Here is a 71828-nt window from a genome sequence, read left to right as displayed (position 1 = left end):
TTTCAACTCAGTTGAGGCAGGAGCCAATGGAAGGATTGGAGGAGGACAAAGATTTTCAGTTGGAACTGGAATCGGTGGAATCAATAACATATACTACGGCAATTGATTAATTAGATAGGCCAGAGGGATCGCAATTTTTGTAGAGTTTTGTTAGATAATTTTTAGATAGGAATCAATTGAGTGTTTGCAACGACATTCCATAGTTAGGAGTGGGACTATGTAGAATAGATATTAATTCGTTTTTGAAAGATATTGATAAAATATATTAATAGTCCATATAATAGGAAATCCAGGAAGACGAATGAGTGATTTAATTCTTAAAAGTGGTTAATTACAAAATTACAGTTAGAATCTAGAGAATCAGAGAAAAGTATATAGAAGTTGTAGAAGTTAATTAAGGTGCCAGAGTGTGATAGTCATAAGTCGAGTGCCATTAGTGTGATAGTGTGAGCCGAGGTAAGCTTGATGCTACCTCTTTTCTTTTGTTTGTTATTTTCTTTGAATAAGAGGATTGAAAGTTTCTGAATATTATGAAGTGAATTATGGAATGGAAATATGATTGGTATTATTTGAAAAGAAGAAAGATTGAATGCTGAAATCTGATTGTAATTCAATAGAGAAAATGAGTCTGTTTTTGTGTGAAACACCATAATGTGAATGGCAGTTCTCTGTGAAGAATTCCAGTGATTGAAATGAGGGTAATTGTGTGTTCAAAGCTGTGAGGGCGTAGTATTACAGTTGGAGATTATGAAGGTGAATATATTAGTGGAAATAGCAGTTATTGATATGACTGAATTGCTGTAAGGAAGAGACCAATAAGGTGAAGGAGGAGATTATAGTTTCCTTGTGTGTTCAGATATTAGAAATAGAGACGATACATTCAGGAGGTAATTGATTGTGTGACCCTAACGTGAATGCTTAAGCAACTAGTCATTCCCCATGTTCGAATCCTCCTATACGGGTTTATTTCTATTAGATTAATTTGGAATAAGTAAAACGAGCAATCACAAAACTATAAAATTTGAAGATAATTATTTCAATCTTATCTTCTACATTATAACAAAATAGCAAAAAAAAAAAGATGTATCTTATTAGATATTATTTGAAATTTTTTTTATTAAAAAAAATCTTCCTAATAATCAGTAGGGTTAAGAAATTTATAATATATGTAATATTGTTAACCTACATACTTTTAAATTATTTTTTAATAAAATTCTATGAGATTTATTTTCAAAATAAAAACCCAACATATTTAAGCTCCATATTTTTGGCACAATAGTATATGTTCATTAAATAATGCCACAAAGGAGCAAATTAGCATCCAAAGGCTTATTATATATTCACCTCAAAATCAAAGAATAATTTTTAAAGATACATAGATTCTAAAAAATACTTTGACAATAATATCAAAAAAAATACTTAATAAATTTATAAAAATACTAAGATATGCTATATTAATATTCAAAACTGAACCAATAGAGAAATCAATTCCAATTTCATTACAAATACTTAATTAAAAGTCATATTTTTCTACCATTAATAAATCTTCATAGAATTATCATGACCAACAGCAAAATTCTTCATCTCTAGCAATGTTGCCTCTATCTCTATCTATTTCTATCTTGAGATTTCACACAACCATGTAATCTTCTTCAATATTTTATATTTTTTAATTTGTGAAAAAAAATTATTGATCTTATTAAAGAAAGATGTAAACAACTTAGCTTTTAAGAAATATGTTTTAATATGTATTGGATAATAGCCATGGTTTTCAAATTTTACTCAATCCAAAAAAATAAAACATAGAGATTAGTATATTTATCATTAAGTATACAATCTATCACTATTTATTAGATTTTTAAATATAAACCTGGATTAAACAATCATCCAATAATGAAACCAATATTCAAAGCAAGAATTATAGCCAAAGATAATGAATAATTTTATATCATCAACTTTTAAAAAATATTTGCTCTCATTGTTTGTTGAGAGTTAATATGCTGCATCACAACAATTGTGGCTCATGAAAAATGATCTATTTATCACCTTGATGTTATATTTATCTTTTTAAATTGAGATCTTAATGATACTATATACATGCTACAACCACCACATTGTGATATCTTCAATAAAGAACACTTTGTCTACTATATATTATTATCTTTTTATGGTCTTTATCAATGCCTTTGAATATAGTATGATTGTATTGATGCATATTTACATTGTCGCAGCATGATTATAGTCCATGTCAATTCTAATATGTATTCTTTATGCAATAAAACTTTCATTACCATCATTTACTTATATGTAGATGATTTATTTTTTATTGAATCTAATTCTCCTTATATTATTTTTTTCAAAATAAATCTATATAAAAAAAATTAAAACAAAAGATCTTGGCTTAATGTATATATTTTTTGGTGTCCAAATATTTCAACTATTTTGTAATATATTTCTATATTAAATTGATTTTATTCACTTTATTCTTCACAAATATAATAATTCAATTCACTATCTAAAGATTTTCTATTTTTATCACACTTGAAACTTCATAAACAAATTGAAACTCCACCGACATATATAACAAAGTATAAAGCACTTTTTAGCCAACTTCTTTATGTTACAAAAATAGGACCAAATATTGGCTTTGCAACTTCACTTACTAATCAATACTTATAATGTACATAATTTGCAACAACTTCATCAAGATGCCGTACAACAAATTATTAACTATTCAAGCAAAAATCCATTGATTAGTCTCTGGTATCTAAAACAGAAAGAAAATTAACTTTAAGGATTTTTGGACGTAGACTATAGAAGAGATTTAGACAACCAAATTTCAACCATTGCATACCTTTTCACTTGCAACTTCATATCTATTTCTTAATGTTCTAAAAAAAAATCAACATCAAAATCATTATGTGAATCTAATTATTGAATTCTAAGAAAATACACATGTAAAGAAATTTGGTTGAAACAACTAGAAAATAAGCTAAGATTAGGAAAAAAGAAATCAAGGACAATTTGGAGCAATAATCAAATCAGCATAAAAATAGCAAAGAAGCCATTTTTATAGCACAAGATAAAAAAAATTAAAATAGATTGATATTTTATATGACAAAAAATCAAAGTAAATATAATAAAAATAGAATTTATTAAAACTACATATCAACTAGCAAATTCTTTAATAAAGACTCTTAGCAAGATTAAATTTAAAAATTATAAATTAAAGCTTAACTTCAAAACACTTGATAAAGTTAGATCTACCTAAACTAACTTATAACTATTCTTTGCATCCTCAAGAGTCCAAAAACTCTTGTATTTTGCTCCATTGTATCCCTCAACATGGTTCTTACAATCTTCTCAATTAATATAGATTTCAAGATTACAACTTTGTAAAACAATGTAAAATTTTTGAAGTGATTGTTTTTATATTCATAAATATCATGAAATTAACTTATTAATGTGTTTTAAATCAAAAAATAAACTTATGGTATTTAAAGTCATTAATTTATTAAATTAGTGTAAACAATTTGAAATAAATAGAAAAAATAAAATAAAATATTAATTACAAGAATAGATCTCTTATAGAATTATCTTTGATAAGGAATTTTAAATTATATATCTTCACTTTAGATTAGCTAATAGAAATTTATGCTTTTTTAAAAGTAGTTTTATCTCCATAAAATTTTTAATTGGGCTAAAATTTAAATAATATCTTTGATCCAAAACAACTCAAGAAAAAAAAAAAAAAAAAAAAAAAAAAAAAAAAAAAAACTACTTTGGTAGCTTTAGACAAATAAAATAGAAAAAAAATAATAGAAGAGAAGAAAAAAAGTAAGAAAATAAAGAAAAATAGAAAAGAATAATAGATAAAAAGAAAATCTAAAGAATAAGGAGAAGAAAAAAAAGAAAAAAAGAAGAGAAGAAAAATGATAAGAAAAAAATAAATAAATAAATAATGATGAGGACGGCAAGAGGCTACCTAAGAATGGTAGCAATCTCTTCATCGATAGGGATCTGGTTGCCTAGAGCCCTACCTCTCTTATTTTTTGGATTTTTTTAAAAAGACATTTGAAGAATGCCTTAAATTCCATTCCTACATTTTTCAAATTTTGTTGTATATGCATGTATGTAGTTACGGTGTTATTTTTGTTCTATTAAGTAGTATCCAATAGAAGTGTACTTATTATTGAATATTTATAATAATCATCTAATTAATTTTTTGTTTTTTCCTTTCTTGATAAGCAATCAATGTATAGGAGAAGTTCAAGGTGGTACAGCTGCCTTCCAAACTCTTGATTCAAATGGCAATGCTATATAAAATTTAAGATTGTTGTATCTTTTTTTTCTTTTTCTTTTTCTTTTTTTTTTGCAATGCAAAAAGAAAGAGCTATGGATCAAGTAGCATTGTTAATGTAATAATTCAATCAAACATCATTATCAATCCTCAATCTATAGTTATATTTAAAAAATTATTTGGATTTTTTTTATTATTTTAATTCTTGTAGAATAAGTAATTATTTGCTGAATTGTAGATACTTAGTTTATAGTGTAAACAGGGATAAATGACTGTTGAAAAGGTAGTTCAGTAGGTAAAATGGATGAATAGTTAAGAAAAGCAATTTTCATTAGAGATGTAGCAGTTGGTATCTCGTGGTAGCATAAGGAGGATGGGAGAGAGGAAGTAGAGGCCAGACTGTGATAGTGTGAGCCGGGGTAAGCTTGGTGCTACCTCTTTTCTTTTGTTTGTTATTTTCTTTGAATAAGAAGATTAAGAGTTTCTGAATATTATAAAAGTGAATTATGGAATGGAAGTATGATTGTTATTAAATGGGAAGAAGAAAGATTGAATGCTGAAATCTGATTGTAGTTCAGTAGAGAGAATGAGTCTGTATTTGTGTGAAACACTGTAATGTGAAGGCAGTTAATGGTGAAGAACTCCAGAGTTTGGATTATAGTATGATTATGTCCTGTCATTTAGGATAGTGCGGGATTACACGTTGTTGTTATCAGTGATGGTGGAGTATTATTAGGAAGTGAAAAGCATTATAGTATTTCCTGGGTGTTTTAAGTAGTGCGGAATACAGTTAATTATGTGATCCTAACGTGTAAGCTCATGCGGTATTCTTTCCCTGTGTTCGAATCCCCCTATACAGGTTTACTCTGATTAGATTAGTTAGAGTAAGTAAAATGACAATCACAATTCTTAATATCTATTATTGGTTTGAAGTAGATGTGTAGCATTGAAGGCTAGAAACATATAGGAGTGGATATGTATAGAGCTTCAAATCTAAGAAAGTAACAACAGTCATGACAGAATCATTTGGTCTATACATTGGAAGGCCAAATCTAAAGCTTCTACTACTAGCTTATTTTTGAGAGCCACTATTGAATACATGAGGCTTCATGAATTGCAAAGCAAAAATATTGCAATGGCTTTTGTTTCTATATTTTGTTATGTCTTATCTTTATTTTTTTGTGTTACAATTGGGTTTACATTTTGTTTCTTTTTTTTGGAATTTTTCTTCTTTTTTGGAATGTAGTGTCATATTATGACATGATTACATGGTAAAAATATGACTAAAAATAATTTTTTTATTAATACTCTATTATATTAATTCAATAAAAATTCAAAATATTTTAATAAGACTTTTATGAAAGCCTCTCAGCCTATTTTCTTGTCTTAATAGCAAGTAGATAAAAGTTAGTTAGTATTTTTATCTTCTAGGATATATAAACTCTTATATTGCATTAGAAACACCATAAATTGATAAAATTAGGATAAAAGACGTAAATGGTTGATATGGTTGATACTAGGATTAAGTTGAGGGTAGGATTGGGCTAAAAAATCCTTATGATAGATTAGATTGATACCAAAAGGTTGATCGTTTGTGAGATAGGATAGAAATCAGACCTCTAGTTACAAAAATGACTACCTAGGACAAATTAAGGAAGCATTTGAAGATCAAAGATTAGGATTTGAGAGCTAGCTTAAAGCTCTTTTCAAAGGCATAAGATTTGTTTTTGTAGGATTTTTCGAGGACTTAGAAATTTTTATTCAAAATAAGGATTTGTATTGATGATTTGGATTTTATTTAATATAATTAGAACTAGCAATTTTTGCTAGTTCGTGCAATTGGTCTAACATCTATAGTTCAAAATTTGATATTATTTGGATTATTAGGTGTGCTAAGTATATAAAATATTTTGTAATGATCTAACAATGTAGTTTAGAGATATCTAGTTTTTAGCACAAGAGGATTTTAGAAGTTGGCAGTTTGGGATTGGATAGGGTTTCTATGATATCTAAAGATCTACCAATTGGATCAAGGTGAAATTTGGCATGGTCTTGAAGGACTTAAAGACCAATATATACACCAATTTTGAATTGAAGTTAATAATTGAAGAAGGAGATATCACTACTGGAACTTTTGCTTCACCTTTCAAGTTGGCAGCTGAGTAACATCAATGTAGTTTTTGGAAGTTTTTCACAATTTGTAAGTTGGATTGGACTGAAATTTTTTAAGCATATAGAAGACTTACATTGATAATTGCATGAAAATTTCTACATCAAGTAGATAATCAAATTAGAAGTTATAGCTTGTCAAAGCTCACTAATTAGGATTAGGACTTATAAGAAAAATCTAAATTGCTTAAATATGAAAGTAACAAGGTAATTGAGATTTATGTATGTTTAATGCTACTAAAAAGAGTATTTTTTAGCACTTTTGAATTAAAATTTGAATTGTATTCTTCTCATATGGATGAAACCTATTAGGATTTCTTAGATACTTGTAAAACACAACCTCACCTTCCATAGCTAGGTACCTAGTGCATTCCTAAACAAAATAACATATAATATGACAATGATAGAAATTAATCCTTCTTTTAGATGTTGTCGTAGCTATATGCTATAGTTGGCATTGACTACAACTAAAATTGTATCAATCTTGATTATATGCCTTATTTTATATATTAGCCATTCAGTATGGAAATATTAGAGATTAAGAAGTCATAATTGGAGTAGCAGCCAAGCTTTGATTGTGGTTTTTATTTTTTTTGTATTTTTTTTTAGTTTGAAATTTAAAAAAATATAGTATGGTAATTTAGTTTTTTTTAGATTCTATTCTATTCTAGTATATGAGGTGATCAAATTATATTGATTGTATACATATTCAGATTCTTTCTTTATTAAATTTATTGAATTATAAAGAAATTACAATACTATAAACCTAATTAGTTTCACCTTCTTAAGGTATCATATTATATAAATTATTTCTTAAGAATGTACCAGGCACTTAATTGTAGAAGGTGGAGTTGTATTTTATAAATATCCAAAAAATCCTAATAGGATTCATCCATATAAGAAGAATATAATTCAAATTTTAATTCAAAAGTGCTTAAAGTCCGTACAAAGTACTCAAAAATATTCTTTTTAGTAACTTCAATCATATACAAATCTCAATTGCCTAATTACTTTCATAATTAGGTAATTTTGGTTTATCTTTATAAGCCTTAATTTTAGTCAATGAGCTTTGGTAAGCTGTAACTATTAATCTAATTGTCTACTTGATCCAAAACTTTGCACACAAATGCCACTAAAAGCCTTCTAAATACTCTAAAAAAATTCAACTCAATTCAACTTATAGATTGTGAGAAAAACTCAAAAATCACACTAATGATACTTGGCTACCAACTTGAAAGTTGATGCAAATATTTTAGTAGTAATTTCTTGTTTTTCAATTCTTAAATTCAATTTAAAATTTGTGTATAACTTGATCTTAAAGTCTTCTAATACCGTGTCAAATTTCACCTTGATCCAACAAGTAAATCTTCAAATATCATAAAAATCCTATTTAACTCTAAACTATCAACTTCTAATACATTCTTGTATCAAAATCCAAATATCTCTTAATTGTACCATTAAATTAACACAAAATTTTATACACACTTAGTACACCTAATCAATCAAGCATTATAAAATTTTGAACCATAGATGTGATACCAATTGCATAAACTAGTTGAGAGTATTAATCCTAATTGTAGTGTATAAATTCCAAATCACCGATATAAACCTTGATTTTGAACAACGATTGCAAATTTCCATGTATTACATATAAAGAATGATCAGCTTCATTCCTTACAAAGCCTTCATTTACAAAGAATATATCAATGCATTCATATCATGCCTTAGGAGATTGCTTGAATCCATACAAAGATTTCAACTTACAAACAAGATGTTGATTGCCTTCTTATACAAATCATTGAGGTTGATCCATGTAGATGTCTTTTTTTAAGCTTCTATTCAAAAATACCATCTTCAAATCTATTTGATGCATCTCCAAGTCCATTGCTGCCCCAATTACTACAATAGTTTTAATGGTGGTGAATTTGGCCACAAGAGTAAATGTTTCATTAAAATCAATACCAACAACTTATGAGTAGCCTTTGGCAATCAATCTAGACTTGTATCTCATAATATCGTCTATTTTATCTTTTTTGTATTTAAACACCTACTTATAACCAATTAAAGATCGATTTGGTAGAAGTTGAGTCAATTCCCATGTTTCATTATCCATGAGTGATTTGTATTCTTCTTCTATAGCATTCTCCTACTTCATAGCATCCGTAGACTTCATTGCATCACACAAATTCAATGGATCAGCAAGAAGAGCAACATTGGCATGTTCTTCACTTACTTGAGAAAATATGTGGTCTTTCGACCATTCACCACATGGTTTTTTTTCTCTCAAAAGATATCTTCTTTCATTTGGAGAAGATTCATCTTCTTGTACTTCATGCTCTCTTCCAAGCTTCTTCTTCTTTAAAGCTTATCTTTTTCCACTTAAAGGTTGATACTCCTCATCATTATCATTACCATCAATATCTTCATTGTATTCATTGTTGGTTCTAACAATTAAAGGTACACTATGATCTATCTTCTTTAGCACTTCACCTTGATTTACATTTCTTCCATCTTTATTGTCGCCATCATCTTCTTCTTCTTTCTTTGCTGAAATTGATGATGTGTCGACAAACACACCATTACTTCCACTTAAACATATCTCCAAGTACTCAAAAGTACTCTTATGCTCTAAAAATTCAATATCACAACTTTTCATGATCTTGGTTTCTAAACACATTAGCCAATATGCCTTTATATCTTCACAATATCCAACAAATACATATTTTTTACTCTTTTCATCAAGTTTGGACCTCATGTAATTTGGTACCTTTACATAACTAATGCATCCAAAGATCCTCATGGATAAAACACAAGGTTTTTTTTATCACTCCAAGCTTCTTGTGGAGTCATTAATGTGAGTACACTTGTAGGGTACCTATTCCTTGTATATATTGAAGTAACCATGGCTTCAACCTAATATTCATGCCCAAGATATTATATATAAAGCATATTCTTTGTCATCTCTACAATGGTGTGATTTGTTCTTTCAGCAACTATATTTTGTTGTGGAATGTAAGGAGTAGAGGTTTATCTTGCAACACCTTGAATCTTCAAGAATTCATCAAAATGCTTTGACATGTATTCACCTCTATTGTTTGTGCACAACACTTTGATCTTGCACTCACATTCTTTCTCTATAAGAGCCTTAAATTCTTTAAACCTTGTTCCTCCAATTGATGATGTCTTCATTGGTCCACAAACATCAAAATGCACAATCTCCAATAATTTGGTTGCATGTATTGCAACTCCATTTGAAAATAAAGTCCTTTATTGTTTATCTTGGATACAACCTTCATAAGTAAGTATCATGGCATTGTAGCTGAAATAACCAAGGTCCAAGCTACTTTCCATGGATTGAAGTTGCTTCATGCATTTGGCATTCAAATGACCAAGTCGTTGATGCCAGATTTCAAACTTGTCTTAGTCTTGTGGAAAATCAGCAAATGTAGCCACTTCAACTCTATTCACCTTCTTACAATTGATGAAGTAGAGATTTCTATTTCTAAGGCCTTAAGCAACATGTTCTCCATTTAATGTCTTCACAAAGCATCTTTTCATATCAAATTGAACCTTACAACAATGTGATATAAGTTTGCTCACCAAAAGGAGGTTTTTCTTCATTTTTGGCATAACTAAGACTTCCTTCAATTTGATCTTCTTCATTTGGTCCTTCATAATAATCTCTATAACAATTGAGCCAATTCCAATGGCTTGTACTATGCCATTGTCTCCCAAACAAACTTTGATTGCTGGACTTTCTTCATAAGTATCAAATGAACACTTGTATGGTGTCAAATGCTTAGTAGTACCTGAATCTATAATCTACTTAGACATCGCAGCCATAGAGGCTCCTTCACTTATCTTGAAAGTATAGTCATCTTCACCAAAGTTATCACAAGCATTGTTTGCATTCTTTTTATGTCCTTTCTTTGCTTTGTAGTAATTCTTAGCAAAGTGACTTAATTTTTTTTAAATATAATAATTTCTCATATTGCTCTTTGAACTATCAAATTGGTGAAAATAGCTACTTTTGCCTTATCTTCAGAATAGAGCCAAATCTTCACTTTGATGTTTTTTTTCTTTCCTCTTGATTAGTTCATGGACAAGTCTTGATGTGACATAGTTCATAGTAAGGTCTTTCATGTTGATGGACTCCAATGCCATAATGAGGTAGTTGTAGGACTCAAGAATGCTCATGAGTAATGTCAATACAATTTCTCTATCATCAACTTATATATCAACAAGTGCTAGTTGGTTTGCTAGTACTTTTACCTTGTTGACATGAGCCATGATGTCATCTCCTTCTTTCATCTTTATTATTAAAAACTTTCTTCTTGTCTATAGAATGTTGGCAAGGTTTCTACTCTCATATATGTTGCAATGATTCTTCTATGCTTCCGCTAGTCCAATATAAGCAATTATATGTAAAAATTTAGCATCATCAAGATTTATTGCAATCATGCCAAAAGCCTTCCTTTCACGTCGTTTGTACTCCTTCTTCACCTTCACATCAACATTGTCATTTGGAGGGTCTTTACTTTCATCAATAATATCCCAAAGATCCAATAAAGCCAACAAAAGCTCCATTTTCTTCTTCCAATGGTAGAAGTTGTCACTCTTAAACTTCTCAATCACTCTCAAATCCTCACCCTCACTTGAAGCCATGTCTAAGGAAGGAATGTATCAAAGAAAATCAAGAAAAAGAAGGAATAAACTCTCAAAATCAACAAAAAGATGTTATTGCCTTAGAAACCCAAAATGCCCTTTTAATGAATAAACTATTGTTTATATTCTTTAATCATTCTTAACTTCACTTATAAGACTTCTCACAAGTTTGAAATTCCATCATAATCTCTTGTATAAGCTTTGCCTCATTTTAATCACCTTTCTTCTTTCATAAAATACTTCTAACCTCACAAAGTACATATTATCACAATAAGTGGATCTTTTAAAGAGATTAGTACATAAAAGTACAAAGCTAGAATACCAATGATAAAACTCAGCAAAGAAACATAACTCAAGTATCTTAAAATATCAATCTAAGGTATCTAACAACCTCCAAGATTATGAATGCACTTAACAACAAGTAAGAGCAATAACAACATCAATAACTAGATTCAAAATTAGATTTAGAAGATGCCAAATCTTAACATTAGCAACAACCATAAAATCTACTCTTAACACCAACAAAGACTTTAAAGAAATTCAAAACTCACAATTAAAGGTGAGTGGGCCCATAACCTATTGAAGAACAAGCATTTTGAAGTCACAATACTTAGCATGAGCAAGGTTGCACACAAAGAGAGTATGGAGTAAGATATGTCTCACTTCCAACATCCAATACTTATAGATAGTGGTTGCTATCCAAAAAGACAACTTCCATTCTTTGACTTTTGTACACATGGTCGTATGATCTTTTTGGCAACTCACTAATCTCAAGGATATCCTATGCCATGCACTAATTATTCTTACCTAGTCTTTTGATATTCTTTAGTTAATACTTTATCTTCTTGACTTTGACTCTTGATCCTTGACGTCGACCTATATCCATAGGATTTTCTTTCTATACACCAAGAGTCGACTCTTTGACTATTAGCAACATACTTAATGTAATATCCTCTATAAGATAACTTATTCTACTTTCACTTTTACTTCAACATCCACCATATTTTAATCTTTAGAAATGAGATTTTTTTAGATTCAAGGTATAGTGCTAGAGTGTCAAGCCTTGGTTCTTGTATTTTCTTTCATATAATTGATATAAAAAGTTATAGATTAATATAATTCTTGTACTTGCGCCTTTTATTATATAGTATATTGTGCATGTTTGGAGATTGGATTAGTAAGTAACTTGCAGGGATATCTTTTTTAGACCCATGGACAATATTTATTTATATTGAGATTATATTTTACAAACATTCGACTACAAAAGTGACCTTTCTACTATATAACATCACTACAAAGATATTATCAAGATTGATTGAATTTCATAACTTCTTTAAATATAGCAATGGCATTTATTTATCTAAAAGCTTTTGTGACAACATCACAGATTCAACTAATGAGGATTATTAAAGTTCTATTGGAATTTATTTAAAATTTTATTATAATTTTTAGGTTCTTATTTGATTTCAAAATATAAAAAAATCTTCTAGAACAAAGTGTCTAATATATTCTCAAACAAGACAACATATACTATGATATTATTGATAATTAATAATTAATAAATACAATTAAAATTTGATATCTAATCCAATATAGATTGCTTTTATGATAAAATAAAATAAGAATAGTATTTTTTAGCCAATATATTTTTTTACTTCTAAAGATAAAATGAAGAGTTTTTTTTTCTTTTATTCTATTTTTTCTTGTATAATTTAAGATAAAAACTTATAAGTAAGGATTTATAAAATCTTATTAGAAATAATTTTTAATTTAAAAAACTATTAAGATCAATATTTATTACTTTATAAGATTTGAATCAATAGTTTTAAAAAAAATTAAGAATTTTAAACTAATAATTTTTAAATAAAAAAATACATTATTCTTATAAAAATAATCAAGTATTTTTACTATTATAATAGGATTTCCAAAAAACTTCCATGATCAAATTTATTAAGAAAGTGACATATCAATATATAAGCAATCATTGTAATTGGATTATACATATCATTAGGTTTTCCATACTATCCAAAGACTAATCAATAGCTAATTGCAAAGAAGGTATCTTAAATTCAATGAAAAGAAAAGTCTTTAAATTTTATACCCACTTAAAAGAAATAAAGTAGATGGTAATATTAAAAGCCACAAAATGAGTCTAAAGAACTTTTCAAAGAATATTATTCTAATTGGTATCATATCCTAAAATTATCTTTGTAATTATCTTTGTAATAATTTTAAATAGCAACCTACTAGTTTTTTTGGATTGTCTACTTGCTTAAAGATGATTCAAACAAGTTTTATAATATTTGATTATAAAAAAATTATTTATTTATTTTTATAATTTTATTTTTAAAATAATATTTTTTAATTATTAATTAACTCTATTATAAAAAAAAGACAAGAAATTATATTTTATAAAAAAATAAAGCTACAATAAGTACATTTTTAGACTTTGTAGCAATTTATTTTTCCTCTTTGATTAAATAATTGGTAGCAACCAAAATATAATATTTCTTATAGAAAATAAATAATGGAGAAATTGATCTTATTAAATCAATATTCTATTTTTTAAATAGAGATGAAACCAAAATAAGATTGAAAATCATAACTAAAGTAGCAATAGATTTTAACAAAAGCTACAAAAATAAGCATATCAATAAGATTCTTTGAACAAAAGTGAGTACTAATAACCTATTAATTAGACTTTTTGAATATTCAAATTACTAACAAAATAGCCACTACATATATCCAAATAAAAAATAGACTTTTTAGTAGCCTTATTTGATTTGTAGTTGTATTGAAAAATATTTATTTTTAATTATTTTTAGAAAAAAATTGTAATTAAATTTATTTATTTATTAGATATATAAACCAAATTTCTAAAAATCTATTCGTTCTTTTTTTTCTTTTTTTTCTTTTTTTTACTAATAAAGATTATTTAATATTAATTCTATGTTGGCATTATGGAATTGATAGCATATTGTCTTTAAGAGTGATATGGTGCTCAAAAATCTCTTCTAGAATCTTTCATAATTTCTTATTATTTTGTAAAAGTTACCAAGATATATATAAAAAAAATAAAAAAAAAAAAAATCTATTTGTCTATTTTCAAAAAACTAAGGTTTTGATTTATATTAATTTCTATCTTTTGGCCAATTTTACTAATAATGAGTTTTTTAGTTAATCCCGTAAGACATTCATTTGTGTTGGTCACTTGTAGAATAGATATTAATTCATTTTTGAAAGATATTGATAAAATATATTAATAGTCCATATAATAGGAAATTCAGGAGGACAGATGAGTGATTTAGTTCTTAAAAGTGATTAATTATAGAATTACGGTTAGAATCTGGAGAATCAGAGGAAAGTATATAGGAGTTGTAGAAGTTAATTAAGGTGTCAGACGGTGATAGTCATGAGCCGAGTGCCATCGTTGTGATAGTGTGAGCCGAGGTAAGCTTGATGCTACCTCTTTTCTTTTGTTTGTTATTTTCTTTGAATAAGAGGATTGAAAGTTTCTGAATATTGTGAAGTGAATTATGGAATGGAAATGTGATTGGTATTATTTGAGAAGAAAAAAGATTGAATGCTAAAATCTGATTGTAGTTCAATAGAAAGAATGAGTCTGTGTTTGTATGAAATACCGTAATGTGAATGGCAGTTCTGTGTGAAGAATTCCAATGATTGGAATGAGGATAATTGTGTGCTGAAAGCTGTGAAGACGCAGTATTACAATTGGAGATTATGAGGGTGAATATATTAGTAGAAATAACAATTATTGATATGACTGAATTACTGTGAGGAAGAGACCGATAAGGTGAAGGAGGAAATCATAGTTTCCTTGTGTATTCAAATATTGGAAATAGAGATGATACATTCAGGAGGTAATTGATTGTGTGATCCTAACGTGAATGCTTAAATAACTAGTCATTTCCCGTATTCGAATCTTCCTATATGAATTTATTCCCATTAGATTAATTTGGAATAAGTAAAACGAGCAATCACATTTTGGCGCCGCTGTCGAGGAGTGATAATAGCTTTGAGTGTTAGGAATTAATTACCAAACGTGTGAAAAAATTGGCAATGGAAGACGATTTTAGTAGTGTTTGAAGCAAGATTATGGTTAATAAAAATGAGAGCATTGCATCGAGGAAAATAAATTAATTGAGAGAAAGACAGGAAAGAGTGCAAGGAAGGAACTTACTTAGAGAGGAGCAAGAACGTAATCTTAAAAGGAAGCATCGATAAAATTGGATAAAACCATGGTTGAAAGCTTGTCGGTGCATCCGAACATATCAAGAACTAGACAGACTATTAATTCTGCAGTCATATGTACCATTAGAAAAACTACCAAGAACACTCATGGAAAATTTTGTTAACATTCCAGTGGAAATCTTGAGGCCGTTAACTAAAAGAGAAGGAGGTGTAGAAGAATTTGGTACTCCATTGGGTATTTTTTCAGTAGAAGGTACCGTTGAAACGATCAATAGTGGCTCTTCAAATTGGCACAAATTGGTCGCCAATAAAGATAACTATATTGTATTACAAAATTTGATGTTTTCACCTGCAATTCAACCAATAAAACTAATTTCAAAAAATAACAGTAAATCGAGGAGCATTGAAAGTTCGGAAATTAGAATAAGGAAAAGCAGAGATTATTTTAAAATGGAGTTTAGCAGAACAAGAAATTCAATGGCGTCAGGAGGACCAGCCATTCCGATTGCAGTACAAATGGGTGCAGTAGGCAATCGTACGACTAATGTCGCGCCACTACCTACTTTTCGAGGATTTTTGAGTGCGGATCCCGATCAATATTTGTCTCAATTTCTTACAGCATGTATAGCTAATAATAGTAGAACTGAAGATATTTGATTGCGATGGCTGTCAGCGACCTTAAATGACGCGGAGTTTGAATGGTACAACCGCCAACCAATGGGTCAATTTTTGAATTGGAGAGCATTGAAGAATGCATTTTTATCTCATTTTTGGCCAATTAGTTTTGAGGACCGCCTTCGAGAGAGGTTAATGAACAACAAAATGATTCTAGAAGAGGCGATGGAATCGTACTATGGCCAAATGGCTGATATACTCAGTAAGTGGCCAAATCACCAAATATCGGAGGTATTTATCTTATCCATATTAATCAATGGTTTGCACCCAACAGAGATAAAAATGTTGAAAAAGAAGCTCAAACCATTACGGTGGCTGTGTCCCTTAATAGAGCCAAGGTTTGACAGGAATGCCATTATGATCAATTTTTAACTACGGGAGCCACGATGATTCCAGTTCAAGATAGATATGAAAATCTGACTTGGAACGAATCAGTGCGTAGTTATCTACGGATGTTAGAAATAGGAGCCAATTCCAATACCAATATTGAGGGGCCAATTAATGTCACCCCATTGCAAGCTATACCACCAAATGTGACAACAACGTATACTCCATATTTTTCGTATCAACAACAAGCGTTAACCACGGCAGAGATACCAATAATGCCAGTTTTAAAAGATTCCAATGAAACCTTGTTATTGAATTTGACAAAGAAAATGGAGGAAATGGCCGTCAATACGGCCAAAGATAAGAAGAAGAGGCAAAAGCCTACCAATACTAGGACTAATGTATGGTGCAGTAATTGTAAGGGCCACGATCATTCTATAACAGAATGTCCCTCACCCTCACAAATATTGGGTCAATGTATATTTTGCGGAGGAAAGTACCTAACAGCAAATAGTTGGAATTGGCAAAGACAACAACAACAATTTAGTAATCAGACCATGATCCCATCAATCCAATGGGATGTCAATCAAGTGCAAATGGAAAATACGTTTGGATGGAATGGAAATCGATTTAATCGACAAAATCGAACATTCAATAACTTTTAAAGTTTTAATTTTAATCAAGGGTCTGCATCGAACCCCCAAAACTACGGTATGGAGCAGCAGAGTTATCAGCAATATACTCCAGCGACGTCATCAAACCAAGTTCTTTCAATACCAACGGGACAATCAGAATCATTTTCTAACCATACATGGAACAAACTTAGTAGGTATATATCGATGGAGGCACCCAATATGCCTGATGGGGGTACAAGAAGACTACTTTATTGTTTCCGTTGTAGATAGATTGGTCATTATGCCAATGAATGTCCAAATCCTAGAGCCAGTGATAATTATGTGCCAGTTTGTAGGAATTGTAAGTAGTCAAGGCATACGTATTAGCAATGTAATACTCCATTCAATTTCAATAATCGGGATCAGCAGATCCAAAGCCAAGAAAAAATTGAGGAGATAAATCGAGGTCCTCAAGATTCTTCGATAAATCGGGTGGAATGTGTCCAAGCTATTCTTACTCGGAGTCAGCAAAAGGGAAAAGGACCAATTCAACATCTAGGTAATCTCGATACGAAAGACCAATTTGACCCAATTAAGGGACCATCCAATCCACATCCTGTTACGAGCTTCGTACCCAGTATGAGACCTGACTCGGTGGCACAACCCAATGAGGTCCCAATTATGGAGGCTTCAATTCCATTCCAAGCAGTTTTGATTTCTACACAGTTCCGAGAAATGTCCTATCCGTTGAAAGATCCTCTCGGAGGCGAGAATTCCAAAGAAGCCTCGGCTGCTGTTCTAATTCCGAGTCCAAGGTGGAAGAATATCTTACCTCATGGAGTTAAATTCAAACCAATGAAATGTAAAAGAGTATTAGAAATTACTCTCAATATGGAACCCTACGACATTTTGAAGGATTTGGATGTTATTCAGCCTTCAATTACAATGAAGCAACTTTTGGCTGTAGCACCGGAATGTCGATCTACATTGAATTTAGCACTAATACGATAAAGTTCTTGTACTAAAGAAATTCATAAAGTTAGCTTAAACCCAGATCCAGGAGCACCAACAATCGATGTATCAATCGATGGCATTTTAATTCCAGGGGTACAAGTCGATGGTGGCTCCAGTGTGAATTTAATGAACGTGGATACAATAGAGGACTTAGATCTAAAGCAATTGCTACATACGATATTGGTATTACGAATGGCAGATCATAGTCGGATTAAATCAATGGATAATTTACAGAGTGTTCAAACTATGATTGCTGATATTGCATATAAAATCGACTATATCGTCTTTCGGTTACAACGTTTGACTTTATCGTATCCCATTTTATTGAACAGACCTTGGCTTTATCAAGCCAAAGCTAAGAATGATTGGAGCAGAGGCACATTGACAATTGAAAAAGGCCGTGACCAGATTGTTTTACAGATGTATCCGGTACAATATCATGAAGAATCTCAATTGCCAGAATCAGAATTTACATCGGACAATGAAACTCAATCGATTGAGGAAGATGTCGATGCTATAGGTTTACGGTAATTTGAGGTAGGACAAAACACTTCAACAGCAAAGGCAGGAGTCTACCAATGTAGAAGTCCCGGTGAATATTTACTACATTAGGAGGATGCAACTAACTTGGATCATGCTATTGCCAAATAGATGAATAATTTCACAGTCAATAGAGTCAGCACATTGGAACCAAATTTGGATGGTTCTCATATGTCGAATAATACAAGATATTCAGATCACGAGAAGACAATTAAATCAGAGGTAGTTGAAGACCCTGTGTGTCAATCTATTAACTTGGGCACTAACGAAACGCCACAGCTAATTAAAATATATGCCAATATTATAAGTATAGAATTGGATGCTTGAAAATAATTTTTCATCTATCACAAATCTACCTTTGCGTGGTCGTATGCAGATTTGAAAGGAATTCCAGTTGACGTGTGTGAGCTCCAGATTATTTTGGAGGAGAGTGTTATGCCAGTTCGTCAAAGACAACACCGGCTTAACCCAAAATATTTTCTTTTAGTAAAAGAGGAATTGGATAAACTTCTCGACGTGGATTTTATTTATCTTGTTCGGCATAGTTCATGGGTGTCGCCAATCATGATGGTACCGAAGAAGAATGAAAAAATCAGGATATGTCAGGATTTCTAGAAACTTAATATGGCCACCAAAAAAGATTACTTCCCATTACTTTTCACGGACAGTATGGATAACATGTTGTCGTTATCACCACTAGGTAAAAAAATAGGAGTGGGGCATCAGTTAAAGTCATTCTGTGGTGTTGTTTTGAATTGGCTGGAGTGCCATTTTCTTATATTTCTTGTGTTTTTGAGAGTAATAGTTCCAGTTAAGAGTTAACAGTGAGGAGCCAGTCAGAAGTATCGATTGAAGATATTCCAGAATGGATGAGTCAGCAACAACAACAATTGGAACTTCGGGATGTCTAGATCTTGAAAGTGGATGCTCAAGTCCGTGTACTGGGTGAGTATAATGAAGACCTTTCAGCTCAATTGAGGAAGGAATCGATGGACTAGAGGAAGAAGAGGAAGATTTGCAATTGGAACCAGATTTGGTCGAACCTATATTAGATAATGTAGCAAATGATCAATTGGGTGGACGAGAGGAACTAGTAACTTTGTGGAGTTTTGTTAGATAATTTTTAGATAGGAATCAATTGAGTGTTTGGTAGGACGTTGCACAGATAGGAATGGGGCTATGTAGAATAGATATTAATTTGTTTTTGAAAGATATTAGTAAAATATATTAATAGTCTATATAATAGGAAATTCAGGAGGACAGATGAGTGATTTAGTTCTTAAAAGCGGTTAATTACAGAATTACAGTGTCAGGATAGAGAGAGTTTGCCTCAAGAAAACGTTGGGCTTCTGGCTATCACTAATTATTCAATCAAGCTTGAAAATAAGGGAAGCTCTAAGTTTATATATAATTTTTTTCTTTTTGAGTAATTACACCAAATACACAATCCTCAAGTAACCCACAACTTCCAAAATATGATAAAATCTTCTAAATCCTTGTTTATACTTATGTGGAGATTTTTCCGAACTTCAACACCTCATATCTCTTAATCCGACCGTCCAAACAAACTCAAATTTTACATGAGGTATTGATGTATTTTTATTAACTTCTACAACAATTTTCAATTGCAAATTCATTGCAGATCTTGAGATATCTTGAAATCCCTAACAGTCGCTTCAAACCCTTGTCTTTATACATCCGTGTGCAAGTTTCTTCATATCTCACAAAATATAAGCTCAAATGCCACGAAATTTGTATATATAGCTTTTTAACACAAAATTTTACATTCTCCAAAAAGTTTGAGCCAAAAATTCGTCCGAAAACTCAAGTTATGGCTCCAACTATTACTACAAATAAACCCGCTTACTTACTGCTTTTGATTTGAAAGCGTCGCTTTCAACTCCTTACAACTCCTTCATATAAACTCCAAAAGCAATAATTCTTTCATGAAAGATGTAGGCCTTGAAATCGCCGTTCCAATCGCACCTTCCGATCTTCAAAAGCTGCTATAAAACTCCTCGTACTCTCAAAAGAGTAACAGTATGTCTTAAATAAACACCTTAACTTCAAACGGTTATAACTTTTTCATCCTAACTCCAAATCCTCTAATTTTTGTACACAAATTGTTCTCCAAATCCTAAAATTTACAACCCTAGCTTCTAATCTCCGAATTCCCCCGAAAGAGGAACCCTAATCCCTAATAAGGCCTCGGGCAGCCTCCTCAAAGCCCATTGGGCATGGTATTCGACCAATAGGGAGGAAGTTCTCCATTCCTTGCCTTCATCCGACCATGCCTTACTTTCATCCCTCCCAATTAGCCTCCTACTAGTTTAGATTTTCATCCTTAGGTTTCCACCTTCTCCCAAGGCTTCATACTAAACATTTAGGTCCTAAATATATATATATATATATATATATAAATATTTTAATATCAAAATCAAAAGAAGTAAAGAAACAAAGTAAAGTTTCTTATACCAACTCCTTTTAATTTAATCTACTAGCCACTCTAACACACATCTAGATTTATCAACATATAACATGTTTTAGCTAATTTTTACATACTATAAGCATTTACAATACAACAACGGTTAGAATCTGGAGAATCAGAGAAAAGTATATAGGAGTTGTAGAAGTTAATTAAGGTGCCAGACTGTGATAGTCATGACCCGAGTGCCATCGTTGTCATAGTGTGTGTCGAGGTAAGCTTGGTGCTACCTCTTTTCTTTTGTTTGTTATTTTCTTTGAATAAGAGGATTGAGAATTTCTGAATATTGTGAAGTGAATTATGGAATGGAAATATGATTGGTATTATTTAAATAGAAGAAAGATTGAATGCTGAAATCTGATTGTAGTTCAATAGAGAGAATGTGTCTGTGTTTAAGTGAAACACCGTAATGGGAATGGTAGTTCTGTGTGAAGAATTCAGTGATTGCAATGAGGATAATTGTGTACTGAAAGCTGTGAAGGCACAGTATTACAGTTGGAGATTATGAGGGTGAATATATTGGTGGAAATAGCAGTTATTGGTATGACTAAATTACTGTAAGGAAGAGACTGATAAGGTGAAGGAGGAGATTATAGTTTCCTTGTGTGTTCAGATATTGAAAATAGAGACGATACATTCAAGAGGTAATTGATTGTGTGACCCTAACATGAACGCTTAAGCAACTAGTCATTCTCCGTGTTTGAATCCCCCTATAGGGGTTTATTTCCATTAGATTAATTTGGAATAAGTAAAATGAGCAATCACACCACTCATTATACAAATCCTCTCAATCAGATTCATTAAAAGACAAATAGAGTTCTAATTTGGTTGCAAACATAATCATAAAGATGGAATATTTTTTTTCACTAAGGCATAATAACCTTTATAGGATCATTACTATACAAAAAAACCATTGTAGTCTTTTAATATAAGATTAAGTATAATTACTTTATGCACAATATTAGCATCTTAATTGTTTAAAATATTCTAAGAATATATTGAGTTTATGCTAATTAGATTTCAATTGATTTTTTTTATACTTTAAAATTATACATTAATAGTCAAGCTTGGTAGTTATTACTAGGTCTTTTATGATTATTTTTATTTCAAAAAAATTATTATAATTATTGATTTATTTAAAATATGGTTTTTTCTTTTATTAGATTAAATAATAAGATTAAAAAAAATTCAACCATTAAAATTTTCATATTTAGAAGACATATTCATAAAAAAAAAAAAACAAAACAAAACAAAAACAAAAACAAAAACAAATATACAATAAGATATTTATATCTTTTATAATTATTTTACCAAATATTAATTCTTTTATAAAATATTAAGTATTTTTTTCATCCAAATTGGTCAAAAAACTCTTATTTATTTATATATATATCAAAAAAATCATGTAATTATAACTTAATGACCACATTCTCTAATAGAATTAAATTTTAATTAATGGTTTATAATATTACAAGTCTAAAATGTATTAATTGTATTTCAAAAATATAGACTTGTACAATGACATTTGATCAATCAATAGACCTAATGAGGTCATATTGCATTGATTCTAATAACAAAATATCACCTCTTAGATGTTAAATTATATATTTTAGTTATACAAAGCAATCCTTTAGGTTTCTTTGTAATAAATTTCTTTCTATAGTTTTTTCCTTTTATACACTTCTTTTAAAGGTAGAGCCAAATCTCTCAAACAAAATTTTTGATATAAAAATAATTAATTCTTATAAATTTAAAAATAAAATAAAAAAATGTGATATTATTGTAATTATATCACATAGGAAGTTGTAGAACTATGTCTTTTATATATCTATAATATGAATTAATTGCTTTGTTTATGTGCATATATAAGTCTCTAAAGTTTTTACTTAACCTTTCAATATATGAAATAAACTCAACATTATAACAAAAGTGTTTGTTTAGTGTTGTTTAATTGCAAAATTTATCCAATAGTTGTTTTTCGAACCATAATTTAGCATGGTCTTCTAAAGTTACTAGAAATAAACATAATTAATGGAACTCCATTTTTACATTGTTTGTATTGCAGACCATAAAAACAATTGTGTATATGTCTATTAGAATTATTATTAATGCAGATTATATATGTTAATAACTTAACCAAAAAATAAGATTGATAATTTTTGTTACTTATTTGTAAAACCACCAAAATATGAGCTATGGTAAAACCTTACTTCTTAGAAGGTTTTGAGCTCTTCAAGCCTTCTTTTTTTTTCAAAAATTTAATTTTTTATAAATAAGAATTAAGCAAGGATCATCTTTGGTATAATAGAAAATTATTCTTCTAATCTACTTAGATGAAGTTTATTTTATAAATTCTTGTATATTTGGTATTATTGATTACAAGTATAATAATCTATAGACTTGTTCATTTCTTAGTCAGGTTGTATTACTACTCATAATTCATTATTAAATAATATTTTTTATGATATTACATCTCCAATAGCAACATCAAATATAAATTTAGTTTTTTATAAATATAAAATAAAACTAATTTGAAATAAATTTTAAATACAAAAAAAATAAATTTCCAATGGAAGGTATTGCGATGGTATTTTTTAAATAACATCATGCAAATTAACTTTTATAAACCTTCTTTAAAATCTTTTATATACTTTTTGTTATGTGAGTTATTCAATTGAATATCTATTCACTTTTTGTGTCCATATTACATAGTTTGTTATTCTCTTGGATAGCACAACAACAATGTCTTAAACCAATTGGTATGTCATTTTTGTTAGTTTACTAAATTACTAAAGACAAATTGCATATATTCTTCTCTTGCTACTTTTGCCACCATCTACATTCTTTTGTTCACTTTAATTCTTAATCAATCAATAATACTCTTAGCCTATTGATAACAAACACAAAACAACAAAATGACTAATTATCCTTAATAAAATAAAAGTAATTAAATTTTACATCAATAATACTAATAATTCTAAAAAAAAAAAAAAAAAAATAGAATAGTAAAAAAAGTTAATAATATTAATGAAGCAATAAAATAAATAAATAAATAAAATCACAACATTTGTGATATAAAAATCTAATTGGATGAACTCTCAAAAGCTACTTGCTTTGTTTATGTTATACCTATTAGTGCTCATCCCGATATCAATTATAACCAATCGGTAATAATTTTTTGTTAAGTCTCTTGTAATAAGCTAATTTGTTTTTTTATATTATTTACTAACAATAATATTCTTATTAGTTTAGTAAGAAAAAAATTAGTTTTTGCAATTTTCTAACATATATAGGTTGTCTACAAACATATATAGGTTGTCTGCAATTTTCTAACATATATAGGTTGTTTTCAAATCTCAAAAATTCAAGTTGTCCATATGGTTGATATTAAATTTTTATATATAATTACTTCTAAAAATAAAATATTTTTTAAATGCTTGTAAAAACTTAATGTTATTTTTAAAAAATCAACTTGATATGTGGTTGCTGATGAGCATTGTATGGGGCCACAAATTTTGATGTTGGCATTGAATCATCATGCTCTTAGATAAGTTCTTGTACTAATTTTTTAGCCTTGGCTTGTTGTATTTGAAAAATTCTAGCAATAATTATCCTTAACTATAAAAGTAAAGTCACTAAAAACCTTTGATTAAAATTAATTAAAAAAAAAAGGATTAGAAGACATAATGGTTACAAGACCTTGTGTAATAAAGCAGTTAAATGGAAAAGAAATTCACCCCACGATTGAGAAAATATATTTTCTTGTCAATTTTAATTCAAGATGACAATCCATCTTCATTGAAAATTACAAATAATTGGTTGAAAAGTTAAATATTCATATTTTTAAAGCTAGATTGCTGTAAAGTCATCTTGAGAATGTTTTACTCACTAAAAACCAAAACAACGCAATTGTTTTAGCACATAACAGTACTTCTTACGACTGCTTTGAAAATTTCCAAAGCGGCAAAATATTCAATCTCCATAAGATGACAAAAGAAATTCTTGCTCAGCTTTAAAATAACTTACTCACAAAAAAGACTCATCATCCCAATTTGTTAACTCTCAAAATTCTTTACTTGAAAATAGAGGTTCCAAACTACAAATCACTCTAACCTCTCAATTTTTAAACTACAAAAAAATATTTGAACTTCGAAACTTGTAAAGCTTAGCTTGAGAATAACAAGCGTAATCCATATCACGTCCTTCCTGGTTTCAAAACGTTCACTTCGAAAAAGACCTTAACTAGGAGCTCTAAGATTTCCATATCTAAAGACACCAGACCAGAACGATTTAAAAATAAGAAAAGCACGTGCCTTGGCCAAATGTCTCCAGCCCTATTTTGATGTTTGTATGATGTTCCAAGCCTTTATGAATGGATCGAGCCAGAATCATAGACGTAGTCTGCACATCAACTTCCAAAGTCATGAGTTGCATCGTTCAGGATAACATTGTCCAGCACTCTAAAGTAGTATTCTGCAAATCCCATACATAGTGCAGTATTCGTAAATTGCACAATCGTCATGTCAATCAATAAATTTCTGGTATCTAAAATGAAGCCCATAACATGTAAGAAGAATCAAGGACATGCGTAGCAGATTGAATTCTACCTTATAGCCATGTTGGCGAAACACCTTCTTGTCAAAATCCAACTTGTATTAGTAACCTGTGCAGACAATAAATGCAAACTTAGGTGTCTAAATTCTAAACCTATTCTGCACTCAAGGCAGACACACCTTTTCAGAGACAGCAGACAACTATCAAAGCAGAGACCAAAGAAAAGAACTAATAATAATAACAATAATAGTAGTAGTAATAAAATAAACCGAAATTTTAAAATATTAGATTTTAAATATTTTGATGAACATGCAGAATAAGAGTGGCATTTTGAAAATAAGCATGTGTAAAGAAAGCTTCTGCATGTGCAAAATATGCTATATAAAGCAAGTGATATCAAAACGGACATTCGAACTGCAAGGCAAGCGTAGCATACCCTAGGTCTCGCTGCTAATAAATTTACTCGTGTTCCTTTGTAAGGGGAAAAAAGGCTCCGCAACCTTTCGGCTCCGATCACATTAGAAGAGCGGAAGTTAATATAGTACGACCTGCAGGCTAATCGCAACTTAGAACACTCTGCAAAATCGAAAATCCCGTAAGTTTTTCTTTCCCTATCTCGTCGCCAGCATCCATCACCCAAGGTTGCTGCCTCAGCCGCTACCATTCTATCGCGCGCCTCTATTCGGTCAAATGAGCTCACAAACTTTGATTCTGCAAGAGGTTTAATGCATGACACGTTAGCAATATCATAAACACTAAAGCATCTACAATTGCTTGACAACAAACACAAGAGAAGACACTACGATGAGTTGAAAAATATTTGAGTACACACTGATAATGATGCTATTAAAGATGCTGATAAAGATCGCCAATGACAATCTTCAACTCTATTCAAGCCGGAAAATTGTCATACCTGGTAGAAGCACAGCTTCATTTGCTAGCTGATCAGCTGCAGAATTTAACTCCTGTACAGAGCAGAAGGTATTTGCAAATCAATTTACAAATGAATGAATACATAATAAGACACTAGAGACGTGACCGAAGTTCAGAACTAACCGTAACTACATTGTACTAAGAATCTCAAACGAATAGCCCACGTGACGATATCGAAAGATAATTTGTTTTTTTCTTTTTCTTTCTTTCTTTTCTTTTTTTTCTGTTAGGCCTTACAAATTTGAACATATTTGTGACAATAATATCAGCAAATGCAAGTCACGAAGTTGAACAATAGATTAATAGCTGATTCATAGGACGACAAAGTAAATGTAGGGGAACTTCAGAGTAAGTAGAACCTACTCTATCAACATGTTGTATGGAAAATTCTGAGAAATGTTGAATCAAGCTCTGAGCCTCCTTACACAAGGTGGCAAGTGTGGGTTGGTTTACCTTCCATCTACCCAAGACCTGCGCCACATATAAACATCACAAATCGAAAATACATGTGTACGAACAGTGTTAAGGATATATCTTTCCAACATAAGCAATGCATTAATTTAGCAAACGATGTTCACTTCCGTTACTATAACAGCAGAAGAAATCGCACAAGGACAACAAAAAGGAGTTAATACTACCGGTTCCACATCCACCGCTTACGCTGGAAAACAAACGAAGTACCATAGAATAGCATTTATATGCAAATCCTAGAAACAAACCTAGAAAGATAAGTCTGGAAGGTTTAGAACATACTTGTTCACAGACAAGTTTAGAATCTCCTTGAACCCTCACACGATAGATTCCTCTATCAAGCGCTCCCTTCAAGCCTAATATGAACGCTCGATACTCTGCTACATTGTTGGTCGCAGACCCAATTCCTTCTCTAAGCTCACACACCTATGGTACACACCGAGACAATGCAACCAAATATTTTCTATTCAGGAACTCGTGATGTCTGTGTCCAACATAGATTCATGCTCAACTCAGTACCTTGCCCAGCAGCAACTGTCACTTCATAGAAAACACCAAACTGGCACAGTGGATTAGAAATACGAACAAATGATGATAAACCAACGACCCATGAATATCCGGGAACATCAATATCCCTTCTAAAGAAAGAACGTACCACAGATCCATCAGGACGGCGCACCAAAGCCCCAGCGCCAGCCGGACCTGGATTTTTTTTTGAAGCGCCATCGTATTCAACTTGATAGACATCACCCTGTCAGAAACAAGAAAATCTTAACAGTACTGCGGACTCCAGCATGTACACATATACTCGTCTTCAAAGTACAAATAGCACATACACTTCGTGCCACTACGATACTTTAACCCAAGCTCTTCAGCATTGTTATGCAAAAGTCTACAAATTCTACAATAGACTACCTACGCCTTACAAAACCTCCGTAAAACCCAGCGACGGTGAAGTAGTCTCATCATACCAAAGCTACGTAAGGTGTGTCTCATTCATACTGAAAATCTATTCCAGCAATGGATGCTGATTAGGGACCAGTAAACTCACTGCTTGGTCTTTCGGCACGACTTTCATATCTAAAACCTGTCAAACAAATTATTAACAGTTAGAAAAAGGATCAGATTTAGGTGGATGAAAGACGCCATTCCCATCATTCACCACAATCAACCCTACTGATCCTACCTCACTCTACGCTCTTCTTATTATGACTCTATGCACAGGAAATTCAAATTTTCAGGTGATACGAGAAATAAATGTTCGAACATGCAGGACCTCAGCTGTTGAAGTCGGTTGAGTTAGCTTAGGTAGGTGGGACCGACTGCGCTTGACCTTCACCAATTTGGGAGACTTCGCTTTTTTTGACAATGGTTTTGACATTGCCGAAACGCCACGCAAGTACTGCTCTGCTTCAGCTCGAGAACTAAAGCTCTTGAATTGATTCCCAATGTATCCATGCACCTGATGACTCAACACAAGTTTTTGATCAGTAAACATAGCCACATCTGTCCATGATTTCAGTCCTCGCTATCGCCATTATATTAGACCGTTCCATTCGAACAGAGGCAAAAGCGCCTCTCAGATGGCATACCCTTGCGCCCATTTATTTGGACGACTGAACCATAACAGCTATTGATTTCTACAGTAAAAATGACAGCCTAATTAGCTTTAAATTATGTAAGCCGTTCACAATTCTAACACAGTCTGGCCCAATCTGCGTGACACTGCATAGATTATCAACTTCACTCTGCATAAAATGCATGAGCTGAGTTAGGGGCTTGAACCCAGGGAATGCGTGAATTAGCGTGTGCTTCTCACACTCTTCCTAACTTCCGCGCATCACTTAAATTCAAATCTCCTGATACAGAGGCTGCAAGGTATTCACATACACGCGTCGAAATTACACTAGGTTAACCTCTACACGCCCCGCTCGAAGCTCCATGAAAACGCAATCAAGATAGAGTTAACCAATAACCTTCACAGTTCTACATCATTGATTTAGGGCATTCACACTTCATAACAATCCCTCGAGGCTTATTTCTCAGAAAGCAAACACACCAGTCAATACTAACACGCATTTCCCCAAATCCAATACCAATTTTCAAGTGCCAGATTTCAATCCTCAGAAAAATCTCGCGTACATGATGTGTGACGCGCCGAAAGAATCACGGATTCCTCCTCAATCCAAAAATAACCAGGACAAGCCAAAGCTCAAAACCACAAACAAGACTAGACCTGATGACTGCAATCCTTCCAAGTGGTGTAGATTCCAGGGTTGCGCCCCTTCCTCACAGCGTAGTATTTGGGTCTAGTCGCCATCTGGGATACCTTCGCCTTCGCTCCCGGCATTCACTGAAATGAATGGTAGCTACAAGGCAAGAAGATGTTGATGCCAGAACATTAAGGAGGCACCGCTGGACGCAATATGTCCAAGGTCCATGGATTCTACTGCGCCTGCGAGGGACTGGCAAGGGGATCCACATCTGGATGAATGAAAGAGAGAAAGAGGCACATAAATACCCGTGAGTTTTGGCTGGAGTCAGGGTGTCAAGCAGGGTATCGGTCGTCGTGAAGCATTTCGGCGGGGTGTCCTTGTTGGGATTTTGAGAGGAAGGTTCCGGCTCATGACCTCTACGATTTTGTGATTGTTGACAAAAACCAATTTTTTTATATATAATAATATTTAAACAAGTATTGGGTGTACTCATAGCAATGACTCGTCACGAATTATGTTGTTTCAAAAATATTAATAAAAAAAAAATTAAAAGGATGTTCATTATTCTTTTTACAATATCTTTTCAATCCCCTAAACTAAATAAATTAACACTTCTCTTACAGAACTATAAAACTTGAACAGGATGCTCTTGAAATTTAATGTTAAATCAAGATTATTTAATCAATTTTATTTAATATTATTTAATAATAAATCAATATTATTTAAATTGTATTACGTTTTGGATATTGGATTTGAATTCTAATAGTTCATTCATGACCTATTTTAACAATAATATGACCATGGCTTCTTTTTTATCTAAAATTTATAGAAATCTTTTCTTTTAATTCTTTAATGTAGTTGATTTTCTAGCAACTTTTGACTTCTCTAAGTTTTGAGTCTTAATCTATTAGAAATTAAAAATGAATAATTTTGTTACCTTAAAATATTAAAAAAAATTAAATGATTATTTTCAGAAAAGAGTTAAAAAGTAAACAGTTATTTTTTCAAATATGTTGATTTTTATGAAACATTACAAGTTTATTTTATTTCTACCAAATTCATTGGTTAAATTTAATTAAGAAATTTTTTTACTTGCAAATAATTTATAATTTGGCCAAGTTGATAATGAGACCTAAAGGTAGGCTAATATTATATAAAATATTAATAATATTAGTGACTATCTCTTAATTTCTTTGAATTATAGTCATTGAGTCAATTGCATGTTAAGTGAATATTTGTAATGCCTCACTATCTAAATGTCTAATTTCTCTCATGTTAATATTTTTTTTGGTGCTACTTAAATTATACCTTTCATAACATCCAATAAAATACATAATAAGTGTCATATTAAAAGATAATAATCTCCCATTTTATATTATATAAGAAAATTTGATGTTTGATGTTCTATTGATATATACAAAGGTTGTTTTCTATACAAATTATATTTTTACCAATATTCTAAAATTAGACAAGAAACCCAATTTTTCTATAATTTAAAAAATAAAAAAATAAAAATATTGTGATGTTTTTTCATATGCCTTTGAAAAATTAGTTTTAACAATCAAATAAATTATTTAGATATTTCTATCCTAATTAATAAATTTAAGAATATTATTAAATAAACATACATAAATATTTAAAAAGTATTAAAAGAATATTAATATAAATATGGATTATGATCTGTGTTACAATATTTTTACAAAAACATATTCTAAGTAAACCTCACAAATCATAACAACTAACCTGTATCATTACTATTTTAAAAGGTCTTCAAAACAAGACTTCTACATTATTTAAAAGAATAAAAAAGAAAAATAAAACCTGATTAAATGCTACTGCTTATATTATATTATTTAATATATATTTAACCAAACTATTATTTATATGTTTTTAAATAATAAAATATAATATATAATTTTATTTTCTTTACTAATATTCTAAATTAATAGTAATAGATATATATTATATTTATTTTTAAACCTTTTTTGATTCATGTGTGTCTTCTAATTTCATTCTTTAATTCTAAAATTTGTAAATATAATTTTATTTTTACTCTTTAAAACTAAAAATACACATATTTTAAATTCTCTAATCTATTTGTCTTGTATTAAGATATAATCCTAATTTTCTTTTTCTCTGTCAATTATCCCATTGTATTAGATTTTATTAGAAACATTTTTAAAACATTTTGGCAAAAAGCTTGGATAGTTTTCTTGTACTTAAGATTTTATTTTAATAACTTCTATTTTAACTTGAGCAAGTCTAGTGTTTTGGATTTCCTAATCTTTGCAATATCATCTATACCTTTAAATAAATTCTACAAGTAGAAATGAAATGGCATCCTTAGCACACATTAACTTAATCACCTCTAATTTTATTCAAATCAAGTTAATTTGTCTTCTTTTTCTTTAACAAGTGATGTTCTAGAAAAAAAGAATTGTCTGCTTGATATTTTGTCATACCTCAATTACTGCATAATATCCATAAAATCTCATCTATTAATACAATTCATCACATTAGTCCAAAGTTGGATGTGTTTGTAGTAGTTGTTTAGTGCAAAAACTACAGCCACTTCAAATTATCTCTTAAAATACTTTTAAAAGGCAGTCTATAAGACTTAATGATTTTTTTAAATTAATCTAATTTTCTATTGTTAGGTTTCTTGTTATCAAACTTTGTCTTCTTATTTAGTAGTTGTTCTACATCAAGATTAAAGGTCCTTGTATTTTAGGGCACGAAGTCATTCCACCAGATTATAGGTTCATAGTTATCTAAGAAAGAAAAAATCTGTAGTCATCAAAGTTTAACATACTTGTTCTTAAAAAAATCAAGAAACCAAAAATTACAATTAAAAAAGTAAAAAAAAAGTTTATTTTTGGTACAAAATCTATTAGTATTTTTATTTTTGCAAAAAAAATTAACAGTTGCAAATTTTTTTATTTTTTATTTTTTATTTTTTTTGTATCTTTTTTCTATTATATAAGAAAATATGGGAAAGGTTGTTGGAGCTTGGAACTACTTATATATACAAATTTGTTTTTGTTTTTTTTTTTTTTTTTGTATATACAACTCTGCCCCCCCCCCTTTTTTTTTTCTTTTTTTTTTTTAATCAAAATAAGTAGAAAAGTGTCTCAACTGGTAATACTGTTTTACTTTTGAGAATTATCAAATTATATGTATGGAAATGTATGTGGATGTTAGTTACTCATTTTATATTGAAGTCATGCACTGTATTTATTTTGCAAATGATTTCTTTGTGGGATTGTAATATATATATATATATATATATATATATATATGTTTTTCATATATACTAATATTAATTAATATTATTACTAGATATTTAGTGCCTTTTTTGTAGCAAATATTGTTTGTATATAGTTGATCAACCATTCAATTAATCAATATAATAATGCTTTCAATACCAAATTAACTATGCAATACCAAACCTAGAACCGTTTAACAAGCAATATCATTGTAACCAATTTTAGCAATTTGTCAGAGACGGATATTTATGCAATCTTATTTAGTATTTATTTGATTTTTTTTGTTTATTAAAAGACACTTTGTTACAACATCATATATTGAATGCAACCAAATTACACATATGTTTCCACCTAGAAAAGAGGAATATATCAATAAGAAAAAGAATAAGGAAAACCCAATGCTTCTTACTTTTAAAAGTTGATTAAAACATACCAAAGTTTTAAAGTTATATTTTGTGCCACGTAGGAGGGAAGCAAATCCAGGTGGAACCCTAAGAGGAAGAAGCCCACGCTTCTGCCGAGTTTGCAGAAATCCAATCAACTTGCGAGTGGCAATCCTGAGTCATGGGGGAGGACGAGCAGCCTGGACGATGGATCCCTTAATCAGTAGACTTCGCCGAAGCCGCGACCTTCGAGGCCCCCACAGCCCTGTTCTTGCCACACACGCTCCATTATATACTTCCACCCTCTTCAATTCCTTCCTGCGCTTCATAACTATGCCACTCCCCTTCTTGTGCACCGCTCCGGGGACGTGCTGCCCGTCTTTGAATCTGTGAGGAGGATCCTGATTCTTGGCGGTGTTCTGTGTCAGGGTGGAGAGTTTTTTTATTTCTCCTCTGCATTCGTGAACGCTTGTGATTACATTGGGAAGTGATGCGGAGGTCTTCGACGAGGAGAACATGGGTGCTCCTCCACCCCGCCACTGGCGTTGCTGGTGCTGGTGAGTGGTTGCCCTTGAATATTTTTTTGTGAATTGTGTAGCTCTGCGCACAATTGATGGCACAGGACGACGTAATGACGAGGATGCGACTCGGGGATAGGATTTGATGAGTTAGTTTCTAGGTCGTTTGCATCGTGGGTGGTGTCGCCTCTGATATATTACAGTGTTCAGTCTTAGAAGTCGTGATGGAGTTTCGCATCTGGCTAGTTGTTCCTTGTTTATTTTATTTTTTTATTTAGTTTTTCCTTCCCTTCCTTGGACTGCCATGTGAAGATTTTGCCATGCGCGATTCGTTGAATTTCGAAGCTGCTTCTCATGTGTTTTACTTCCGCAAGGTGTTCTTGAATATTGTTGATCTGTCTTGCCGAGGCACTGGTAGAGACACTTGGATGCTCCTTCCATTTGTGAGCTCTGTATAGCGTAAATCAAGTTTTTTTTTTTCGTTTCTCTGGTTCGAATCTGCTGTCCGAACACGCTGGTAGTAACGAGAATGGCGCGTCGTTTTTCATGAAGTGCAATTTGTGCCATCTAGTGATCCTCACTAAAGTATACCAATCTATATTAGGGCACGTAGAAGTCGTTACCGTCGATCACTTGTAGAGGCCAACAATTCACATGGTTCGAATTCCAGTTGCATTAACTTATATCTTACGCATTAAATCTGCAGGTGTTTAATTCACTTTATGTTCCTTGCAGTTCGATCTTGTTGGAATGTATTATCTGAAGTAACTAACACTTCGAGATTCTGTGACCCCTGGCCTTCCACTTGAGGTGGATAGCCTAGCTTTGACTTGTAGTGTTATATATTCCTGGCAATTTCGTTCAGAGGAAGACGGCTAACGGTTGTAAAGATCCGAATGTTTAGGTGAAATTTGACAATAAAAAAACTGCGAGGTCACAATTGTTTGTAAAAGCTTCTCCTGGGCTCTCAACAGACTCATTTTGTACTAAATAAAGGGGACATGGTAGCAAATTTTATTTTCGTGGCCTAAAATTGGTTGGAAATGTCATGTGATGTTTGTGTTCGAGCAGCAACAGTAAACAAAGCCACTGCCAAAGAACAAGAGAAAATTGATGGTTTCTTCAATCAGTATGCTGATAAGGCCGAAGACCATTGTATAGGGTGAGTGGGCGTTTATTCCTGTCTTCACGTGCACTTCATATTTTCTCTTTATCGATTTTCTTAAAAACTTTGCTGCCTTCCCTCGTACTTATTGCAACATTGTCATCACTAAGCCGACTTCTGGAATTGCCGTATTTGTTAATTGCATATGCGGTCAATGTCTATAGGATGAGCATGTCGAACCAGGGGATAATAAAATTCTTGTGTAGGCCTGAAGGTATTGAAGCATTGTGTGAAGACCTTGGAGTTCCTCCTACAGATGTACGAATTCTGCTTCTGGCATGGTATGCACTTCTAATTATTTTCATTTGAATTTGTCGTAACTGTATGGTCTGTAAACTCATGCTTTTAGAGAACTGTGTGCTTTTCCTAAGCGGAAGTTGCATTCTTTGACCTAATTTTTTTTTACAAGTAGCTGACGTTTTTAATGTAATTGCAGGAAGTTGCAGGCTGCTCGGCAGGGATATTTCTCATTGGTAAGAATTAAAACATGTTACTACCTGTTGCATAACCTTCAGTAGGCAGACTCGGTGCTGTTACCGCATGTCCCCAGGTGCAAAGAGTGCATTTCTAGGTATTTCTTGGAAAATAAAATTTTACTTGCAGATTAGTTACTGCCATACTCATGGTATCTCTACAGGAAGAATGGAGGAAAGGATTGAAGTCGATGCGAGTAGATAGTCTCGACAAGCTGAGGAAAGCTCTTCCATCTCTGCAACAAGAGGTGCAGAACTTTTCAGGATGTAGATAATTCTTTTCGCTGTTCAAGTTTGTGTAACATATCGAGTACAAAGCATGCCGTAATTTTAAAACGATTTAGAACCGTGTTGTGACTGTCTTCGTGCCGGTTCGGATATTTATCGTTCTTCGGGACTTGCTTCTAAGAAAGTTGTCAGTGTTCTTGATTGTGAGGGCTGTTTACAGATGGTGAGTCCGTATAATTTTAAAGACTTCTACACGTTTTCTTTCAAGTACTGCCTAACAGGTAAATTCTTGTGTACAAAGTATTCACTATGTTTTGTTGTAGTACTTATACTTCGGAAATAATCTTTTCTGCTTAAAATCTCGAACTCATTATGTGAATTCCAATGTTCAGCAATCGATGGAATGTTGACAATGAGTTTTTAACTGCTGGCTTGTGCGAATTTCCTGGGGTGGTGTAAACAGCCCTCACAATCAAGAACACTGACAACATTCTCATCATGAGCAAGGATTGATGCCTTGCGTCTTCTTCTAAATTGTTTCATTCGATCTCTCTACAGAACCTCGTCAGAAAACATTGGATTTGGAAACGGCTTGTCAGATGTTGAGTTTGGTATTGGGTTCTCGGCCACATGTGGCATCTTTTCTTCGGTTTTTGCAGGTACGTAATGTGATTGACTGGGTATGACTGAGTTGACAGGGTTATCACTGAGGACATATTTCTGAAAGCACTAGTTATGGAGAGGAAGTGTGGTGTATCTTTGAAATAACGAAAAGGTTAATTGCATGTCTATTATTACATTACCTCTGAGTTTTCTCTGTTTATTGTGAATATATCATTGTTTCTGAACTCATATTTGCTACGAATGCATCCAGGAACAATCTGAATACAAGGCTATGAACTTGGATCAGTGGTCTGCTTTCCTTCGATTCTGTGATGAGGTATGAAAATTGAGAATATAAGCCCATTAGTGTGCACGAAATCAGATCTATGATGTTTTGTATGCTCTGCGCTACTTATCTTGATCATTTCTCCTCAACGCTTTTTATGAGCAGATTAAGCCCGACCTCAGAAACTACGACGAAAGTCAAGCATGGCCTTTGCTTTTGGATAATTACGTGGAATGGGCTAAGAAGGGCATGGTAACCAAGTCATGATATCTACTTTTTACTCGATTTAGAGCATCTCAATTGCTTCATACTCGAGGACCAAGAGGGGTCTGGTGCTAGAGGACTTATGGCCAACATGAGAACCTGACCCTTGCTCGTAGTAATAGAATCGTCTATCATGATCATTGTACCTCTAGAAACCCACAATCTTGCTCCCAATAGCTTTATCTTTTCTCACTGAAAAAAAGAGCAGTGCAAGCTTTGATATAATCTAGTGCCACATTTTGATTTTTGATCACTAGTCATGGGAGAGGCTCACGTCGAATTCCATTTATGGTCCTTTCTGCTGCTCATTGCGGATATAAATTTAGATTTTTACAATGATGTTAGGGATATGAGGCTCTAAGTCCGTTGACTGTATGCACACACGAGTATGACATGTCCCAGAATAAGAATCTAATCCATCACATCGTTATGCCCCGGCTTTTAAATAATTGAAACTAAAACAGATCAGAGTTCACGCCACTGGGTGCCAAAAGCAACATGTCTCTACGTACTTTGATACAAAGTCCATTAGGTTCGATACTCGGCAATGCAAAAGTTAGCATGGACCCTCCTGTCGGTGATTTCGTTCGTCTGCCAACTGGTTTCTGCACAATGCCTGACAAAACAGAACAACTTGCGTTCACCTACGTAACCGTTGACCAACTCGGTCCCTTCTATGATATTAAGGCAGAGGCTAACTTCAGTTTGACTCCAAAAACCAGGAATTGCGAAGAGAACATAGCCAGCGGCAGTTGGAGAACTGGCGTAAGTGCTGGCACGCGTCCAGCTCCTGGTGACGGGGTTGTTAAAATCCGAGAAACATAATCAAGGTATTCCGGTAAAATAACACATCATACGCATACTCACACGTGATGCGAGCATGCACCTAAACAAGACAGTACAAAGTTGAATGCGACTGCCACTTAAGAGCGTAGTCACCAATGAACCATGAGCCGGATCCCACAAATAACTGATCCTAAGACCATTTCAGAAAACTAACTGCCGCCATCAACCTGAAATGGTGACCACTACTTCCAACGCCTCCAACATGAACTCGTCCAAGGATACCACACTCAGGTATTCCAACCCCTAAATGTCAGATCCCATCCGTCCACTCGTGACAATCACCCATCCACCAGTCCACCTCCTCACCCGAGATCCCGACTATTGATACATTCCTCCCAATCTCCATGTATGGCAACACGCTGCTCCCATGCCCATCCGTACAGACCACACTCCAACGGAGCACCTGTAAAACTTGGACTCCACACCACAGCCACCATACAACACCACTTCCTCCCCGCTCTGCGCTTCGCAACCACGCGTTCCCAGCGCCGCCCCATCCACAGTCCACGTTGACCTATCTCAAATGCACCAGAACCAGGCTTCCATTCACGTCCCAACCCCCCGAAATGAACCACACCGATGAACCTTCTGAACACACATACACCTCCATTGAAGCCTCCCGAATACAACCCAAGCCAAACCGCACATCACCACTTGACCCAGACCACCACCAACACGCTCGACTTCCGGCGAAACGTCCCACTCCATTATGCGGACGGACGCTCCCTTTCTACTCACCCCGCCACTAAACACCCCGAAAAGCTCCAAGCATTGTAAACAAAACACACAACATCCTTCCAGGAAACGACGTCCGTGCTGCTCAAAAACCTTGGTTCACAGAAAAGAGCACCACATCGTCGATCGCGTGCGATGACGCTTGTTCATTCATTTCTCACTCCCTCGGGGCTGTAGTTTGCTTACTTTCAGTCCCGTGTCAGCTACAGCACATTCCGCTCAAGTCCCCTCACACTTCGGCTGCTGAAACGATCGCGGGAACGACGCCCGCTTGCTTTCAGATCTCGATGTGAAAGCTGAATATCAAATCCCGCAAAATTTACAACTATTTCTCTTTGAAAAGAAATAATGAAACAATAAAAATAAAAATAAAAAGAAACTCCCGACGACCTTCCTGATCCCCGGCAATGCCTGCGCCAACAGCAACCGCCTGCATCGCCAAGTCATGTCACTAGTCCTCCCATGCGTCGTCTGCTGCACCTTCGCCCTTCTTCGGATCCGCCGCGGCAGAAAGCATGTGCTTGTACTTGTCGTCCACACGAACCGTCGTTGCACCGATTTGGGCTACTCCCAAAGGAGCCACCCTCCCCTCCCTGAACGCCGCTGCTTGCTCCCTCTCTTTCCTCCTCGCGGCTTTGCCCGTCGCGAACGCCATGGCGTTCCCGGATTCCGCCTCCGTGATTGCCCTTCGGATTTGGGCTACCAGGAACATGTCTCGCTCCGTGTAAAACGACGTTGCTCGTCCCGAAGCCCCTGCACGACCTGTTCTCCCAATCCGGTGAACGTAATCCTCCATGGTCTTCGGCAGGTCCAAGTTGATCACGTGCGCCACACCTGCCACCCAGGTTTCCCACATTCGTTACAGCGCGCACAAACCCGTGCCTTACATCCGCCAACGTCCGCACCAATTCTGCTCCAGTGCAGGTTGCCCACCCAGTCCAACAAAAATCTCACCATGCGAAAATGCGGACCAAACGACCACGGCATCCAGACACATACACACAAGACTGCACCCCCGCCACGACATCCGTGCTCACAACTAGTCCGACACCAGACCGTGCAAACCACAACAACCCTAACTTCGAAACTCCTCGCTCATGGCCGCCCCACCAAATCCGACTGCTGCTGGCCCCTATCCTATTCTGCACTTGCACCCCCTCTCCGCGAAATTCCACCCACTCTTCACTGGCATGCCCAGGAACACCATCCTCTGACCACCGCGAACTAACGTTGCTCTCGACCCACTCCACATCTCAACAACAACAACAACACCAACCCATTTACCTGTCACGTCCAACCCTCGCGATGCAACATCCGTCGCCACCAGAATGTTCGTGGTGCCCTTCCTGAAATCCCTCAGTGCTGCCTCTCTCTCGCTCTGGCTCCTCCCCCCATGCAGCGCCGTCGCCTTCAGCCCTTGCTCCACCAAAGCGTCCGTCACCTCGTCGCAGCGTGCCTTCCGCTCCACGAATACGATCGTCAAAGGCGGTGGTTGATTGGTGTCCAGCGACTGCGAGTGCTCGTCCACCAGCAGAGCCAGCAAGCTTTCGATCTTCTCCTTCTCCGTGATCTTCTCCAGGTTCTGCGTCACGTTCGCCGTCGGGCTGCTCACCCGACCCACCTTCACCCGGATCGGGTTGTCCAGGTACTCCTGAGCCAAGGCCTCGATCTCCTCCGGCATGGTTGCACTGAACAGTAGCGTTTGGTGCTTCTTCGGAAGGCTTCTCATCACCTCCCTGATCTGAGGCTCGAAACCCATGTCCAGCATCCTGTCCGCCTCGTCCAGCACGACGTACGACACCCTCGACAGCGAACTGTTCCCTTGCTGCAAGTGGTCGATGAATCTGCCGGGGGTGGCCACCACTATCTCCACGCCGGCCCGCAGCTCCGACCTCTGCTCGTAAATGTTGGTCCCTCCCACCACGATCGCCGTCCTGAACCCCTCCGCCGACCGGCAGAACGCCTTCACCTCCTTCTCAATCTGCTGCGCCAGCTCCCTCGTGGGCGCCAACACCAGCGCCAGCGGGCCGTCCCCTCTGCGGATCGGGGGCTGCGCCAGGCAATGCTGGATCATGGGGAGCGAGAACGCGGCCGTCTTCCCCGACCCCGTCTCCGCGCACCCCAGCAAGTCCCTCCCCGACAATGCCACCGGCAGAGCCTGCGCCTGGATGGGCGTCGGCGTCGTATAATTGTGGAACGTCACGTCCTTCATGATGCTCAAATGCAGGCACATGTCCTCGAACGACTCGATGGGAGCCGGCGCCGGCTCCGAGCCGGTCGCAATCTCCACGTCCACATTCAGCCTGGCCCTCACCTCCGCAATCTGCTCTGGCTGCAGCTTCTGCACGCGCTCCGAAGGCTGCCATGTCGCCCACACCACCTCGGGATGCCCCGCTCCTCGCACTCCTCCGCTCCCCTCCTTGCTCCCACCGCTGCTCTCCCGACTCCCCTGCCCATACCCGTTTCCGTAGCTGCTGCCCCCGTTGCCGAACGAAACCTCCGACGATGACCTCCTGGCACCCGCGCTCGCTCCAAAGCTGCCGCCATACGAGTCCCGACCTCCTCCGTCTCTGCGTGCTGCGCCACCGCTCGCCGGTGCTGCTCCTGCTGAGGCGGCTCCCGCCCTCAGATGTGGAGGGACATAGGGCATGGCTACCTACTTCCAATCTCCCTGTCCTGCTCCCCCTGTTGCCTCAAAACCAAATGTATCCAAATTCCTCCTCGCGCAAACCTGAACCTGGACCTCAACGGACCGCTCCCCGTCCAGTACACCTCCTCCCGTTCCTTCCTCCTCAACCATCTACGTTGCCGGCCTCCCCTTCCTTCCCCAATCGCGACGACCGCGCGTGACCTACCCCCCTCCCGTTATCCCCTTCACTGAGCACCACGGCGAAGCAATATGGTGACAATACCATACGTTAGGGTTTGACCGTCCCCCTCCGACACAACTCCAAATGTGGCAAATTTTGTCCCGGAATTGCTCTGTCGGAACACTCGACCTGGTTCCAGTGTGGCGAGGGTGTTAAAGCCGCGACCATCATACAAAAACACCCACTTTGGAAGAAGCGGAGATTGTCGTGCCTCCAGTTGGAATGAACCCGGACATGGGCTTGAGCATGTTTCCAGCTCGTTCTCAGTCCTTCATGCCCGGCGAACGACCTGCGACCAAGCTGAAGAGTGGGATGCACACGTGGATGAAACTCCCAGTCAGCCTCCAACTACGTGTGTGTGCTTGGTTTGTTTTTAGGTTAGGCCAGAAGTAGATCCACCCAGGTTTTTGGCTTTGAAATTGGTAAATATAGGCTGTAACACACCAGGGTACAGTCAATTTTTTGTAAAGGTTATGCCTTGGGAGTACCTTTTTGTTCCTAATAGAGATGTTTAATTGTTGACCTTTAAGGAGGTTATTGTCATATGCACACAATTTATAAAAAAAATACTTGTTTTTCAATAATTCAATTTAAAACATAACCGTTACTAATTTATTGTGGTATATGACAACATTGATGTTACGATTTGTTGAAAATAACAATCAAATATAGATTCTTGTGTTCCATGTAAGACATATGAGTCTAAAATATCTATTTCTTAGCTTAGCAATTTTTTTAACAAACTACTTATATCATTGGCATGTTTTTCTTAACACAAACAAATATTTGCAATATTTCTTGTCACATTTGATTGTGGAATAGATGGTCGTTCAACTTCTAATGTATTTTTTTTTTTTTTTTTTTTTTTGGATCACTAATTTAAAGCAGAATTTGTTTTTCAATTTTTTATTATATCTCCATTATAATTTTTAGAGGCAAGCTTTCCACTACATATAGAAGTGCATTGTAAGCTCACTTGCAATGCCAAAAAGACATCCATATGTCTTGTTTATAGAGTGTGTAACCCCTATTCAAAATAAAGTAGAATGTGTAGTTGACACCACTTTGCTAGTTGACAAGTTGTAGCTACTATTTGTTGGTGGTAATACCATTTAGCCACCGTAGCCTACTAAGTCGTCACATGGCCTAACAAAACGAGTGTCCACATGTTAATTGGACATTGTTGACTAGGCTAGTTGTTTGTATGTTTACACTAAAAAGTCCATGTGGTTAGACTATGGACTTTTGCTATATAAGAAGTAGAAGTAGAGGTTCATTTTAAGCATTTGTTCTCTTGAATCCTTGATAGTAAGGTAGAAAACTCTTTTGTATTTGCTTCATAAAACTTCTATCTTAACAATACACTTCCTCTTTATTTTCTCACATGGTATCAAAGCCTTGGTACTCTAGATTTACTCTTTGATGGATTTAAGTGAATCAGTTGAGGTTGTTTTATAAGACTTAATCTTTTGATCAATTTTGAAGAGGTTTTATTTTTTGCATTAGCTTGAGAAGAGTTGAACTTCTAGTGAGCCTAGAACTCAAGCCACTAATGTTTTTGATAACTCATAAATGAAGCAACGAGGCATTAATTTTGAAGGAGAAAGAACATTTTCAAATTTCACTGCTAGAAGCAATAGGTACTGAGCTTACAGTTGTTGATCTGATCACACCAATAGTAGGATCCACCAATACCAGTAGGACTTGGTAATGGGAACAAAGCTAATACAATCTAAGGAACTCTACTAAGACCAAGAAGCTCTAAATTTGATTTGATTTGATTTTATTTTATTTTAAAGTTTTTAGACTTAGTTATACAAAGAAAGCTCTCAAAATTATAATTTTTGGAATTTTGGATTAGATTTTTATGAGAATGCTAGTGATATAATTTCACGCATTTTAAAAATATTTAATTTTTTTTAGGAATTCTTTAAGATTTTTTTTATTAATATTCAAAAAGTCTATAAGTAAGTGTGAAATCTTATCTAGATCTTATTTCTATTCACCTTCTATTTCTTCTTCCATTTTTCCAATTTCTTCTATTTAGAACATATTTCTTATAAGATGGCAATGGAATATCACATTATAGAGAAATTTGATGGAGACAATTGATACTTGTGGAAGGAAAAAAATTAATTGTCCTCATTGATAAGAATTTATGGAAGATTGTCTATGGAAAATACAAGAAACCTATTAGAACACCTCTAGGTCTTGAAGAGTTAGAAAAAAGGGAGGATATAGACCAGATGTCATGGACATACACATGTAAACTAATAATTACTTATGTGATTTAGATAATAATAGGTAAAAGTATGTCAATTCCATAATATCTTCTATACAAGCTTTCTAGAAGCTTCATAGACATTGTTTTGATTTTATAGATATCTTTAATTGATTTTTTAGGTTAGGAACATGGTCAACAAGTTGGCCATGTGCCACACATGTTAATAGCTTGAAGAATAAGCTAACTATGTGGCCTACATGTAGAAAACTTGTCATATAAGCTAAGGCATGTGTCATGCAAAGTCAACACATATTAGAGGTCCTATAGAACATCGCCACGTAGCTCCTAATTAGATAGTATACATAGAGGCAAGAATGAAGTCTTCTCCACTCTTGTCAATTCTTTTCTTGCTTCTAGTCTAGTTTCAAGAATCTCAAGTTTTCTTGTCTTTTAGCAATAAGCCATTCTAGTTTCTTTTTAATATATGTACTTTCTTATTTTTATATTGTTACTTTTTCTTTGACATTGATTTCATTGATTTATGCATCATCTTTTAGTTCATGTCCTTGACCAATTGACAAGAGTACACTTATAATATCAGAGCTTTGTCTTGTCTTGATTAAAAGTGGATTACTCATTTTTTATGATAAGACATAAGTATATTAGAAGTTGTGGATTACTCTCTTCTAAACTGATATTATTCTTAGTATTTTCTTTGTCCTCAAGCCCTTTCTTCTACTTGTCTTAAGTGATATTAGATATTTTTTTTAGTATTATTATAGCAAAGCTTATTGAAATGAAGAGTGCAATGGCACAAATACAAGAGCAATTGAGGGAGTTGATACTTACAATGCATCAACTTAGCTTACTACTACAAGGATCAACAAGAATAGCAGGAAGTGAGGATATAGAGATGATTAGAACTGCTTCAATATCTGCACCAAATCATGTCCTTTCACCCATGGTAGAACAACTTTCAAGTGTTAGAGAACTAAGAGTTGCCATGCCTGAGAAGTTTGATGGTACAAGATCCAAATTTTGAGGATTTATCAATCAAGTACAACTTGTGATTGAACTTCAACCTCAAAGCTATTCAATTCTAAGATCACAAGTTAGATTCATTGGTACACTTCTTTTAGGTTCAGCACTATCGTGGTTATGTCACGGACATACAACTGAAGAAAGTTCCAGAAGGTTCTAATAGGATCTAAGAAGACTCCAAAATGTTCTAGGAAGTTCTAGAAGGTTCTATTGGATTCTAAGAAGATTTTATAAAGTTCCAATAGATTCTAAGAAAGTTTTAGAAGGTCATAGGAAGGTTCTAAGATGCTTTGGTTGATTTAAGAAGTTGTCAAAGAAGGATCTTAGGCTTGCTTTATTTCTAAGCTTTATGGAAACTTTTCAAGAAGCTTCATAAGACCTAGTATATATAGGAGTCAAGATTGAGGAGATCCTTAGTCTCGACAACTTATTTTAGGTAATCTTGTCAGGACCTTCTTCTCTTATATCTAATTATTGTTCTAATTTTGAGTTAATTTTATTTTTTTTAGTTTTGGATCATTTTTTTTATATGATTTTTAATAATTTTTATCTTTTCTTGAACGACGAGATGCAATATTAGATAATCAAAAATTATTTTTGGTAGAATTACAGTCCATGTGTGGAGAATATGATGTTTCTTGTATTACAATTAATAAGATCCATATTTTCTTTTAAGGCAATTGGTGTGTAACATTATATGCTTTACATTTTGAACAACTTACAACTGTTATCAAGTGGAATGATGTAGCACTTATCAACCAATTTTTTTTATGGATTATAATATGAAATAAATAAATTGATGCTTAATTTATATGATCCTCAAACATTGAGTCAAGCAATTGACTTTGTTGTGAAGTGCGACAATTAACTTTTTAAATTTTGATCTGAGAGTCACATAAATGGGCCTCAACATTACTACAATTTGATGGCAATACCAACATGTCCTCAACACATACATTTAGAAGTAGAAAATATGCAAATTGATGCGATATGTTTTAAACCTCTTTCCGAGCAAAGAAAGACTTGTCATTGTTAAGTAAGTTTATGCTTATATTGTAGAAATCCTAAACACACTACTCAACATTATCCAAAGAAGTGATGAAACCACAAAATAAGGAGTACAGTTGACAAAATAGAGAATGTATTAGAAAACAAATTTATCCAACTACAATAGGGACCGTGTGGCTAGAATCTTATACAATTTCTTATAAAGGTCCTATCCTTTCTTTAGAATCCTCTCTTTATTTTATAATAGATGTATATTTAAGACCCAATAATTATAAAGCCTTTGCCTTGATAGATTCAAGAGTCTTAGCTTGTGACGTAGAATTTGTTAAAAGTCCTAAAATACTATTAGTACAAAAAACTAAACATGTTCATATAGAAGTCATAGATAATCATTTGTTGTCTTTAGGAGATATTACTTCTAAAATACTTCCTATAGATGTAATAATAATTGGTCATAGTAGTTGCATAATCTTTAATATAATAAGATCTCGTTCTAGTCTAATCATTTTAGGTTTATCGTGGTTGGAGAAGTATAATCCTTGTATAAATTGGATTTCTCATACTCTTAACTTCTTTAAAAGTATAATTAAGAGTGAAATTAATCTAGTAAAAAGTCATAAGACTAGCACAATAAAACTTGTGTTTGTAGATACAAGAACTTTCTTCCATGCTACAAAAGAAGGATCACCTTGTGTCATTTATGTCACACCTACTTCTAATGATGCAAAGACTTCAAGTGGCATTCCCAACCAATATCAAGAGTTTCAAGATGTATTTGAAAAGAAGAATGTGGATACTCTTCCACAACTTTGTTCCTATGACTAGTCAATTGACCTTCAAGAAGGAGCACAATCGCCATTTGAACCAATCTATAGTTTATTATAAAATGAATTAGCTGAACTCAAGGAATATATTGAAGAGAATCTAGCCAAGAATTTCATACACCATTTCAAATTGCGAGCATGAACTCCAATCTTATTTATAAAGAAGAAAGATGGATCATTGCGGATGTATGTTGATTATCAAGGACTCAATAAGATCATCATCAAGAATAGGTATCCTCTACCTTTGATATCTGGACTTCTTAATCAACCAAATCAAGCTAAGATCTACAAAAAAATAGATCTATGGAGAACATACAATCTAGTATGTATTAAAGAAAAAGATGAATAGAAGACTACGTTTTAAACTAGGTATGGGCATTTTGAATACAACGTCATATCTTTTGGACTTACAAATATACTTACATTGGACTTTCAATATCTAATAAATGATATTTTTTGAGAGTTTTTGGATGATGTTGTTGTCTCTAATATAGATAATATCTTGATCTATTCTAAAAATATAAATAAATATGAACTTCATATTTATTATGTGTTACAAAAATTAAAAGATGTATGATTCTATGCCAAGATAGAAAAGTGTATATTCCACACTATTCAAGTGGACTTCTTAGGATACATCATTTCAAATAATGGACTTTTCATGGATCCTAAAAAAATTCAAACTATTATGGATTGGAAGATTTCATAAACGGTAAGAGATGTCCAATGCTTTTTGGACTTTGCTAACTATTATTAGATCTTTATCAAAGACTTTTCTCAAGTTGCAGCTCCACTTACATGTTTTACTTGCAAAGACAAAGTTGAGTAGAGTAAAGAACCTTTTAAAGCTCTGAAGTCAGCTTTTATTTTTGCATCAATCTTGTATCGCGTTGATTTTTTTTAGATATTTTTTATAGAAACAGATGCATCAAACTTTGCTTTGGATGCCGTATTATCACAAATGGAAATAAATGATAAAATTCATTCAATTGCTTTTTATTCCAAAAAAATTTCAACAATCGAGATTAACTATGAAATTCATGACAAAGAGCTTCTAGCATTTTAGATGTTGCAGTTTATTTTCTATTTGACTTATATTGGTCTTTTCGTTTGTGAGACATGGTCGAAATCAAACCTTTGGTTAGTAAAACGACTACCTAAGGCAAGTTAGGGATTCATTCAAAGATCGATGGATAGGATTTGAGAGCTAGCTTGAAGTTCTTTCCAGAGGCATAAAGATTGTTCCTGGAGGATTTTTGAGGACTTAATAATTTTTGTTCAAAATCAAGGTTTGTATTGGTGATTTGGATTTTATATAATATAATTAGGACTAGCATTTTTGGCTAGTTTGTGCAATTAGTGTTACATCTATAGTCAAAAATTTGGTATTGTTTAGATTATTAGATGTGCTAAGTGTATACAAAATTTTGTGATAATCTAATGGCTTGGTTTAGAGACATTTGGTTTTTAGTACAAGAGGGTTTTGGTAGTTGTCAGTTTGAGGTTGGGTAGGATTTCTGTGATATTTGGAGATCTATAAATTAGATTAAGGTGAAAATTGGCAAGGTGTTGAAGGACTTGAAGATCAAGCTACACACCAATTTTGAGTCAAAGTGAATGGTTCAAAAAGAAGAAATCATTGCTGGGATTTCTGCTTCACTTTTGAAGTTGGCGGCCAAGTGATGTTAGTGAAATTTTTGGAGGTTTTCTCACAATTTGTAAGTTGGATTGGACTAAAAACTCTTGAGCACATAGAAGACTTACATTGATAATTGCATGCAAAATTCCACATCAAGTGGACGGTTAAATTGGATGTTATAGCTTGTTAAAGCTCATTGATTAGGATTGGAGTTTACAAGAAAAATCTAAATTGTTTAAATATGAAAGTAACAAGGTAATTGAGATTTATGTATATTTAAGGCTACTAAGAAGAGTATTTTTAGCACTTTTGAATTAAAATTTAGATTATATTCTTTTCATATAGATAAAACTTATTAGGGTATCTTGAATACTTGTGAAATACAACCTCACCTTCTAGAGCTAGGTGCGTGGTGCATTCCTGAGCAAGACAACATGTAATACAATACCATGTATACAAACCACAAGAATCTTGAGTACTTCATGTCAACACTTATTTTGAATCGCCACCAATTCCATTAGAGTATGTCTTTATCAAAATTTGATTTGAAGATTACATATCGACTCGAAAAACAATAAGATTTGTCAGATGTCCTTTTTAGATGTTTTTATCTTTCATCAAAAGAAAGAGATGCATCTTTTAATCAACAAAGAATGATTTTCTTGAAACCAAAGCATTTTTCTTCTTCTAATAATGAAATCAACATTGATTGTTGATTCAACTCTTGTAAAACAAATCCAATCAAGTATGTCTTCTGATCTTCTTGTTTACAATTATAAGAATCCTACTTTCAAGTTCCAAGATACTTCTAAGTTTGAGTTCAAAAATAACCTATTCTATTTCAAAGATTGATTATATATTCCAAAAGGAGAAGCACGATTACATGTTCTTCAAGCATGTCACAACATTTTAAGAGCATGACATTCTGGATACAATAAGGTTTTGGAGCTTATATCTAGAGATTTTTGGTGGCCACAAATGCGTAAGGGTGTGAAAGACTTTGTTCAGTCATGTGACATTTGTTCAAGATCAAAAACTTTTTATCATTGACCTTACAAATTTCTTCAATCATTACCTATTTTTGAACAACCATGGTCTTTTGTTTCTATAGATTTCATTATAGATCTTCTAATTTCAAGTTCTTATGACTTTATATTCATGATAGAAGATTATTTTATCAAAATAGTACATTTTGTACTATATACAAAATCTATTACAAGTGATGAAATAACTAAACTCTTTCTTGACAATATCTATTGCTATCATGGATTATCCAAGGATATCATATCAGATAGGAGAACTAAGTTTGTATCAAAATTTTGGCAAATTCTTTTTAAGATTCTAAAAGTGAATATAAAATGATCTTTGATATTCCATCTTCAAACTAATGGATAAATAGAGTGTGTTAATCAAGTTTTGAAGGAGTATTTAAGATGTACCATCAACTATCAATAAGATGATTGGACAAATCTTTTGTCATTGATAAAGTTTGCTTATGATAACACAATACATTCTTCTACAAAACAAATACCTTTTGCCAATTATGGTTATCGTCCATGACTTGATACTTTTGACTTTTTAGAAGCTGATAATCCTACGACGGAAGATTTGGCAAATTGTTTCTCAAATTTATATGCAACAATGAAAGTGAAATTAAAAAAAAAACATAAGATTAATATCAAATAAAATTCTCAACCAGATTTTCTTTAATGTACTCTTTTAAAGTCGCAAGTTCATTATGAAATAAATTGTTGATACGTCTAAATAATGATTGAGCACCTTTTTGAAGGTCAATCACACAATCATAATGGCGATGCTTCAACAAAATATCTATATTTTTTCTTTTTAAATTCATTTGTAAAATTCTTACATGTCTCTAGAATTATTGTTATGGCAACCATAGATTTCGATTATTGATTTGCGTAGACAGCAAATATAGTATCTTATTTGACTGCCTTCACAAATGCTCTAGCTCCAATAAATAAATGTTGTTTAAGTTTTGGCTTGCTATGTGTTAGAAGCTTTTTCATAGATTTGGAGGTTCTATGATCTATTAAAAGAAATTCTAACTTTTGTGATATCTAATCTATTCATGGATTGTATTTTTTAAGCCATAAGAGTCCTAAAATGACTAAATTTGATGGTGATCTAGTGACGTTGAATATTACTTAGCTGCTATGATTGTCAAAGATTATTTTTAATATAATCATTTCATGAGTGACTGTCACGGACACAAAATACAGACTTGAAATCTAACAAGAAGTTCAAGAAGAAGTGGCAGAACTAGATTAAACAGATGAGTACAAGAACAACACCAGAAAGGTGAGCTAGAACTCCAAGAGATGTGTTGTCGAGACTGAAGAACCCTTCAGCCTCGACTCCTATATATACTACTGAATAGGAAGCTTCTCGAGCTACTTCCGCTAACTATGACGCTTCTCCAACAACTTCTACTAATTAGGAAACTTCTCGAGCAACTTCCTAGAATCTATCAAAATATTCTAGAACCTTCTATGAATATTCTAAAACCTTCTAAGAATATTCTAGAACCTTCTAAGAGAATCTTTAGGGAATATTCTAAGAATATTCTAGAATCTTCTAAAGGAATCTTTAGAGAATCTTTAGAGAATATTCTAGAAGAATATTGGAAGAATCTTCCAATGTATGTCCATGACATCACCTCCTCTTCTAGCTTCGAGGTCTCCGAGAAGCAATGTTGTTATCAGTCAATACCAACGCAAGAAAATGAAAATCTGTTGCATCACATCCGCTATGAATTCCAATTGTTGTTCGCGAGGCAAATGATTCATCGGCCCTTGGAGCCAACGGTAGTGACCAACACCTTCAACCTCTGACCAAGCGTGGACTTCTGTGTCTTCATTGTGAAACTGTCCTCCAAACACACCTTCTGGCTGACCGTCGTAGGCAGGCTCGACCTCAAATACAATTACTAGCGATCTGTTGCTCGGTATCCTCCGACGTCGTCGTGGTGCAGGCGGTTCTTCATCTTGCGGTCGTCTTCGTGAGCTAGTCGCTTGAGATGACATAACAAGTGTAGTATCTTGACTATCCATGTCTAAAGGCTAAAATGATGAGAGCAAACTATAGTTGCTAACAAAGTTCTAAACTATCGAACTATGGGTTTTGGAGGTGCCCTCCTCCCTTTTTATGCTACTTGATGAGCAAGCTTCAGCAAGAAGCTATCGTTGAATCGGCTTAGGTTTATGAGGATATCGTTGATGAAATTCTTGTACCTTTTTTGGCGCATTGGCAAGATTTTCGGCACGCTCCCACGTTCGTTCATTGATGTTGTATCCACTCCAATGCACTAAATACTCCAATTTTCTTCTATAACGCCGTGAATCTAGTACCTTTTCCACCTCGTATTCCTCATGGTTTTCAATTTCGATACTTGGTGGCGGACTTTGTACTCTTTGGGGAAAAGCTGACTCTCGATAAGGTTCCAACAAAGACACGTGAAAGACTGGATGTACCTTCATAGTAGCTGGTAACTCCAGACGATATGCCACCGGATTGATCTGCTTCCCGATAACAAATGGCCCTAATCTCCGATAGTCCAATTTGTCACATGGCTGCTTGGTCTTGATATTCCGTCGAAGAAGCCATACTTTACTTCCAACTTTAAAAGTAGGCGCCTCATTTTGATATTTATCTGCAGATGCCTTGTAACTCTCTTGGGCAGATTGCAATTGAAGCTTCAACGTCGCTTGAAGCTCCGATAGTTGCTTCACAAATCCTTCAGCTGCTGGGTTGTTATTTGCTGAAGAACTCAATAAATCGAGCTTGGGGTGGTATCCGTAGTTGGAGAAGAATGGTGTTTGTTGAGTTGACGCATGAAGAGTGTTGTTGTATGCGAACTCAGCAAGCGGTAGATATGCAGTCCAATCATCTTGTTGATAGTTGATGGTGCATCGTAAATATTGCTCCAAAACTTGATTCACCCGCTCCGTTTGACCGTCAGTTTGAGGATGAAAAGCCAAAGAGAGCTTAATATCCACCTTCAATATCTCAAAGAGGGACCTCCAAAACTTGGATACAAACTGAGTACCTCGATCCGACACGATATCATCTGGTAGGCCATGATAACGATATATGTTATCAAGAAAGAGTCTTACGATGTCTTCACTTGACGATGTTTTCTTGCAAGGCACGAAATGCGCCATCTTTGTAAATCGATCCACCACAACAAAGATGTTGTGAAATGAATTCGATGGCGGTAGGTCCGTAATGAAGTCCATAGAAACTGAAGACCATGGTCAGTGCGGAATAGGCAATGGCTGGAGAAGTCCATATGGACGATGTCGAAGGATCTTGGATCTTGAACAAACATCATAAGAAAGGACAAATTCCTTCACATCCTTCCACATTTGGGGCCACCAAAAATCTCGTGAAATGAGCTCCAAAGTCTTGTTGAATCCAAAATGTCCCGCAGCTGGAAAGTCGTGGCGAGATTGAAGTACTCGGAGTCGAGTTGGTCCTTTTGGGATATACAACCGCTCCTCAAAATACAGAAGATCTCCCTCCACCTTAAACTTGTCATTATCGACACGTTGTTTGATGTCAAGAGCTATAGAATCCTCAATGGTCGCAGTACGTACCTCGCTGAGGAAGCCGTCATCGATAGTTGCAACAGTAGCAAAAATCCTGAATTTTTCTGGTTTCAACAATGTTGTACATTGTTGATCAAACGCTGCTTCTCCAGCCTTTGGCGCAAGATACGATCTCCTCGATAATGCGTTAGATAATCCTTGCTGTTTTCCAGGGCGGTAGGTGATAATAAAGTCAAATCATGATAGAGACATATTCCATCGAGCTTGACGACGATTCAAAATTCGAGCTGTCATGAAGTACTCCAAATTCTTGTGGTCCGTATAAACAGTCACTGGATGTGCAGCTCCTTCGAGGAAGTGACGCCACTCTTGGAAGGCATCCACTATAGCAAGCAGCTCTTTGTCGTGGATCTCGTAGTTGATCTCAGCAGCAGAGAACTTTCGTGAATAGAACGCAACTGGGTGAAGCTTCTTGTCTATGCCCATCAGTGAAAGCACAGCTCCCAAAGCAAAATCTGAAGCATCGGTCTCTAAATAGAGAGCCTTTGCAAAGTCAGGATGTACCAAGATTGGAGCCGTAGTGAATGCCGTCTTGAGATCTTGAAATGCTTTTGCTGCTTGTGATCCCCATTTGAGCTTATCTTTGCTTGTTAGACGCGTGAGTGGTGCAGCAACTTGAGAATAATTCTTGATGAAGATCCGATAGAAGTTAGCAAATCCAAGAAAACACTGAACATCTCTAACCGTCTTCGGAACTTCCCAAGATATAATTGCTTCTACTTTTTTTGGATCCATCTTCAAGCCCTCTGTAGTCGCAATGAAGCCCAAAAATTCCATCTCATTCTGGTGAAATTGACACTTCTCCAACTTGGCGTAGAGTCCTCGTTCGCGTAGTTTTTCAAGAACCAAACAAACGTGCTTCTCATGTTCTTCTTCATTCTTGGAAAATATCAAAATATCATCCAGATAGATGACAACAAAGTCATCGAGGTATTCCCGAAAGATGTCGTTCATCATATGCTGAAAGACCGCTGGAGCATTGGTAAGTCCAAAAGGCATGACATTATACTCAAAATGGCCATACCTTGTACGAAAGGCTGTCTTCCATTCATCTCCTTCTTTGATTCACACAAGGTTGTAGGCTCCTCTTAAATCAATCTTTGTAAAAATTCTTGCACGTCCAAGTTGATCTAAGAGGCCGGAGATCAAAGGTAAGGGATAGCGATTTTTCTTGGTCACCTTGTTGAGTCATCGGTAGTCCACGCACATCCGCAGTGAGCCATCCTTTTTCTTCACGAATAGGATTGGTGCTCCAGCTGGCGACTTTGAATGTCGAATAAAATTCTTGGCTAGATTCTCATCGATGTACTTCCGCAATTCTGCCAACTCCGTCTGCGATAGGTTGTATATTGGACCAAAAGGTGGTTGCGCTCCTTCCTCTAAGTCTATGGCGCAATCATATGGTCGATGTTCCGGCAGTATATCGGCGTTCTTCTTCTGAAACACGTCTTCAAAATCCCTATATTGCTCTGGTATATTCGATGTTGAGATATTCTCGCCGCTAGTTGGAGCTGCATAAATGACAAATGGTGCGCCTTCCTTGGACGATCTTAAGAACGCTCTCGCTCCAATAAACATGGATTTCTTCATGTAGGTTCTACCAACAGGTTTATTATTATTTTTTTCAGGAAATGTTATCCTTCGTAGCCTCCAATCAATGGACGGATTATGATCTTCTAACCAAGAAAGACCAAGGATAATACGGCTTGATGGGGTTCTAATAATATTAAAAATAACGTGACTACTATGGTCCTTAAACACCACTTCTATAGGTTCTGATTCGTGGGTAACGTTGCCTGACAATAAGGGTCGTCCATCTATCACCTCTACGTGAACAAGTTTGGACTTCCGTACTAAACGGATCTTGTGGCATTTAGCAAACTCTTCATCTAAAAAACAAGTAGATGCCCCCGAATCCAATAAAGCTAAAGTTTTTTGTTTTTGAGGGCCTAAAAACAAAGGAATTGTAAAACAACGGGCAGGTTGGATAGAGAAGGAGGAACCTGATTGTTGTCGTGATATTAGATTGTCCAGCCGCACGGTTCCTACTGTGGCTGGGCGTCGTCGTTTTCTGGAATCATCGCACTTCTAGTCTTGACAGGGTGCCAATTTTGCTTCTTTGGGCAATTTCCAACCTTGTGACCTTCTTCTCTACAGTACAAACATAACCCTTCCTCCATACGCCGTTTCTTCTCTGTTGGAGTAAGAGATCGGACACACGCCGTGTCGATTTGCATGTCTGTTGCCTCCGAATGTGAGTTTAAGCTATTTGCAGACATAGTCACGTCGTAACGAGTCATTTGGTGTCTTGGACGTTGGTCTTGGCGACGCTGGAATAGGCGGTTGTCACACTTTATAGCTTGGCTAATAGCTTCGTTGAGCGTTTGAGGATCAGGAAGAGATAACAGCAAGTCCTTCACATCATCCTTCAAGCCCCAATAAAACTGACTCTCCAACGCCTCTTCACCCCAATTAATGTCACTTGCCAATTGTCTGAAATTCGAGGCATAGACTGATGCAGAGCGTGTTCCTTGTCGTAGCGATCGGATCTTTGTTGTAGCCCATCGAACTTTATCATGCTCGCCAAATGCTTCTGCAAATGCCTCCAAGAACGTTTCAAAGTTGCTCAGGATTGGTGATCGCTTCTCGAACAAGGGAGTAAACCAAGACAGAGCTTGTGCTGTAAGCAAGGTTCCAACAAGCCCAACATGCGCTTCCTCCGTCGGATAACGTTCGGGCTGTAAAATTGTTATCAACCTGATTTGGTTGACAAAACCTCGAAACTTGGAACGAGTTCCATCAAAATTATCCGGAAGACTAACTCGAGGCTCCTTTCGTTGTAGGACTACTCGATCTTGTTGAAATGGAGGTAGAACTGCTTCTTCTGGCGCAGAAGTTTGAGGCCGATATGCTTTAAATGGCGCTATCCCAGATGCTCCATTGTTATGGAGTCCTACCATGACTCCTTCGATCTCTGTTGTCCTGTGTGACAACGAGGCAAGAGCATTTATGATGGCGTCTAGTTTGGATTCCAAACTTTCAGCCATTTTAACGTCTTAACCTTCGGCTAACCTTCAGAAAGAAGAAAAAAGAGTTTTGACAAGAGGACAATATTGGTTCAGAGGAGAGTACTCCGCAACCTCTAAAACGCCTTAAGACTCCAAGATGAGGGGTAATCCACTCTCTCCAAGAAGAATAAGGCTCCAATATTGAGAAAGAAGAGATATTAGTTTAGAGGAGGGTAATCCGCAACCTCTAAAATACTAGCACACCTTCAAGAAGAGGGGTAATCCACTCTCTAACAAGAAGGAACTAGCTCTGATACCAGTGAAAATGTAGTCTCGACAAACTGTCACGGACACAAAATACAGACTTGAAATCTAACAAGAAGTTCAAGAAGAAGTGGCAGAACTAGATTAAACAGATGAGTACAAGAACAACACCAGAAAGGTGAGCTAGAACTCCAAGAGATGTGTTGTCGAGACTGAAGAACCCTTCAGCCTCGACTCCTATATATACTACTGAATAGGAAGCTTCTCGAGCTACTTCCGCTAACTAGGACGCTTCTCCAACAACTTCTACTAATTAGGAAACTTCTCGAGCAACTTCCTAGAATCTATCAAAATATTCTAGAACCTTCTAAGAATATTCTAAAACCTTCTAAGAGAATCTTTAGGGAATATTCTAAGAATCTTCTAGAACCTTCTAGAGGAATCTTTAGAGAATCTTTAGAGAATATTCTAGAAGAATATTGGAAGAATCTTCCAATGTATGTCCATGACAGAGACGTCTCTAGAGGATGAAGATCGACCATCTATAACTTCTATATGTATGGCTTTGGATTTTTTTGACCATACAGATTTTTTGTGATTTAGAAAATTCTTTGTCAATAAAATATGCAAAGGCTTCCGAATCAAGTAATGCATGACAATCTAGTTTTGCAATTCCTAACTGTACAAGTATAGTTAAACAACGATAAGGGCTAGTAGAGAATACAAGATTTTTTTTATTTGTGATAGTGAAGATTCTAGTCACACGATCGATATTGTGGTTGGATGCCCTCCTTTTCCTACAATGCTTTTGATGTTATAGCCGCACTCCTCATTTGATATGTATGCTAGCATTTCTTTGAAAAATTATTAATTTTATAGCCAGGTTTTTTACAATATGAGTATAGGCCAAGTTTCCTTTGGCGCTTTTTTTCTTGCTCAAAAAGAGGTTTGAAACAAACTGCATTAATTTGTATATCTTTTGCTTCCAACTGCTCATTAGAATTGACTGGTGAAGAAGCTGCAAAATAATTGGTATATACATGTAGCATAATTGAAGAATGTTTATCTTGTCATTGTTGAAATAAATGGTTATTGAACTTCATAACTTGATTAATGGCTTCATTGAGTATTAGAAGATCTGACATACATAACAATAAGTCCTTGACATCGGCTCTTAATCCCCAATAAAATTGACTCATCAATGCATCTTCTCTCCAATTTATGTCACATACTAATTGTCAAAAATCTGAGGTATACGTTGATGTAGAGCACGTTCTTTGTCGAAGGCTTCAAACTTTTTGTTTTTGAAGAATGAATCTTATCATGTTCACCAAATGCTTCTGCAAATGTTGTCAAAAATGCTTCAAAATTGTGCAATATAAGAATTTTTTTTTCAAATAATGGGGCAAATCAGAATAAAGCTTAATCCGAGAGCAAGGTTCCAACCAATCCAACATGATATGCTTCAGTGTAATATTGTTGAAATAGAAGTAAGTTAATTACTCATACTTGATTTACAAAGCCAGAAAATTATGAATAAAAGCCATCAAACTTTTTGAGAAGGCTCATCCTTGCTTCTTTTATTATTATTGTTGTCAAATCATTGTCTTAAAAGGATGCACCTCCCATGTTTGAAGTAGACGTTGCTGTTTGAGAATTTTAAACCTTTGTTGAAATTTGATGAGGAGGTTGAGGTACTCCAGCTCTTTGACCATTATGTATAGTCATACAAATTTCTTCATTCTACTTGACAAAGTCTTTATCCTAATCTTCCATACTTCAAGACCATTGATAATAGAATCAAATTTGATTTCATTTGAATTTATCATATTGACTTTTCTACCTTCTACCATAAAAAATCAAAAAAATACACACATTAAAAGAAAAAAATCTAATCTATGATAAAAAGAAAAGAAATCAAAATAATATTAAGAAAAGACCAATATAAGTCAAATAGAAAATAAACTGCAACATCTAAAATGCTAGAAGCTCTTTGTCATGAATTTCATAGTTAATCTCGATTGTTGAAATTTTTTTGGAATAAAAAGCAATTGAATGAATTTTATCATTTATTTCCATTTGTGATAATACGGCATCCAAAGCAAAGTTTGATGCATCTGTTTCTATAAAAAATATCTAAAAAAAATCAACGCGATACAAGATTGATGCAAAAATAAAAGCTGACTTCAGAGCTTTAAAAGGTTCTTTACTCTACTCAACTTTGTCTTTGCAAGTAAAACATGTAAGTGGAGCTGCAACTTGAGAAAAGTCTTTGATAAAGATCTAATAATAGTTAGCAAAGTCCAAAAAGCATTGAACATCTCTTACCGTTTATGAAATCTTCCAATCCATAATAGTTTGAATTTTTTTAGGATCCATGAAAAGTCCATTATTTGAAATGATGTATCCTAAGAAGTCCACTTGAATAGTGTGGAATATACACTTTTCTATCTTGGCATAGAATCATACATCTTTTAATTTTTGTAACACATAATAAATATGAAGTTCATATTTATTTATATTTTTAGAATAGATCAAGATATTATCTATATTAGAGACAACAACATCATCCAAAAACTCTCAAAAAATATCATTTATTAGATATTGAAAGTCCAATGTAAGTATATTTGTAAGTCCAAAAGATATGACGTTGTATTCAAAATGCCCATACCTAGTTTAAAACGTAGTCTTCTATTCATCTTTTTCTTTAATACATACTAGATTGTATGTTCTCCATAGATCTATTTTTTTGTAGATCTTAGCTTGATTTGGTTGATTAAGAAGTCCAGATATCAAAGGTAGAGGATACCTATTCTTGATGATGATCTTATTGAGTCCTTGATAATCAACATACATCCGCAATGATCCATCTTTCTTCTTTATAAATAAGATTGGAGTTCATGCTCGCAATTTGAAATGGTGTATGAAATTCTTGGCTAGATTCTCTTCAATATATTCCTTGAGTTCAGCTAATTCATTTTATAATAAACTATAGATTGGTTCAAATGGCGATTGTGCTCCTTCTTGAAGGTCAATTGACTAGTCATAGGAACAAAGTTGTGGAAGAGTATCCACATTCTTCTTTTCAAATACATCTTGAAACTCTTGATATTGGTTGGGAATGCCACTTGAAGTCTTTGCATCATTAGAAGTAGGTGTGACATAAATGACACAAGGTGATCCTTCTTTTGTAGCATGGAAGAAAGTTCTTGTATCTACAAACACAAGTTTTATTGTGCTAGTCTTATGACTTTTTACTAGATTAATTTCACTCTTAATTATACTTTTAAAGAAGTTAAGAGTATGAGAAATCCAATTTATACAAGGATTATACTTCTCCAACCACGATAAACCTAAAATGATTAGACTAGAACGAGATCTTATTATATTAAAGATTATGCAACTACTATGACCAATTATTATTACATCTATAGGAAGTATTTTAGAAGTAATATCTCCTAAAGACAACAAATGATTATCTATGACTTCTATATGAACATGTTTAGTTTTTTGTACTAATAGTATTTTAGGACTTTTAACAAATTCTACGTCACAAGCTAAGACTCTTGAATCTATCAAGGCAAAGGCTTTATAATTATTGGGTCTTAAATATACATCTATTATAAAATAAAGAGAGGATTCTAAAGAAAGGATAGGACCTTTATAAGAAATTGTATAAGATTCTAGCCACACGGTCCCTATTGTAGTTGGATAAATTTGTTTTCTAATACATTCTCTATTTTGTCAACTGTACTCCTTATTTTGTGGTTTCATCACTTCTTTGGATAATGTTGAGTAGTGTGTTTAGGATTTCTACAATATAAGCATAAACTTACTTAACAATGACAAGTCTTTCTTTGCTCGGAAAGAGGTTTAAAACATATCGCATCAATTTGCATATTTTCTACTTCTAAATGTATGTGTTGAGGACATGTTGGTATTGCCATCAAATTGTAGTAATGTTGAGGCCCATTTATGTGACTCTCAGATCAAAATTTAAAAAGTTAATTGTCGCACTTCACAACAAAGTCAATTGCTTGACTCAATGTTTGAGGATCATATAAATTAAGCATCAATTTATTTATTTCATATTATAATCCATAAAAAAAATTGGTTGATAAGTGCTACATCATTCCACTTGATAACAGTTGTAAGTTGTTCAAAATGTAAAGCATATAATGTTACACACCAATTGCCTTAAAAGAAAATATGGATCTTATTAATTGTAATACAAGAAACATCATATTCTCCACACATGGACTGTAATTCTACCAAAAATAATTTTTGATTATCTAATATTGCATCTCGTCGTTCAAGAAAAGATAAAAATTATTAAAAATCATATAAAAAAAATGATCCAAAACTAAAAAAAATAAAATTAACTCAAAATTAGAACAATAATTAGATATAAGAGAAGAAGGTCCTGACAAGATTACCTAAAATAAGTTGTCGAGACTAAGGATCTCCTCAATCTTGACTCCTATATATACTAGGTCTTATGAAGCTTCTTGAAAAGTTTCCATAAAGCTTAGAAATAAAGCAAGCCTAAGATCCTTCTTTGACAACTTCTTAAATCAACCAAAGCATCTTAGAACCTTCCTATGACCTTCTAAAACTTTCTTAGAATCTATTGGAACTTTATAAAATCTTCTTAGAATCCAATAGAACCTTCTAGAACTTCCTAGAACATTTTGGAGTCTTCTTAGATCCTATTAGAACCTTCTGGAACTTTCTTCAGTTGTATGTCCGTGACATAACCACGATAGTGCTGAACCTAAAAGAAGTGTACCAATGAATCTAACTTGTGATCTTAGAATTGAATAGCTTTGAGGTTGAAGTTCAATCACAAGTTGTACTTGATTGATAAATCCTCAAAATTTGGATCTTGTACCATCAAACTTCTCAGGCATGGCAACTCTTAGTTCTCTAACACTTGAAAGTTGTTCTACCATGGGTGAAAGGACATGATTTGGTGCAGATATTGAAGCAGTTCTAATCATCTCTATATCCTCACTTCCTGCTATTCTTGTTGATCCTTGTAGTAGTAAGCTAAGTTGATGCATTGTAAGTATCAACTCCCTCAATTGCTCTTGTATTTGTGCCATTGCACTCTTCATTTCAATAAGCTTTGCTATAATAATACTAAAAAAAATATCTAATATCACTTAAGACAAGTAGAAGAAAGGGCTTGAGGACAAAGAAAATACTAAGAATAATATCAGTTTAGAAGAGAGTAATCCACAACTTCTAATATACTTATGTCTTATCATAAAAAATGAGTAATCCACTTTTAATCAAGACAAGACAAAGCTCTGATATTATAAGTGTACTCTTGTCAATTGGTCAAGGACATGAACTAAAAGATGATGCATAAATCAATGAAATCAATGTCAAAGAAAAAGTAACAATATAAAAATAAGAAAGTACATATATTAAAAAGAAACTAGAATGGCTTATTGCTAAAAGACAAGAAAACTTGAGATTCTTGAAACTAGACTAGAAGCAAGAAAAGAATTGACAAGAGTGGAGAAGACTTCATTCTTGCCTCTATGTATACTATCTAATTAGGAGCTACGTGGCGATGTTCTATAGGACCTCTAATATGTGTTGACTTTGCATGACACATGCCTTAGCTTATATGACAAGTTTTCTACATGTAGGCCACATAGTTAGCTTATTCTTCAAGCTATTAACATGTGTGGCACATGGCCAACTTGTTGACCATGTTCCTAACCTAAAAAATCAATTAAAGATATCTATAAAATCAAAACAATGTCTATGAAGCTTCTAGAAAGCTTGTATAGAAGATATTATGGAATTGACATACTTTTACCTATTATTATCTAAATCACATAAGTAATTATTAGTTTACATGTGTATGTCCATGACATCTGGTCTATATCCTCCCTTTTTTCTAACTCTTCAAGACCTAGAGGTGTTCTAATAGGTTTCTTGTATTTTCCATAGACAATCTTCCATAAATTCTTATCAATGAGGACAATTAATTTTTTTCCTTCCACAAGTATCAATTGTCTCCATCAAATTTCTCTATAATGTGATATTCCATTGCCATCTTATAAGAAATATGTTCTAAATAGAAGAAATTGGAAAAATGGAAGAAGAAATAGAAGGTGAATAGAAATAAGATCTAGATAAGATTTCACACTTACTTATAGACTTTTTGAATATTAATAAAAAAAATCTTAAAGAATTCCTAAAAAAAATTAAATATTTTTAAAATGCGTGAAATTATATCACTAGCATTCTCATAAAAATCTAATCCAAAATTCCAAAAATTATAATTTTGAGAGCTTTCTTTGTATAACTAAGTCTAAAAACTTTAAAATAAAATAAAATCAAATCAAATCAAATTTAGAGCTTCTTGGTCTTAGTAGAGTTCCTTAGATTGTATTAGCTTTGTTCCCATTACCAAGTCCTACTGGTATTGGTGGATCCTACTATTGGTGTGATCAGATCAACAACTGTAAGCTCAGTACCTATTGCTTCTAGCAGTGAAATTTGAAAATGTTCTTTCTCCTTCAAAATTAATGCCTCGTTGCTTCATTTATGAGTTATCAAAAACATTAGTGGCTTGAGTTCTAGGCTCACTAGAAGTTCAACTCTTCTCAAGCTAATGCAAAAAATAAAACCTCTTCAAAATTGATCAAAAGATTAAGTCTTATAAAACAACCTCAACTGATTCACTTAAATCCATCAAAGAGTAAATCTAGAGTACCAAGGCTTTGATACCATGTGAGAAAATAAAGAGGAAGTGTATTGTTAAGATAGAAGTTTTATGAAGCAAATACAAAAGAGTTTTCTACCTTACTATCAAGGATTCAAGAGAACAAATGCTTAAAATGAACCTCTACTTCTACTTCTTATATAGCAAAAGTCCATAGTCTAACCACATGGACTTTTTAGTGTAAACATACAAACAACTAGCCTAGTCAACAATGTCCAATTAACATGTGGACACTCGTTTTGTTAGGCCATGTGACGACTTAGTAGGCTACGGTGGCTAAATGGTATTACCACCAACAAATAGTAGCTACAACTTGTCAACTAGCAAAGTGGTGTCAACTACACATTCTACTTTATTTTGAATAGGGGTTACACACTCTATAAACAAGACATATGGATGTCTTTTTGGCATTGCAAGTGAGCTTACAATGCACTTCTATATGTAGTGGAAAGCTTGCCTCTAAAAATTATAATGGAGATATAATAAAAAATTGAAAAACAAATTCTGCTTTAAATTAGTGATCCAAAAAAAAAAAAAAAAAAAAAATACATTAGAAGTTGAACGACCATCTATTCCACAATCAAATGTGACAAGAAATATTGCAAATATTTGTTTGTGTTAAGAAAAACATGCCAATGATATAAGTAGTTTGTTAAAAAAATTGCTAAGCTAAGAAATAGATATTTTAGACTCATATGTCTTACATGGAACACAAGAATCTATATTTGATTGTTATTTTCAACAAATCGTAACATCAATGTTGTCATATACCACAATAAATTAGTAACGGTTATGTTTTAAATTGAATTATTGAAAAACAAGTATTTTTTTTATAAATTGTGTGCATATGACAATAACCTCCTTAAAGGTCAACAATTAAACATCTCTATTAGGAACAAAAAGGTACTCCCAAGGCATAACCTTTACAAAAAATTGACTGTACCCTGGTGTGTTACAGCCTATATTTACCAATTTCAAAGCCAAAAACCTGGGTGGATCTACTTCTGGCCTAACCTAAAAACAAACCAAGCACACACACGTAGTTGGAGGCTGACTGGGAGTTTCATCCACGTGTGCATCCCACTCTTCAGCTTGGTCGCAGGTCGTTCGCCGGGCATGAAGGACTGAGAACGAGCTGGAAACATGCTCAAGCCCATGTCCGGGTTCATTCCAACTGGAGGCACGACAATCTCCGCTTCTTCCAAAGTGGGTGTTTTTGTATGATGGTCGCGGCTTTAACACCCTCGCCACACTGGAACCAGGTCGAGTGTTCCGACAGAGCAATTCCGGGACAAAATTTGCCACATTTGGAGTTGTGTCGGAGGGGGACGGTCAAACCCTAACGTATGGTATTGTCACCATATTGCTTCGCCGTGGTGCTCAGTGAAGGGGATAACGGGAGGGGGGTAGGTCACGCGCGGTCGTCGCGATTGGGGAAGGAAGGGGAGGCCGGCAACGTAGATGGTTGAGGAGGAAGGAACGGGAGGAGGTGTACTGGACGGGGAGCGGTCCGTTGAGGTCCAGGTTCAGGTTTGCGCGAGGAGGAATTTGGATACATTTGGTTTTGAGGCAACAGGGGGAGCAGGACAGGGAGATTGGAAGTAGGTAGCCATGCCCTATGTCCCTCCACATCTGAGGGCGGGAGCCGCCTCAGCAGGAGCAGCACCGGCGAGCGGTGGCGCAGCACGCAGAGACGGAGGAGGTCGGGACTCGTATGGCGGCAGCTTTGGAGCGAGCGCGGGTGCCAGGAGGTCATCGTCGGAGGTTTCGTTCGGCAACGGGGGCAGCAGCTACGGAAACGGGTATGGGCAGGGGAGTCGGGAGAGCAGCGGTGGGAGCAAGGAGGGGAGCGGAGGAGTGCGAGGAGCGGGGCATCCCGAGGTGGTGTGGGCGACATGGCAGCCTTCGGAGCGCGTGCAGAAGCTGCAGCCAGAGCAGATTGCGGAGGTGAGGGCCAGGCTGAATGTGGACGTGGAGATTGCGACCGGCTCGGAGCCGGCGCCGGCTCCCATCGAGTCGTTCGAGGACATGTGCCTGCATTTGAGCATCATGAAGGACGTGACGTTCCACAATTATACGACGCCGACGCCCATCCAGGCGCAGGCTCTGCCGGTGGCATTGTCGGGGAGGGACTTGCTGGGGTGCGCGGAGACGGGGTCGGGGAAGACGGCCGCGTTCTCGCTCCCCATGATCCAGCATTGCCTGGCGCAGCCCCCGATCCGCAGAGGGGACGGCCCGCTGGCGCTGGTGTTGGCGCCCACGAGGGAGCTGGCGCAGCAGATTGAGAAGGAGGTGAAGGCGTTCTGCCGGTCGGCGGAGGGGTTCAGGACGGCGATCGTGGTGGGAGGGACCAACATTTACGAGCAGAGGTCGGAGCTGCGGGCCGGCGTGGAGATAGTGGTGGCCACCCCCGGCAGATTCATCGACCACTTGCAGCAAGGGAACAGTTCGCTGTCGAGGGTGTCGTACGTCGTGCTGGACGAGGCGGACAGGATGCTGGACATGGGTTTCGAGCCTCAGATCAGGGAGGTGATGAGAAGCCTTCCGAAGAAGCACCAAACGCTACTGTTCAGTGCAACCATGCCGGAGGAGATCGAGGCCTTGGCTCAGGAGTACCTGGACAACCCGATCCGGGTGAAGGTGGGTCGGGTGAGCAGCCCGACGGCGAACGTGACGCAGAACCTGGAGAAGATCACGGAGAAGGAGAAGATCGAAAGCTTGCTGGCTCTGCTGGTGGACGAGCACTCGCAGTCGCTGGACACCAATCAACCACCGCCTTTGACGATCGTATTCGTGGAGCGGAAGGCACGCTGCGACGAGGTGACGGACGCTTTGGTGGAGCAAGGGCTGAAGGCGACGGCGCTGCATGGGGGGAGGAGCCAGAGCGAGAGAGAGGCAGCACTGAGGGATTTCAGGAAGGGCACCACGAACATTCTGGTGGCGACGGATGTTGCATCGCGAGGGTTGGACGTGACAGGTAAATGGGTTGGTGTTGTTGTTGTTGTTGAGATGTGGAGTGGGTCGAGAGCAACGTTAGTTCGCGGTGGTCAGAGGATGGTGTTCCTGGGCATGCCAGTGAAGAGTGGGTGGAATTTCGCGGAGAGGGGGTGCAAGTGCAGAATAGGATAGGGGCCAGCAGCAGTCGGATTTGGTGGGGCGGCCATGAGCGAGGAGTTTCGAAGTTAGGGTTGTTGTGGTTTGCACGGTCTGGTGTCGGACTAGTTGTGAGCACGGATGTCGTGGCGGGGGTGCAGTCTTGTGTGTATGTGTCTGGATGCCGTGGTCGTTTGGTCCGCATTTTCGCATGGTGAGATTTTTGTTGGACTGGGTGGGCAACCTGCACTGGAGCAGAATTGGTGCGGACGTTGGCGGATGTAAGGCACGGGTTTGTGCGCGCTGTAACGAATGTGGGAAACCTGGGTGGCAGGTGTGGCGCACGTGATCAACTTGGACCTGCCGAAGACCATGGAGGATTACGTTCACCGGATTGGGAGAACAGGTCGTGCAGGGGCTTCGGGACGAGCAACGTCGTTTTACACGGAGCGAGACATGTTCCTGGTAGCCCAAATCCGAAGGGCAATCACGGAGGCGGAATCCGGGAACGCCATGGCGTTCGCGACGGGCAAAGCCGCGAGGAGGAAAGAGAGGGAGCAAGCAGCGGCGTTCAGGGAGGGGAGGGTGGCTCCTTTGGGAGTAGCCCAAATCGGTGCAACGACGGTTCGTGTGGACGACAAGTACAAGCACATGCTTTCTGCCGCGGCGGATCCGAAGAAGGGCGAAGGTGCAGCAGACGACGCATGGGAGGACTAGTGACATGACTTGGCGATGCAGGCGGTTGCTGTTGGCGCAGGCATTGCCGGGGATCAGGAAGGTCGTCGGGAGTTTCTTTTTATTTTTATTTTTATTGTTTCATTATTTCTTTTCAAAGAGAAATAGTTGTAAATTTTGCGGGATTTGATATTCAGCTTTCACATCGAGATCTGAAAGCAAGCGGGCGTCGTTCCCGCGATCGTTTCAGCAGCCGAAGTGTGAGGGGACTTGAGCGGAATGTGCTGTAGCTGACACGGGACTGAAAGTAAGCAAACTACAGCCCCGAGGGAGTGAGAAATGAATGAACAAGCGTCATCGCACGCGATCGACGATGTGGTGCTCTTTTCTGTGAACCAAGGTTTTTGAGCAGCACGGACGTCGTTTCCTGGAAGGATGTTGTGTGTTTTGTTTACAATGCTTGGAGCTTTTCGGGGTGTTTAGTGGCGGGGTGAGTAGAAAGGGAGCGTCCGTCCGCATAATGGAGTGGGACGTTTCGCCGGAAGTCGAGCGTGTTGGTGGTGGTCTGGGTCAAGTGGTGATGTGCGGTTTGGCTTGGGTTGTATTCGGGAGGCTTCAATGGAGGTGTATGTGTGTTCAGAAGGTTCATCGGTGTGGTTCATTTCGGGGGGTTGGGACGTGAATGGAAGCCTGGTTCTGGTGCATTTGAGATAGGTCAACGTGGACTGTGGATGGGGCGGCGCTGGGAACGCGTGGTTGCGAAGCGCAGAGCGGGGAGGAAGTGGTGTTGTATGGTGGCTGTGGTGTGGAGTCCAAGTTTTACAGGTGCTCCGTTGGAGTGTGGTCTGTACGGATGGGCATGGGAGCAGCGTGTTGCCATACATGGAGATTGGGAGGAATGTATCAATAGTCGGGATCTCGGGTGAGGAGGTGGACTGGTGGATGGGTGATTGTCACGAGTGGACGGATGGGATCTGACATTTAGGGGTTGGAATACCTGAGTGTGGTATCCTTGGACGAGTTCATGTTGGAGGCGTTGGAAGTAGTGGTCACCATTTCAGGTTGATGGCGGCAGTTAGTTTTCTGAAATGGTCTTAGGATCAGTTATTTGTGGGATCCGGCTCATGGTTCATTGGTGACTACGCTCTTAAGTGGCAGTCGCATTCAACTTTGTACTGTCTTGTTTAGGTGCATGCTCGCATCACGTGTGAGTATGCGTATGATGTGTTATTTTACCGGAATACCTTGATTATGTTTCTCGGATTTTAACAACCCCGTCACCAGGAGCTGGACGCGTGCCAGCACTTACGCCAGTTCTCCAACTGCCGCTGGCTATGTTCTCTTCGCAATTCCTGGTTTTTGGAGTCAAACTGAAGTTAGCCTCTGCCTTAATATCATAGAAGGGACCGAGTTGGTCAACGGTTACGTAGGTGAACGCAAGTTGTTCTGTTTTGTCAGGCATTGTGCAGAAACCAGTTGGCAGACGAACGAAATCACCGACAGGAGGGTCCATGCTAACTTTTGCATTGCCGAGTATCGAACCTAATGGACTTTGTATCAAAGTACGTAGAGACATGTTGCTTTTGGCACCCAGTGGCGTGAACTCTGATCTGTTTTAGTTTCAATTATTTAAAAGCCGGGGCATAACGATGTGATGGATTAGATTCTTATTCTGGGACATGTCATACTCGTGTGTGCATACAGTCAACGGACTTAGAGCCTCATATCCCTAACATCATTGTAAAAATCTAAATTTATATCCGCAATGAGCAGCAGAAAGGACCATAAATGGAATTCGACGTGAGCCTCTCCCATGACTAGTGATCAAAAATCAAAATGTGGCACTAGATTATATCAAAGCTTGCACTGCTCTTTTTTTCAGTGAGAAAAGATAAAGCTATTGGGAGCAAGATTGTGGGTTTCTAGAGGTACAATGATCATGATAGACGATTCTATTACTACGAGCAAGGGTCAGGTTCTCATGTTGGCCATAAGTCCTCTAGCACCAGACCCCTCTTGGTCCTCGAGTATGAAGCAATTGAGATGCTCTAAATCGAGTAAAAAGTAGATATCATGACTTGGTTACCATGCCCTTCTTAGCCCATTCCACGTAATTATCCAAAAGCAAAGGCCATGCTTGACTTTCGTCGTAGTTTCTGAGGTCGGGCTTAATCTGCTCATAAAAAGCGTTGAGGAGAAATGATCAAGATAAGTAGCGCAGAGCATACAAAACATCATAGATCTGATTTCGTGCACACTAATGGGCTTATATTCTCAATTTTCATACCTCATCACAGAATCGAAGGAAAGCAGACCACTGATCCAAGTTCATAGCCTTGTATTCAGATTGTTCCTGGATGCATTCGTAGCAAATATGAGTTCAGAAACAATGATATATTCACAATAAACAGAGAAAACTCAGAGGTAATGTAATAATAGACATGCAATTAACCTTTTCGTTATTTCAAAGATACACCACACTTCCTCTCCATAACTAGTGCTTTCAGAAATATGTCCTCAGTGATAACCCTGTCAACTCAGTCATACCCAGTCAATCACATTACGTACCTGCAAAAACCGAAGAAAAGATGCCACATGTGGCCGAGAACCCAATACCAAACTCAACATCTGACAAGCCGTTTCCAAATCCAATGTTTTCTGACGAGGTTCTGTAGAGAGATCGAATGAAACAATTTAGAAGAAGACGCAAGGCATCAATCCTTGCTCATGATGAGAATGTTGTCAGTGTTCTTGATTGTGAGGGCTGTTTACACCACCCCAGGAAATTCGCACAAGCCAGCAGTTAAAAACTCATTGTCAACATTCCATCGATTGCTGAACATTGGAATTCACATAATGAGTTCGAGATTTTAAGCAGAAAAGATTATTTCCGAAGTATAAGTACTACAACAAAACATAGTGAATACTTTGTACACAAGAATTTACCTGTTAGGCAGTACTTGAAAGAAAACGTGTAGAAGTCTTTAAAATTATACGGACTCACCATCTGTAAACAGCCCTCACAATCAAGAACACTGACAACTTTCTTAGAAGCAAGTCCCGAAGAACGATAAATATCCGAACCGGCACGAAGACAGTCACAACACGGTTCTAAATCGTTTTAAAATTACGGCATGCTTTGTACTCGATATGTTACACAAACTTGAACAGCGAAAAGAATTATCTACATCCTGAAAAGTTCTGCACCTCTTGTTGCAGAGATGGAAGAGCTTTCCTCAGCTTGTCGAGACTATCTACTCGCATCGACTTCAATCCTTTCCTCCATTCTTCCTGTAGAGATACCATGAGTATGGCAGTAACTAATCTGCAAGTAAAATTTTATTTTCCAAGAAATACCTAGAAATGCACTCTTTGCACCTGGGGACATGCGGTAACAGCACCGAGTCTGCCTACTGAAGGTTATGCAACAGGTAGTAACATGTTTTAATTCTTACCAATGAGAAATATCCCTGCCGAGCAGCCTGCAACTTCCTGCAATTACATTAAAAACGTCAGCTACTTGTAAAAAAAAATTAGGTCAAAGAATGCAACTTCCGCTTAGGAAAAGCACACAGTTCTCTAAAAGCATGAGTTTACAGACCATACAGTTACGACAAATTCAAATGAAAATAATTAGAAGTGCATACCATGCCAGAAGCAGAATTCGTACATCTGTAGGAGGAACTCCAAGGTCTTCACACAATGCTTCAATACCTTCAGGCCTACACAAGAATTTTATTATCCCCTGGTTCGACATGCTCATCCTATAGACATTGACCGCATATGCAATTAACAAATACGGCAATTCCAGAAGTCGGCTTAGTGATGACAATGTTGCAATAAGTACGAGGGAAGGCAGCAAAGTTTTTAAGAAAATCGATAAAGAGAAAATATGAAGTGCACGTGAAGACAGGAATAAACGCCCACTCACCCTATACAATGGTCTTCGGCCTTATCAGCATACTGATTGAAGAAACCATCAATTTTCTCTTGTTCTTTGGCAGTGGCTTTGTTTACTGTTGCTGCTCGAACACAAACATCACATGACATTTCCAACCAATTTTAGGCCACGAAAATAAAATTTGCTACCATGTCCCCTTTATTTAGTACAAAATGAGTCTGTTGAGAGCCCAGGAGAAGCTTTTACAAACAATTGTGACCTCGCAGTTTTTTTATTGTCAAATTTCACCTAAACATTCGGATCTTTACAACCGTTAGCCGTCTTCCTCTGAACGAAATTGCCAGGAATATATAACACTACAAGTCAAAGCTAGGCTATCCACCTCAAGTGGAAGGCCAGGGGTCACAGAATCTCGAAGTGTTAGTTACTTCAGATAATACATTCCAACAAGATCGAACTGCAAGGAACATAAAGTGAATTAAACACCTGCAGATTTAATGCGTAAGATATAAGTTAATGCAACTGGAATTCGAACCATGTGAATTGTTGGCCTCTACAAGTGATCGACGGTAACGACTTCTACGTGCCCTAATATAGATTGGTATACTTTAGTGAGGATCACTAGATGGCACAAATTGCACTTCATGAAAAACGACGCGCCATTCTCGTTACTACCAGCGTGTTCGGACAGCAGATTCGAACCAGAGAAACGAAAAAAAAAAACTTGATTTACGCTATACAGAGCTCACAAATGGAAGGAGCATCCAAGTGTCTCTACCAGTGCCTCGGCAAGACAGATCAACAATATTCAAGAACACCTTGCGGAAGTAAAACACATGAGAAGCAGCTTCGAAATTCAACGAATCGCGCATGGCAAAATCTTCACATGGCAGTCCAAGGAAGGGAAGGAAAAACTAAATAAAAAAATAAAATAAACAAGGAACAACTAGCCAGATGCGAAACTCCATCACGACTTCTAAGACTGAACACTGTAATATATCAGAGGCGACACCACCCACGATGCAAACGACCTAGAAACTAACTCATCAAATCCTATCCCCGAGTCGCATCCTCGTCATTACGTCGTCCTGTGCCATCAATTGTGCGCAGAGCTACACAATTCACAAAAAAATATTCAACTTTGTACTGTCTTGTTTAGGTGCATGCTCGCATCACGTGTGAGTATGCATTCAACTTTGTATTTTCTTGTTTAGGTGCATGCTTGCATCACGTGTGAGTATGCATATGATGTATTATTTTACAGGAATACCTTGATTATGTTTCTCGGATTTTAACAACTCTGTCATTAGTTGTACACGTGCAATTACTTATGTTAGTTCCCCAACTGTGGTTGGCTATGTTCTCGTCGCAATTCTTGGTTTCTTGAGTCAAATTGAATTTAGTCATTGCGTATATGAATCACAAGAATCTTGAGTACTTTATGTCTTGATTTATTTTAAATCGTCACCAAGTGCGTTGGAACATGTCTTTATCAAGATTTGATTTCAAGATCACATATTGATTCGAAAAATAGTAAGGTTTGTTAGACATCCTCTCTAGATGTTCTTCTCTTGCACCAAAAGAAGGAGATGCATCTTTTGATCAACAAAGAATAATTTTTTTGAAGCTAGAACATTTTTATCTTCGAGTAATGAAATCAACGTTGATTGTTAATTCAACCCTTGTGAAATAAATCCAATCAAGTATGTATTTTGATCTTTTTGTTCACAATATAAAAAAATTCTCTTCTAAGTCCCAGGATATTTCTAAATTTGAGTTCAAAAACAACCTACTCTATTTCAAAGGTCGATTATATATCCCAAAAGCAGAAGCTCAATTACATGTTCTTCAAGCACGTCACGACTTTCCAATCGTAGGACATTTTTGATACAACAAGACTTTACAGCTTATATTTAGAGATTTTTAGTGGATACAAATGTGAAAGGGTGTGAAAGACTTTTTT

General features: G+C 35.7%; 5 protein-coding genes across 12 annotated transcripts; 2 read left to right on the top strand and 3 right to left on the bottom strand.

Moving 5' to 3' along the window:
• Positions 1–25051: 25051 nt before the first annotated feature.
• On the bottom strand, positions 25052–29316 carry LOC112294338 (uncharacterized). Of its 5 annotated transcripts, XM_090248163.1 has the most exons (11): positions 29196–29316; positions 28745–28830; positions 28236–28421; positions 28011–28046; positions 27615–27710; positions 27242–27385; positions 26852–26959; positions 26469–26520; positions 25992–26266; positions 25609–25664; positions 25052–25402 (listed from the first exon to the last, which is right to left on the bottom strand). In XM_090248163.1, the coding sequence occupies exons 3-11, from the start codon at positions 28338–28340 to the stop codon at positions 25390–25392; spliced, it is 885 nt and encodes a 294-aa protein (XP_090104289.1). In that variant the 5' UTR covers positions 28341–28421; positions 28745–28830; positions 29196–29316; the 3' UTR covers positions 25052–25389. The 5 variants fall into 5 exon arrangements, with proteins under 5 accessions (XP_090104289.1, XP_024400442.1, XP_024400420.1 ...); XM_024544674.3 differs by lacking the exon at positions 28745–28830 and having other exon boundaries at positions 29102–29316; XM_024544652.3 differs by lacking the exon at positions 28745–28830.
• Positions 29317–33156: 3840 nt separating this feature from the next.
• LOC112277424 (uncharacterized) lies at positions 33157–36700 on the top strand. Of its 3 annotated transcripts, none has more exons than XM_024509722.3 (9): positions 33157–33381; positions 34414–34504; positions 34714–34788; positions 34944–34980; positions 35145–35228; positions 35429–35489; positions 35767–35867; positions 36083–36148; positions 36263–36700. In XM_024509722.3, the coding sequence occupies exons 1-9, from the start codon at positions 33315–33317 to the stop codon at positions 36362–36364; spliced, it is 684 nt and encodes a 227-aa protein (XP_024365490.1). In that variant the 5' UTR covers positions 33157–33314; the 3' UTR covers positions 36365–36700. The 3 variants fall into 3 exon arrangements, with proteins under 3 accessions (XP_024365490.1, XP_024365474.1, XP_024365500.1); XM_024509706.3 differs by lacking the exon at positions 33157–33381 and adding an exon at positions 33529–33756; XM_024509732.3 differs by lacking the exon at positions 33157–33381 and adding an exon at positions 33659–34048.
• A 1302-nt stretch (positions 36701–38002) lies between these two features.
• LOC112277417 (DEAD-box ATP-dependent RNA helicase 20) lies at positions 38003–40920 on the bottom strand. The gene is made up of 2 exons (XM_024509673.3): positions 39227–40920; positions 38003–38776 (listed from the first exon to the last, which is right to left on the bottom strand). Exons 1-2 carry the CDS (start codon positions 40590–40592, stop codon positions 38394–38396), a joined length of 1749 nt encoding a protein of 582 aa, XP_024365441.1. The 5' UTR covers positions 40593–40920; the 3' UTR covers positions 38003–38393.
• A 22416-nt stretch (positions 40921–63336) lies between these two features.
• On the top strand, positions 63337–66397 carry LOC112277963 (DEAD-box ATP-dependent RNA helicase 20). Its single transcript, XM_024510885.3, has 2 exons — positions 63337–65173; positions 65624–66397. Exons 1-2 carry the CDS (start codon positions 63808–63810, stop codon positions 66004–66006), a joined length of 1749 nt encoding a protein of 582 aa, XP_024366653.1. The 5' UTR covers positions 63337–63807; the 3' UTR covers positions 66007–66397.
• A 1302-nt stretch (positions 66398–67699) lies between these two features.
• LOC112277967 (uncharacterized) lies at positions 67700–70971 on the bottom strand. Of its 2 annotated transcripts, none has more exons than XM_090248145.1 (9): positions 70644–70971; positions 69896–69986; positions 69612–69686; positions 69420–69456; positions 69172–69255; positions 68911–68971; positions 68533–68633; positions 68252–68317; positions 67700–68137 (listed from the first exon to the last, which is right to left on the bottom strand). In XM_090248145.1, exons 1-9 carry the CDS (start codon positions 70735–70737, stop codon positions 68036–68038), a joined length of 711 nt encoding a protein of 236 aa, XP_090104271.1. In that variant the 5' UTR covers positions 70738–70971; the 3' UTR covers positions 67700–68035. The 2 variants fall into 2 exon arrangements, with proteins under 2 accessions (XP_090104271.1, XP_090104272.1); XM_090248146.1 differs by having other exon boundaries at positions 70352–70967.
• Between the last annotated feature and the right edge of the window lie 857 nt (positions 70972–71828).

The sequence above is a fragment of the Physcomitrium patens genome, chromosome 2 (genome assembly GCF_059467195.1).
Source record: "Physcomitrium patens ecotype Gransden chromosome 2, ASM5946719v1, whole genome shotgun sequence".
In the NCBI taxonomy this organism is placed as follows: domain Eukaryota; kingdom Viridiplantae; phylum Streptophyta; class Bryopsida; order Funariales; family Funariaceae; genus Physcomitrium; species Physcomitrium patens.
The sequence above is the reverse complement of the archived record's forward strand: the minus strand, read 5'-3'. Positions and strand labels throughout refer to the sequence as shown.

Excerpts from the sequence above, each read along its gene's own strand:
- LOC112294338 (XM_024544652.3), bottom strand. The coding sequence starts at position 29,309 with ATGCCGGGAGCGAAGGCGAAGGTATCCCAGATGGCGACTAGACCCAAA. Across the intron at positions 27,711-28,010 it reads TCGTGCCGAAAGACCAAGCA|GGTGATGTCTATCAAGTTGA; the intron begins GTGAGTTTACTG and ends TGTTTCTGACAG. Across the intron at positions 26,521-26,851 it reads CCATACAACATGTTGATAGA|GAGTTAAATTCTGCAGCTGA; the intron begins GTAGGTTCTACT and ends TGCTCTGTACAG.
- LOC112277424 (XM_024509706.3), top strand. The coding sequence starts at position 33,663 with ATGCGCGATTCGTTGAATTTCGAAGCTGCTTCTCATGTGTTTTACTTC. Across the intron at positions 35,229-35,428 it reads TTCCATCTCTGCAACAAGAG|ATGGTGAGTCCGTATAATTT; the intron begins GTGCAGAACTTT and ends GGCTGTTTACAG. Across the intron at positions 35,490-35,766 it reads TTTCAAGTACTGCCTAACAG|AACCTCGTCAGAAAACATTG; the intron begins GTAAATTCTTGT and ends ATCTCTCTACAG.
- LOC112277417 (XM_024509673.3), bottom strand. The coding sequence starts at position 40,592 with ATGCCCTATGTCCCTCCACATCTGAGGGCGGGAGCCGCCTCAGCAGGA. Across the intron at positions 38,777-39,226 it reads GCGAGGGTTGGACGTGACAG|GTGTGGCGCACGTGATCAAC; the intron begins GTAAATGGGTTG and ends CCTGGGTGGCAG.
- LOC112277963 (XM_024510885.3), top strand. The coding sequence starts at position 63,808 with ATGCCCTATGTCCCTCCACATCTGAGGGCGGGAGCCGCCTCAGCAGGA. Across the intron at positions 65,174-65,623 it reads GCGAGGGTTGGACGTGACAG|GTGTGGCGCACGTGATCAAC; the intron begins GTAAATGGGTTG and ends CCTGGGTGGCAG.
- LOC112277967 (XM_090248145.1), bottom strand. The coding sequence starts at position 70,737 with ATGCGCGATTCGTTGAATTTCGAAGCTGCTTCTCATGTGTTTTACTTC. Across the intron at positions 69,687-69,895 it reads GCCGAAGACCATTGTATAGG|GCCTGAAGGTATTGAAGCAT; the intron begins GTGAGTGGGCGT and ends ATTCTTGTGTAG. Across the intron at positions 68,318-68,532 it reads CTTTTCTTCGGTTTTTGCAG|GAACAATCTGAATACAAGGC; the intron begins GTACGTAATGTG and ends GAATGCATCCAG.